The 63,416-nt window shown below is 38.4% G+C and overlaps 1 protein-coding gene across 9 annotated transcripts; it reads left to right on the plus strand.

Moving 5' to 3' along the window:
* The first annotated feature begins 5,769 nt into the window (after positions 1 to 5,769).
* Positions 5,770 to 40,124, plus strand: LOC122304200 (protein PAT1 homolog 2-like). 9 transcript variants are annotated; one of them, XR_006240962.1, is made up of 7 exons: positions 5,771 to 6,202; positions 6,889 to 7,037; positions 9,137 to 9,193; positions 20,618 to 20,693; positions 37,250 to 39,578; positions 39,729 to 39,789; positions 39,862 to 40,124. XR_006240962.1 is itself a non-coding variant. In XM_043116310.1 (5 exons), the coding sequence occupies exons 1-5, from the start codon at positions 6,151 to 6,153 to the stop codon at positions 39,328 to 39,330; spliced, it is 2,415 nt and encodes an 804-aa protein (XP_042972244.1). In that variant the 5' UTR covers positions 5,771 to 6,150; the 3' UTR covers positions 39,331 to 40,124. The 9 variants fall into 9 exon arrangements, 5 of the variants coding, with proteins under 5 accessions (XP_042972245.1, XP_042972244.1, XP_042972246.1 ...); XR_006240959.1 differs by having other exon boundaries at positions 39,868 to 40,124; XR_006240961.1 differs by having other exon boundaries at positions 37,250 to 39,789.
* Positions 40,125 to 63,416: the final 23,292 nt, after the last annotated feature.

The raw sequence follows: 63,416 nt of genomic DNA on the forward strand, positions 1-63,416 counted from the left end.
AACGTGCTATTGGTTGGAACAGGTGTTTGCGGCAGAGTATTCTTGTGGCATAATGAAGAGGTAGAGCATGATCTTGTCTCAGGAGCTACTGTGCTGGTACGTGGAGCTACGGGCTGGGATGCAAGGACACTACGGGGGCATAATGCCATGATTGCCTCGAGCTGCAACAAAGGAGAACAGGCTACACGCTGGGCTTGGCTGGAATCTTATGGAAAAAAAAAAAAAAAAGAACTAGTAGGCGCAAGAGGGCCAAAAAGAAAAACATACACACAAAGAGGGAACTTGGGAAAAGCAGAGCACTCAGAGGGCATATAAAAAGGAAATCATGCTGGAACCATGGGTCGGCTTCATTCTTGTTTTTTCTATTCTTGATACAGGTCTAGTCAATTTTTCATTCGGGGGTTTTTCTTCTTCCATTATTTTTTTCCTTCACTTTTCAGACTACAATGGAGATTTTAGTTTTTATTTTTCATTTGGAGCATTTTGCTAATCTAGAGATGTTTGGTTAGACTTTTAGCTTAGGATTCAAGGAGTAACCCTTGATTGTTTTGGGTTGGATTTTTTTTTTATATTTTTTTTTTGAGATTTTGATGATAAACTTGTTGGATTATATTTCATTTTACTTATAAAAAAGATTAAAGTTCTCTGTTCTTGACCTTGATCAATTGTAGATGTGAAGGCACAATTAATGCTTGAACTAGTAGCAAGACTTTGATGATTTTCTTTCATTTTTTTACAGTTGTTATATAATCTGTCAAGTAGTTTTATTAGGCTAAAAAAATTGTGATTTAATACTATATTATCTGACCATGATTTCTCAGAATGAGAGAATGGTTGAGAGATGATGAAAAGAGAAGTAAATCTATCACCAAATCAGTGGACAAAAATTGCATCCCAGGTGTTTGTTTTATTGTCTCTTACGAGTTTAATTCATTTTCTACACACTTTCTCTAAGCTTATTAGTTTTGGTAATTTTAGAAGCATAGACTCACTTTTATTTTCAGTTTTTATTTATGCTTAAACTTCCAAAACAGCCAATATACATTTACTCTTAAACTAGTCTACGTCCCCTTAGTAAATAGCCATCATTTTGGGTCAATACATTTAGTTGCTGATAACTTGAGTTTATTCTATATTTTTTTGTTCATTGTTCTACCTTGTAGTTTAAGGCTTTATTTCCTTTTTGGAATATCTTGTCACCATATGACTGAGATGTTAATGCTCACTTAATTCCCTGTGAAATCGATCATGAGATTTATCCTTATATTACTTTGATAACATCTGTGCTTGGAAGTTGAAACCATAAACTGATCAATACGAACACACAAGATTCTCACGAACATAAGGGATTTAACAATTTGACTTGCATGTTGGGCACCATGGCTCCTCGACAAACCATAACCGGGGGCAAAAGGTGCCACAAGAAGAATGAAGAATGTATGAATGAAAGTTTATGTTAATATATTCTTATAGGATTAAGTAATGCTTATTAAGTGTATAGAAGCATCTTGGGGCATTGGGAGGTAAAATATAGCTTGCAGTTTCCGGCGGAAGTTTAGAGACTAGTTAGTGGTTGCAACATGTATAGAACCAACTGAGGGCATTGGGAGGTAGTATTAAAGCTAAGTTCGCGGCATGGTGGTCTCTTTGCAATGTAGGGGCAAGCCAAAACTATGGTGGCATCGATGTAGCTTGGTTTCAGTGGTGCAGTGACTAACTTGGGCTTGGGTGCTAGTGGATGCGCATAGGAAGAGAGATGTGAGGGGGAAAAACTTTGTGTGCTGGTTTGACTATGGACAATGCATGGTTGTCATTGAGATGGCTTGCCAGAGTTGGGATGTAACTTGTTACATCTATATGCAACTCTAGGAGCTTGCGATTGGCTATGAATGTGCTTAAGGCAAAGCAGCATTACACGGTGGTGCATAGAGGAGTTGGTGGTTGCTGGAGGCTGTCTTGCTGGAGCGGAGGCTATGGAGGTTGCAACAACAACCCTTGGAAGTAGATGGAGGTTCCACATGTAATGCATGGAGGAGTTTAATATGGGTCTAATTGGAAATGGGTTTAAGCTGTTTACTGGGCTTTTGGTCTCAGGCTATTCTCTACCCACACACATACATAAGCTAGGTTCCTTTGTATGGGCTTAGCCTGTGGGTCCTAAGGTTTTCTCCTTGGGTCTATTTTGTCGACTTTTAAAGGTCCTTTTGGGCTTAGTAAGTGGGTTTGACTATCTAATAGGTCTAGCCAAATTAGGGCTTGCCTATAATTTCATAGGCCAAGTCGAATAATAAATTATAATTGGCTAGATTTGAGTAAACCCCAAGTTATCTAATAAATACTTTTGGGTTTTTAAAAAATTCCTCAAGCCTATTATCCAATAAATATGGGCCCACTTACTCCATGAATAGTAAATTGGATCTAACCTAATTATTGAATCCTATAAAATTTCATAATCTACCATAATAAATTTTGGGCCCATGACCTATTTAAAATTATCCAATAAACCTCAATTAGGCTTTCCAAAAATATTGGCGCATTAATGTCACCCAAAGTCATCCACTAAATCTCAACTGGCCTTCAAACAAACATTTGGGCCTAATTAAAAATTCTTAGTCAAGTCAGCCTTAGTAAATTATAGTCTTTGGGCTTGCTCAAAATCATCCATCAAGGCATTAACTTTAATTTAGAGCTAGTAAAATTATTACTATTCTGACCCTATTGATATTGGGTTGGATTGTTACACTAATGCCATGAAACCTAATTGATGCATGTTGTCCAAATTACAAGAGCTTACACAGTTAGGAAGAATTTTAATTCAAGGATGCAAGTAAAGAAATGAAAATAAATAGAAAATAAGTCTGGGATGTCACTTAACAAGGGGATAATAGATGTCACTAAATACTTGATTAAAGAATGACCAAAATCACACTCAAACTTAAGAGAGAGACAGCTTGCAAGAGGATAAGTTTTGATCAAACTCCCTCTTTTTGTCCATATCACTACTATTAATAGTAGTTATATCAAGTTGTAGTCCCAACACATATTTAATGAGTTCAAAACCCCCTACTTTGACTGCACAACCCACTAGATGATAAGAAATGATGGAACACTTATAAAACATAGGGAATAGTCAGATATTAAAGACTACACAAAAAACAAGTTAATTAATTATTGAAAAGGATAATTGAAAAATCTCATGCCACAAGCATCTAAACTGGAATAGGAATGACACATTGGCATGCCATGACATCAAATTGCCACATCACCAAGGCGTGATTCTATATTATGCTCTTGCATCACTAAGAGCTAGTTTGGTTAACAAAAATAAACTATCTCATCTCATTTCATTTTATATAATTATTATAAATTTTTTAAATTTTTACAGAAAATATAATAAAAAATTCAATTTTTTCAAATTCTAGATTTTTTCACCCAATGGATTCCTTGGAAAGTGCTTGGTAAGATTAAAACAGATGGAGGATTAGGCTATAGAGACTTTGAATTGTTTAATCTTGCTCTCTTAGGCAAGCAAGAATGGAGATTGTTACATCAACCATTCTCTTTAGCAACAAGAGTCATGAAAGCCAAGTATTACTTCAAATCTGACTTTTCTCTAGTAAGGTTTGGAAGTAATGCCTCTTATCTGTGGAGAAGCTTCTTGGAAGCTAGACCAATGCTGGAAGAGGGCATGATGTGGAGAATTGGGAATGAGGAGGCTGTTAACATTTGGAAAGATAAATGGATTCTTCAACCTACTTCCTTCAGGATATGGACCCCTTTGATTGAGAGATATGCTCATTGGCAAGTTAGTAAGTTGATTGATGAGAATACAAAAGCATGAACCTGCCTTTACTGAGATGTATTTTTATAGATGAGGATATCAGTCAGATATGCAAGATCCCTATCAGCTTGCATGGCGTGCCAGATCAGTTAATATGGAGATGCTTTAAAGATGGTCAATTTATAGTGAAGAGTGCATAGCATCTTCTTGGCGAAGTGAATATATCATCCATTGGTCAACCTTCTAATAGAGCAAATCACAATGAGATATGGACCAAATTATGGAACATTAAGGCTCTAAGTGTAGCTAAGATGCTTTTATGGAGGGCCTTCCATGAGTTTCTGCCAACAAACCTTAATCTTTCCAAGAGGAAAATCAGGGAATCTCCCTTGTGTCCTATATGCAAGCAGGAACTTGAATCTGTCATCCATTCTTTGTGGTCTTGTGTCTCAATGCAGGATGTGTGGGAAGTTTGTTCCAGGAAATTACAGAAGGTGCGGGTCAGGTTTGACACTTTCTTTAAGTTAGTGAAGTTTTTGTTCTCAACACCACTTGAGGAATAAATTGACTTGTTTACTGTTACTATCTATCATGTCTGGAAGAGAAGGAATCAATTTGTGTTTGAAGAGAAATTTGAGGATCCCTCTAAACTGGTGGAAACAGCCAGACAGCTACTATGTGAATTCAAGTCAGCAAATGAAAGGATCCATGCTGCTATGGAACCAAAGGGGGCTCATGTGTCCAATTGGACTCCTCCACCAATGAATGTATTGAAAACCAATTGGTATGCATTTGTTGATTGAGTTCGACGTAGAGTGGGGATAAGGGTGGTAGCCAGGAACTGGGAGGGTCAAGTGGTTGCTACATTGAGATCTTATAAATATCTCTTTCCTGATGTTAAACTTGCTGAGATCGTAGTTGCTCTCAAAGCTATCATTTTGTGTAAAGAGTTAGGTATTAATAGATTAATTCTTGAAGGGGATGCACTCGATGTGGTTCAAGATCTCAAGAAGGAGCCAAAGGATTGGAGCACAACAAGGTTAATCATTCAAGATATCAAGTCCGAGCTCAAGAATAGGCCAAATTGGTCTGTTACACATGTATGTAGAATGTTTAATTGTACGGCTCATTGTTTAGTTAAGGATGCATTAAAACTCTTTGAGGAGAGCATTTCATTGGAGGACATTCCTCCTTGTATCCAACATTTGCTAAGCTAAGTTATATAAAACTAGTTATTCTTCTAAAAAAAAACAAAATTAATATTAAAAAAATTATATTATAATAATATTTTATTCAACTTTTAACAAAACATCTCATCCCATCTAATTTGAACTGGGTAACCAAACAAATCCAATTGTAGGATGTGTATCTCCTAACTCTATATAAAATTCAAATTTTACTAATTTCAAATGATCTCATGGTATTAATCCAACATTGATGAAAGAGAAAGGGAGGGTTACTAAAGAAAGTGCTTGATTCATGGTTTGGATTGGAGTAGACCACTTAGCAAAGTGATTTGGATGTGTTTACTATTATTTACACGTTATGTGTTGTTTGGATGTTGAGATGGTTCTATCTCATTTAATTACATTTCAATATTCAAACACCACTCAAATACATATTTTTTAATTTTTAACTTTCAATTTTTTTATCTGATTATTACTTAATCATACCAATTTTTCTAAACTTTCAAACAAAATACAAAAAATAATTTAATTTTTTCAAATTTCAAAATAAAAATAATATTATAACAATATTTTAACTTTATAATATTTTTATTTAATTTTTTTAACTGTCATTCTCAAAACTCCATAAAATATCATAATTTAAATTATTTTAATATTATTTATAAATTATTTTACTATTATTTAATAGTTTCAAATCTATCTTATTTCTCGAGCAACTCCTAAGTTTTCGTTTTCCAGCCCGTTTCCAATCGGGTCGGTTATTAGGGATCGGATCTGTAATACGTTTTTATTTTAACAATCCTAACTGCCGATGCGCGTGAGGTAAACCTCTCCGGCCTCTCGCATCAACCTGTCTGAAACGTAGAAACGTAGGAGGATGATGTGAAAGTCGTCGCCTTCTCGAGCTGCAGAATGACCTAACTTGACCATTATGCTTGGAATATACCTCTCTCTCTCTCCGTCTGTGTGAGAGGGGTTCTCATAGCCTAAAATTTTCACAATTCCCAAAATAGACTTATATTCTACACGCACACGCCCTTGCCGTTGCCCGGTCTCACCGCCTAATTCACGAACATCCTAGAATCCACTTTTCTTCTCTATTACAATGCACCCAACTGAGTCTATTTTCCCTTTTGTTTAGCGTCGCGATTGCTCGCATCTTCGGAGGTTGGTTCTGTGAATATGGAGAGATCCGATGGCAAAGCCTTCAAGGACTTCGCTGAAGATTCCTCAGGTCGAATTTCAAGATTCTTTCTTCTTCTTTTTATTTTTTATTTAAAAAAAAATTTAAATAGGCTCTTTCTTTTTATGTGATTCAATTTTTAAGGCTTTTTTGGCTCTAAATTGCTTGCTTGGCTTGGATACCAGAATAAGAAAAGAAAACTTCTTTGTTCTAGGAAGATGAAGCTTTAACAAACATTCTTTATTCCCATTTATTTTCTCGATTCCTCTTGGCTACCAACAAAATTTTCTTATTCTTAAAATATGCGACTTTGCTTATTGTCTTCAACAATATGTAAGTTAAGTTTAGGTTATGAGTTTTTTCGCTAATCAAGTCCGGTTTAAAGAATTTCTGTGTATCAGTTTAACGTTTATTAGATTGAAGTTTGGTTTAGTTTAGGGTTGCATAAAGTTATATCTCTCCATGTTGTCCAGTGTTGGTCCTAAACGGTGGGGAGATGAATGGATTATTTTTGAAAAGCTTACTGATTGGGATATATGAAACTGCTATTGGATTGAGAATGAGAATAGTTTTCGTGAAAAATGTAACTTTTTGGCTTCTTCCTTTTCTGGCATGCAACGCTCTACGTTAGAGATTGATACCCAAAACTGGATGCTAATTTGTGATGGATTGAAGCAGAAGTAAGTATTACTGCTGAGCTGATATTCTTTTATAACTGTGTTTTGTTTGTCATGTAGGCAATGCAGTCTTTGATGCATCGCAGTATGAGTTTTTTGGTCATAATGCTGTGGAAGGAGTGGAGTTGGGGGGCTTAGAAGACAATCGAGATAATGGTCCTGCATTTGGACCTGCTGACGATGAGTATCATTTGTTTGATAGAGAAGAAGTAAGACTTTTGTTGTCTTCAAAAACTGTTGAACCTTTTTTGTATTGGTCAAAATTAAAAAAAAAAAATGTTTAAACTTACCTTACTTGGTGAAAAATGTTTAAATTTGTATTTCATTGCATGTCATGACTCACAATTATGATTTCCATTATGCATTCCTTATGGTTAATCAAATGTATCTCGAATTAGTGTCATGACCCAGGGAAAGTGCTAAACACATATGTGCCACACCCAAAAGATCCAGTTGAAGTTACCACTATTGATGTAAATTTTCACTATAAAAATCTGATGCGGGACTCGCTGTTTATGTAATGCGTTCGCAACTTTCCCATGCAAGATGGACTTAGCACAATTTGCCAATTTGGGGTATCATAGTCTCCCTTACATATTTCATTCACTCAACGGGGACGTCAAAAATATGTCAATAGGTATTCTATAGTTGTACCTTTCCCTGTTTTTCAACCTAGCATCTCAACTATATATAATCCTATTTTGATTATCCCCATCTTTACACACTTTTATTTATTTTTTTATTCTTTTTTGACGGGGAACCACCCCACAGTAGAGCCCTTAGGACTCACCCATGGAACCTAAACCCTTGGGGAGACTAGCATAGCAACCCACCACCATGGCATCCGACTTAAATCGTAGTTTGATCCCAGGGGGAATTGAATCTGTGACATAGGGCCCATGCACACAAGTTCTCCCTTACAACTTGGACTATCCACAGGTGGGTTTTATACCGTTAAATCCATACAAACATTCATACAATGTTTATCTAAGAAACTGTCCAATCCTTATGGGACCTTCCATCTTAGTTCCTCATCAATGTTGTCGTATCACCTTACCCCTTGTTGCTTCACTTATCCTAATCGCCTACACTTCCTAATTACCTGCATTCTGCTTAATCTTATCATATGGGCATTTCCTGCACAGCCAATTGCACTCCTTGGTTTCGGCTTTCAATTCATCCATTCAGGCCAACTGCAATAGTGTTTGAGAGTTGAGACTCCATTGATGTTTTCACTGGAGGAGTTGAAAAAAATCAACAAACATCCACCTTCGTCTTCCTAAGTTATTGTTAATCCATGGTTAACTACTTTATGTTTATGCTATGCTTTTCAAGGATTCCAGGGAGAGACCTATGAGTCTTGAGTTTGTTCCCTCCCTCTTGTACCTCACATGTCGAGAGTGCTTCTGTAAGCTCCTTCCAATAGATGAGATATACTTTTTGTATCAGCTGAAGGAGAGTAAAGAGGCTTCCCCAACCTTGAGCTAAAGGAATTGTATCATGTGTATCATGTTTATCATGAAGAAGTCATGAAGTGGAAAATAGTATCCGCTAGAGCATCAGTTTCACTTTAAAAGCTATTGTGTAGGTGTCCTAGTGAAAGAGGTTGAACTTCTTTATTTAAATCCGAACATGGTAACATGCTTCTTTGATTGATAGAATCTTTGAAGGTTTGGTAATTCACATGCAGATTTTTTTAGGGTAATACAAGTTTGTTTATTTTTATTAATAAGATAAAATATAATTAATGATGAGAAGAGATGTAATCCCTGTACATAGGAAGTATAAATGAATCCACTAAATAAACAAAAGACCTGCTCACCTCTGTGAACATCAACTTCTCTCTTTTTTTTTTTGATATCCTTGGGTGTCCGGGCCAGCTTACGCGCACCTCGACTAATCCCAAGAGGCCCTGAAGTTAACGGCCAGGTAAACCTCCAGTGGCCCTGAGGGGACTCGAACTAGTGACCATTGGGGAGCAAACCCAAGGCCTGACCAATTGAGCTACCCCTCAGGGTTAACATCAACTTCTCTCTTAGTATCATATTTTGTGTCTATTAGATGTTGAAATAATTGACTGTTTGAAAATTGGTCAGTTTCTAGATGGTTTGTTTCTAGATTTACAAGGAAGTTTAAAAAACTGAATAATGCATCAAGGAGATAGCGGATTCATTAGAAAAGCTATACTCACTCTCTCCTCCATCTTTCAAAACTGCAAGTTTAGTGACGGAGTTATGTTGCATTCTTAACAATTCAATTTGCTGGGTCTGAAAACTACTATGTTCAATATACTTATTTTTCATCCCAGGTTGTAGGTTTCGGACCTTTGCCTGACGTGGATGATCTAGCTGCTACTTTTGCAAAGGTTAGCTTCCTTTAAATTGATGCTCATGAAAGAGTTATATAGAAGTTTTGATGAGTTTCTCAATTTCTTTCATTTTTATGTCGTCTATCAACACTTTTTTTTTATATGATCGTATTAGATTCTAACTGTATTATTGATCTTTTCTCTTCTTTCTATATGTTAAGTTATAACACACCCCTCTACTTAAAAAGAAATTATAACACCCCATTCCTCTAAGCTAAGGGATGCTACTAACATAAACAATTCTACAGGCCAAGTGTAAGAAGATTCCATTATCAAAATATTCTGAAACATCATCAATAAAACCCAACAGTAGCATTTATTTCAAAACAATAAAGTTATGAGTTCTCATAAAACCCTTAATGTTATAAAGAAAGACATTAGAAAGAAAAACTCGCTCATAAAAAATTATTCAAGTCTTGGTCTTGATCTCCATATTCTGAGCCTGACCTGTAGACCTATCATTGAATTATTCGTCATCTATGACATTTGAAACGTAAAGACAACAGTGGGTCAAATACTTAGTTTACAAATATAATAGAGTAAACATTTATAATATCCCGAAGATGCACATAGTCCTTTATCAGAGGGGTTGCTGGAATTGGAAGGGGGGCTAGATGGGGGTATTGGGGTATCATTAGAAGTGTTGAAGGAGGCTGAGTTAATGGATATTGTGACCAGCGGTGCAGAGGGAGATAAGGATGAGATGGATAGCCCTATCCCACTATGTACTATCTCTCCAAAGCCAGTGTATAGTTTTACAACGGACTGGGCGTTAAAAGAAGTAGAGAAACTTCATGAGTGTGTGGGGATATTGTGTGTTGGGTTTGAAGATCAGTTTAAGGCCCTTCTAATTGGGATAGAGGAAGGGAGAACTACAGTCTTGAAATCAGCAGTGAAACAAGACAGGGAGTTGAAATGCCTAAAAAGTTCTATTAACTACGATAACAAGGAGGGAAGTGTGGGGAGGGAGAGGTTTAAGCCGAAATCCTTTCTTGGAATGTAAGTGGGATCAATGATGTGAATAAACGTCTTCGCATTAGATCCCTTCTTCGTAGCTGGAAGGTTGACATCATTTGCCTTCAAGAGACTAAGTTGTGTGGTATTGATAGATACATAATTCGTAGCTTGTGGGGTTGCTCTTTTATGAGGTGGTATTATTTAGCTTCATCGGGGGCTTCGGGAGAGGTGTTGGTAATGTGGGATAAGAGAGTGGTGGAGATGGTTGAAGATTGTATCGGGTTGTTTTCTATGGCTGTAACTTTTAAAAACATTGAGGATGGGTGGATGTGGGCTTTAGCAGGTGTGTGTGGGCCCAATGTGGATAGAGGGAGAAGTTTTTTGTGGGAGGAATTGGCAGGTCTATATTCCTTATGGGATTTACCTTGGGTTTTTTTTTTGGAGATTTTAATATTGTTCGGTTCCCTAGTGAAAGGGCGGGGGCTTCTAGGTCAATAGGTGCAATGGAAGCCTTTTTCGAGTTGATATTTGACTTGAATCTTGTAGATATTCCGTTGATTTTTTTTGTTTTTTTGGGGGGGGGGGGGGGCGGGGGTGCATACTTGGTTCAATAGTCGAGGGGGGTCCCGGCTGGATAGATTTCTAGTCTCTTCTTCTTGGGAGACACTTTCCGGATCTATGTCAAAAAAGGTTGCCACGTGTATGTTCCGATCACTTCTCAATTTTACTTGATTGTGGTGGCATTCATGGGGGTAGGCGTTCCTTCAAATTTGAGAATGTGTGGCTGAAAGTTGAAGGATTCGTGGAGAAGGTAAGGGCTTGGTGGGATGGTTATTCTTTTGATGGTACCCATAGCTTCATTGTGGCGGGTAAACTTAAAGCCCTTAAGTCCGATGTAAAGAAGTGGAATGACGAAGTATTTAGACATATGGAAGTGCAGAAAAATATCCTTTGGGATGAGTTGCATGCATTGGAGGAAGGGCAAGTTAATGAGGTCTCTTTGTTAAGGAAGAATGAGGTGGTGACCGAAATTGAGAAAGCTTTGTTGATGAAAGAAATATCTTGGAGGCAAAAATCAAGGGCGCTTTGGTTGAAGGAGGGGGATAAATGCACTAAGTTCTTTCACAAGGTGGCTAATTCACATAGGTGCAATAACACTATTGAAGTCCTCCATTCCGGCTCAAATGTGTTACATTCTCCCGAAGAAATCCAAGATCATATAGTGCAGTATTATGAGGATCTCCTTGCTGAAAAAGTAGAATGGCGCCCCAAACTTGATGGTTTAATTTTTGACCAGCTGGATTCGGATGTAGCAGGTTGGTTAGAGAGGCTGTTTGATGAAGAGGAGGTGCATCTTGTGGTGAAAGGTATGTGCAAAGATAAAGCTCCGGGCCCGGATGTTTTTTCTATGGCTTTCTTTCAAGATTGTTGGGATATAGTGAAGGAGGAAGTGATGCAGATTTTTCATGCTTTTCATTTTAGTCATAAGTTTGAGAAGTCACTAAACGCTACTTTCATTGCTCTTATTCCGAAGATAGTTAGTGCCTATGAATTGAAAGACTTCCGGCCTATCAGTTTGGTAGGTGGGATTTATAAAATCATATCTAAGGTGTTAGCTAATCGTATGAGTTTGGTGATGGACAAGCTCATTTCCAAACCTCAAAATGCTTTTGTTCAAGGCCAACAAATTTTGGATTCAGTTTTGATAGCAAATGAGCGTTTGGACAGCCGGTTAAGAGAAGGCATCCTGGGGATCCTTTGCAAGCTAGACATGGAAAAGGCTTATGACCATGTGTGTTTGGACTTTCTTCTCTATATGCTTAGAAGATGTGGTTTCAGGGATAGGTGGTGTGAATGGATTAAACATTGTGTCTCGACCGCTCGGTTTTCAGTTTGTCAATGGAAGATCATGTGGATTTTTTTAGACTTCTAGGGGTTTGAGACAAGAAGACCCACTCTCCCCTTTCCTTTTTGTTGTTGTAATGGAGGCATTGAGTCCCATGGTGAAGACTGCCGTAAGGGGTGGGGTGTTTCTTGCTGGTTTTTCAGTGGGCAGCAATAGTAATGTTAGTTCCATTTCTCACTTACTTTTTGCGGATGATACTCTCATTTTTTGTGATGCTGGTAGTGGCCAGATTCAAGCTCTAAGGGCAGTTTTGTTGTGTTTTGAAGCTGTTTCGGGACTCAAGGTGAACTTGGGAAAGTCGGAGTTGGTTCCGGTGGGGGATGTGAGTAATATAGCCTCTTTAACGGAGTTATTGGGTTGTAAAATTGCCTCTCTTCCTATGAAATATCTTAGACTTCCCTTGGGGCGTCATTCAAAGCAAAGAGTATTTGGGATGGAGTGGTAGAGAAGATTGAGAAAAGATTATCGGGTTGGAAGCGGTTATATCTATCAAAAGATGGGAGATTAACCCTCATCAAAAGCACCCTTTCCAATCTTCCCACTTACTATCTTTCTCTCTTCCTATTACCGGTGGGTGTGGCAAATTGGATAGAAAGGTTGTTTAGAGCTTTTTTGTGGGGTGGTATTGGGGGAGGAATTCAAATTTCACCTTGTGAGTTGGCACAGGGTGAGATGTCCAACTGCTAATTTGGGGGGGGGGGGGGGGGGGTTAGGGGTGCAAAATTTGTGTGTTTTTAACAAGGCACTATTAGGGAAGTGGCTGTGGAGGTACCAAATGGAAGGGAACTCGTTGTGGAGAGAGGTTAAGCATTTTTTTTTTGTTTTGGGGGGGGGGGGGGGGGAGGGGTGTTCTAAAGATGGTAGGGGGTCTTATGGAGTAAGCCTATGGAAACTTAGAAGAAAGGGGTGAACCACTTTTGAAAAATATCTCAAGTTTGAGGTGGGTGATGGAGCACGAATCCGCTTTTGGTTCAATGTATGGAGTGGGGAGAGCCCTCTTTGCACTGTTTTTCCAGTTGTTTATAACTTGGCTGAAAATAAGCAGGCCCCAATTTCAGAAGTACTTTGTTGTGCCAATGAGACGGTGACTTGGAATTTCACCTTTACAAGAAATGTTCAGGACTGGGAACTTGAAGAGCTGGCAGATTTTTACAGTTGTATTCAGCAAAGTTAGGAGGCAATGGGGGTGACAGTATGTTTTGGACTCCCACGGGGAGAAAAAAGTTTACTGTTAAATCTTTTTACAAGGTTTTGACAATCCAACAGCCTACTTTCTTTCCGTGGAAGAGTATATGGAAGGTTTTAGTACACTTAGACCTTCCAATGGTTGATTTTAATGGTTGATAATCTAAGAAAGCGAGGTATGATTGTCATGGAGTGGTGCTATATGTGTAAAAGGAGTGGGAAATTGATAGATCATTTGCTTTTAAACTGTGAGGTGGCTGGGGAGTTATGGGCTGGTATCCTTAGTAGAGCCCGGCTGAGTTGGGTTATGCATAAGAGTGTGGTGGATCTACTAGGATGCTGGAACAGGCCTCACAATAGCACTCAACTGGCAGCAGTGGATGATACCTTTGTGCTTAATGTGGTGTCTATGGTTGGAAAGGAATGATAGGTGCTTTAACAACAAAGAGTGTGTAGTGGGGGAAATCTGGAATTTTTTTGTATTCTCTCTTTTCCAATGGTTTTCTGCTATTGTATTGAAGGCTGGGAATGTTCATGAGTTTTTACCTCTTTCTAGTTTACTAGAATGTAACTAGGTGTCTCCCTTTGTATACTTCCTGTGTACTTGGGCATTGCCTAGTTTTTTTCTATTCAATAAAGACTATTACTTATCAAAAAAATATTGAACTTATAAAATATAAGATTTCAATTTTTAACACATGCATAAACTTAACATTAGAAAGAAAACCTTTACATCATACATATACATTACATGCAATTCCTCATTACACATGATTATGCCTTGTATACAAGGGTTGGTGATCTTTAAGATCACAATTCCAACCAATTGTCTCTGATGGAACCTAGCCAGAAAGGGGATGGACATTACTCAATGAACTCGTGCTCTCGAGTGAGCCATTTTTGGCATTACCATGCATCTCTCATCCTTTAGCACTGTTAATCCTCAAAATTCATTAGTCACAATACAGTATGTGCAATCATGCAGTACTTTCCTTTTCTTTCCCATATGTTTTATTCATTACTAACATTAATCTACATTACAATTGCATAACAGCACATGCAGAAGCATAGCTCAATTGATTTACATTCACAATTTTCATGTCAATTGAGAATTTGAGATATGTTTCTGCATGTGATGATATTTAATTGTAAGTATTTATGTTAGTAATGAATAAAATTTTAGGGGAAGGAAAGGAAAGTACTAATAAATCATATTGAGAGACCCATACAAACTTCTGTGTTAATATCTATACAAACTTTACTTTCTAGATTAGAACTTGATTTTTCCTTTTTTTTAGGGAATTTTTGGTGAAATTTTAGTTTGGCGTTTCTTTGCTTTCTGTGTTTGTATCATGTGCACATGGTGTAATTCGATTGCTAACGCAATTGGGATTGTCATCATTGTGTATAAAGTCTAGGTCCTAGCTAATGCAGAAAATGTCCACATTATAGTTTTCATTCACTGTTGGAGTTTCCAAAAAGCCCTAATGGCAGTCAATTTTTTTATTGGTAAAAAAGAAAATATTAAACCACATAATTAGGCATAGCCCAAGTATATAGGGAGTATACAAGAGAAAACACCTAATTATAAGCTAAGAACTAGAAAATGCAACAAAAAATCATGAAAACAGGTCCCGTCTAATACAACAGCCGATGCCCAAAGCAATAGCGTGTGGAAGATAATATCTGTAATCCCTTCCAATGAGCGTTCTCTATCTTTGAAGCAATGACTGTTCCTTTTAAGCCAAATACACTACATAAGACAGAGGAACCATCTTCCAAACTGTAGCAATTCGGCAATTACCCTAAATTCCTCTCTATCAACCAAGAAGATCCACCACGCTCCTAGGCATCACCCAAGCAAGACCAATCCAATTAAAAATCTCGTCCCATAGAACCCTTGCTACTTTGCAATGTAGAAGTAGGTGATCTGCGTTCCTTTTGCATGTCAATAATAATGAGACCATGCTTTCTCAAATTATCAATTGTCAAAATCTTCCAATGAGGAGCCAGCCGACCAAGAAAAGCAACCTTGAGAGGCACTTTGCTCCTCCAAATGCACTTCCAAGGAAAAACATTATGGGGATTGATATGACATAGCCTTATACAGTGATCTGACCAAAAAGTTCTTGTTCCATGATGAATCCAAAGCAACCTATCCTCCCCACCGCGCTCCATATTCAAGGCATACAACATGCTGAAAAAAATCTGAGATCTCACCCACCTCCCAATCCTGTACGTCTCTAATAAATCTCGCATTCCACTATAAAAAGCCATTGGAGTTGTCCATATAATTTATTATAGAAGCTCCATCAAATGCAATCCCAAAAAGAGAAGGGAAAGAAGTCTTTAGGGCAGTGTCCCCACACCAAATATCATGCCAAAATTGAATCTGAGATCCCCCACCCCACCACAAATATGAAATTCCTAATAAAGTCCCCCCATCCTTTCTGAATAGATTTCCACTCTCCCACACCATAAACACAATTACTTTATTTGAATACCACGCTTCCCAGATGCTCCCATATTTGACATCAATGACATTCCTCCAAAGAGCCTCTCCCTCCTAGCGATACCACCATAAACATTTCCCTAGGAGTCCCTTGTTATAAATTCTCAGGTTTTGAACCCCTAAACCTCTTTAGCAGTTGTATAATTTTTTTTTTGATAAGTAAAAATATTATATATATCAATAGGAGTAACCAAGTACACTGGATGTATACAAGAAAACATCTAGGCCATACTAGAGAGTCCCTAATTACCCAAAGAGCCCGTGAAAACTATCCAAAATACAGCAAGCTCAAATTGGAATGTAACACACCTCCCCAACCCCAGCCCCTGGTTTCTCGTAAAACTAATCCTCTACCCAAAAATCACACTAGAAGAGCGTCTTCGTAATGCCCTCCCTTTAGTCTTCCTTCGACTTGAGCTACCTCCCTTAGCATCATAGTTGATTGCCCATGAAATATGCTTTAACTCCTTGCTTTTCTTAAAATTTCACGCCTCGATCGCAGTGAATAATGCTTTAAATTGATCTTCATATTCTCCATGTGAAAGCTCCAGGATTTGCTGAACTCTGTTAACTTTATTCAAAACCTAATCCGATGGTGAATCCACTATATTGTTTATCGGAGGAAGAGAATCCAAGGGGATTGCATTATCCCCGGACACAGTACCCAACTACACTCCTAACTCTAAACCTTCCTCGACACAAGGCACCAACGACAAACCGATAATTTCATTCCTGCCAAATGGTTGCTTGGCAGCTATATGGTTGTTGTCCATTATTTCTGTTACCACTACAGGTTCCTTCCCTCCATCAACATTGCTTGTATGTATTCCACCCCCCGACTATCCTTGCCGTGCCACTTTGTCATACCCTATTGCTCCCTCGGGAGACATAGAATAGGTAGGGGGAACACAACCTTCTGTTATCCCGTTTGCATCTTCTAAAAGAGGCTCGACTATTTCTTCCACGGTAAACAAGACCTTGGAGGGACCCCATCTTCAACTAAAAATGAAACCTAGACAGAAGTACCAACCCCATCTGCAACTGTTGCCTGAGGCCTTACTACTCCCTCAGGAGGCATAGTGACACTAGCATGGACAAAGATGCCAGCGTGCATTGACCCTATCTGTGATAGCGTTGAAACCTTTGCCGGCACACTTGTGGCCTTCCAACCTGAAGGATCTACCCCATGCCCTCCCTCATCCATTCTCGACCCACCATTAAAACCTGTGACTAGGTCTAGCCCCTTATCCACTTTAATCATTAGATCTTTCACATACCCCATAACTCCCTTCAATTGAGCTTTAACATCCCACAAGACCCCCTCCACTTCTCCCAGTGTCACCTGATGGCCTTTGGCTCTTACAAGTGCCTTCCCCTTTCCTTCTACTACTGAACTGATCTCAGCCGGACTACCAGCCAGTGACCTCAACATCGCAGCATATGAAGCACCTTTGATTGATGAAGGTTTTCCCATTGTTTTTTTATCGACAAACTCTCCACTGTTTGCATGCTTCAAAATAGTGGTTTTGGACCCTGTAACACTTTGAATGGACTACAAAAAGCCTCTCCATCCAAAGCCATTTGCGCCCTCTGGAATTACCAACAAACCTTTCCTCATTCCATTTCTGAATTCTGAGAGTTGCAGAAAGCTGCCCCTTGCGTTAACATGATGTTGAATTATAAAAACTTCATTATCCATCCTTAACTCTTTGAAGAAACCTTCATGACAGTTAAGTTCGAAACAATCCTCATTTCCCTTAGTCACCCATGAAGCTGCCATCCCACCTAGACACATGAACTTAACTATCCTTTTGCTATGTTCAGAGATATGAAAACTATTACCTCCCTCTTTCGTAAAATCGAAAGTTTTTTATTGCATTTTCAACCACCTCTCGCCTTCCAACTAAGATGAATCCACATTGCGCATCTTCATTGTCAAATCCCAAATCCCAAATCATAGATACCCTATTGCTCCCGCTTCATCCTATTAACGAAAAAAAAGCAGAGTTTTGTGCCCACTGCAAATCAAAGGCAAAGCCAAGGAATGGACTCCTAGACGCCGAAGGAGAACCGACAATGGACTACCATAGACCCAAGGTATAACAAAGCTGCGCCATATAACAAATCCTAAAGCCTGCTGCAAATCTACAATGAAGCCAACATTGACAGCCTGAAAAATACCCCTCCTATGAGAAACCTGGTCGCCAAAGGGATGGTAGTCATTGGGATGCCCTTTGAGTGGACGCTGGATCCCCTCAAAACTTTCTGTGATAGTGGCGAAGGCAATGGAACGCTGATGGGTGATCTCGGCACCAGACAGATCTCGGCAAATAAAACAAAAAGCCAACAACCTTGTCACCGGAAGAGGGTCGATGTCGGACGGCCTTCAAAGTAGTCACCGGGACCCGTCGATACTGTCTATGATGGTGGTGGAGGCATTGGAACGCCAGTGGGTGACGCCTCCGTGAGAGACAGAAAGACTAGCAAAAACCATGGTCGCCGGAAAGATGACTACGCCGAACAACTTCATCGGCGTCGTCGGGTCCCTTCGGCCTTGTCTGTGCTGGAGGTGTGGTGACACTCGCGGGTCTAGGGGTGGCGGTGGGTTCCTTTGGCTTAGGGTTCTCTCTCTCTCTGAGTGCCTTTCCTTTGAGCAGTCATATAATTAATCTGCCCCTAAACCTCCTTTTCATTGTTTTGAGGACAGGGAGCACACACCAGAAGGGTTTAGGGACTTTTTTTTTTTTTTTATCATACCTTACTACTATGGGCTTCTTCTATTGTATTGAATAGAACTTCTTTTAATGATTTCTACACTGCTTTTCACAGCCCTTAGCTTGTATTTAGGCTCTTTTGTATAATCCCTGTGTACTCGGGCCTTGCCTATCTATATGGATTAATAATGTCTCTTCTTACTTATAAAAAGAAGAAGAAGATATTCATAGGTATACTTCTGAAATTTTCCGGCAAATTGGCAGCAGGGTTTTCTTCATGATAACCCCATGTTCAGGAGATTTCTTGAGTGTATTGGGCTTATGGGACAGTTTCTCTTTGGTTCTTGATTTTAATCTCAAGTATGCACAGTGTGTCTAGGAGAGAGAACTCATTTCTAGGGCTTATTACAAGTATTTTACAGTTTATTGGTCATATTGATTATCTTCTTTTTTTAATGGGAAAAAAAAAAAAAAAAAAAACACTTGCCCACAATGCTTTGCTACACTATTTAGCAATTCGTCCTCTCAGTTTTTATTTTTCTTGGTGCTGTAGAGATATGGGTAGAAATATATGGAGAGGGACAGCCCTTAGATTATAGAGCAGGAAGAGCATAGATCGATGACATGCTCCCTTAGGACTGCTGCAACAGTTAGGTAAGGCCTAGAGGGCATACCCAACATGCATAGGAGGAAGAGATAGTTTTCTTGAAGTTGTCTCTTACCCATGGTGGCAGCGCTTTCTATGATTTCTTTTAATGATTGGACAATAAAAACTTCAGGAAAAGAGTTGTTGGCAGGCAACAGCAAAAGGAGTACCTCTGGTTTATGAGCAGTGGGACTGACTTAGAGAATAGGAAAGAAAGTTTTGGGCTTTCTTTTCTTTAGGGCTGGTGGCACAACACAGAAATATGGTATGTTTTTCTATTATGTGCTAATTCTTGTTTATGAAAATTTGAAATCCCTAGGGTCAATTACAAGAAGAGGGTGGCAGCTAGGTTAATGAGAAGGACTGTTTTACTCTATTGAGGATTGAAGTCTAGGTATAAAGGGGTTTGGCAGCTAGGGAAATTTCTAGGCTGTGCAACTGCCATCTAGGGTTAGGGTTTCAAAAGCATATTTAGGTTTTTGAGAACATAAGGGGGCAACTCTAGGGCTTAACTTAGGGGCTGATCATCATCGTCTTGGGGTTTCTAGATGTTTTACAATTAAAAACTATCCTCTTTGTTTCAGAATTTTGGCAGCTGCATATCTTAGTAGTTCCATATGGTTTGATGGCACCATCCCAATCCCTAAGAGTTAAAAGCTCGTCCTAATCTATCTTAAAGTGCCAGCTGCTGCTAGGGTTCTTAATACTTGGTTATTTGAATTTATAAACAGGTGGTGATAGATTTCTATTCTTCCTAGGAGTTGGCTGATTTCTAATAAAATGCAACGTGTCATCTTCTATTGAATATCTGGTCCATTTTTAAACATACTAAATACTACACAAAATAACTATGAAGGAAATCATGGGCCTGGGGGCTGCTTGGCTATAACAAAAGTCCTCCCAATGCTGGTGTTTAGAGCACAAAATATACATTTAATGACAGTTCACAGGTGACTGCATTAGACTTTATTCCTTGTCAGTATAGAAGTAGGTCTTTAGTTTCTTATACTTGTAATTTTATTTTCTTCAAGATCCAGGAACCGGATCATCTTGATCTATTCGTAGCTATATCATTCTAACTTCTGTATTGTATGCTGAGCTCATTTGATTCGTCATTCAAACATTATAACCAACTATTTAGCATGGAGAATTGTTAGATATGCAATAATGGTTATTCAACTCATGGCACCCCCTCCTTCATATTTACTTTGCTTTTTATGGTTGCTTGAATGGAGGTGCTCTTTAGTCAACCTTTTAATTGTTATGGTTATGCTGGTAGCTTCTTGGTAGCATATATTTTTGTGATTAGAAAGATTGAAAATTGAATGCTATTTACTAGAAGCTTCATTTTAGCTTCATTTGAGTGAAGGTTGCTTGATCATCATTGCCATCATTGTGGTTGTAGTCTTTCTATTGATATTATATTGCCCTTGATTGTAGTGCCCATATAATTTTTAAATCTTTACCCCAATTTAGTAGTTGATGTTGTTATGTTACACAGTTGAACAGAGCTGTAACAGGACCAAGATACCCGGGAGTTATTGGTGATAGAGGATCTGGATCTTTTTCAAGAGAAAGTGAGTAACCTTTTTGTGAATATTTTCTGCCTTTTGGTAGTCTTTAGATTATTGTTGATGCAGTTGGGTGTAAGTTGGGTCAAGAAATGCTACAATCTAATTGAAAATAGTAGAAGTTAACTTTTATGTTGAATGGATTCTTTTGTAAACTGGACTTGCATGTTTATTCTGAAAAGCATAGTTAGAACATCTGTGTTCTTTTTTTTTTCCTTATTAGAAATCGAGACCACCATGCAGCAATGCTTCATTTTTTCCCCTTTTGATCACCAAATTATTTAGATGTTGAAGAAAATGTGATGTATGACACATGCAGTTTGATGAGCAAAGGGATCACACAGCCGTTGAGCAAATTTTGTGGGTAGTTTTCCCTTTTCCCTTCTCTCTCTCTCTCTCTCTCTCTCTCTCTCTCTCTGCCTGAACGTTTCTCTTATTTCCAGTGCTTCTCGCCAGAAATAATCCATTAATCTCTTCTAGATTGTTTGGTTTATTTTTATTTCAATCTTCATTTATTCTCTTCCTTTTCTCTTTCTCTCTTTGGTTTTCTGGGTGTTCTTGATACTAGTTTTTCGATGGGTCTGTGTCGGAAGCTATGTATTGATCAGAAGCTCTTTGAGTTTAAACGAGAAAATGCGTAGTAGTGAAGGATTACAAAGAGTAGTCGTAGGGTCACTAAATTCATTTCCATTGATGTTGCTGCCATGGAGTGGTTGGCATCTGCAGTTGGGGGGGGGGGGTCAAGTGTTGGCGGTTTAAAGATGTACCAATAGTTTCGGTCGGTTTTTGTCTTTGTCGGAGTTTGGACAAGAAAGAAGGCATGGTTTCATCGCTATTCCAGAAGGTTCAAAGGGTGAGGGTAGAGGAGGTTTGAAGAATCGTTGAGAGAGGTTGTTTCTTCTTCCTCTGTTTTGGGCATGAAATATAGAGTACCTGAAAAGGTTGTATCATCTTCTCACGTTGCCGAGGGATGGAAGGGGACCTTCGTGGAGGTTTTGAAGAAGTCGCCCCCGAGTATGGAGGGCAATAGGGAGGTTCGTGGGGGTGTCCGGTGGGAAGATCTTGCATTTAGGAGGGCAATTGATGCAGAAGTCTTTTCATAATCTCAAGGGTGATAGTGTGATTGCCAATGAAGGCACGTCAGGGACTAGGAAGGATTTCTTGCTGAAGGCCATTTAGGATGCGTTATTGGATATGAAATGTAATGTGGATCTCATGTTGAAATGGGAAGAGTTGGGCATGCACCATGTGGGCTCTGAAGACTCAAAAAATGGCTCGGTGGATATGTAGAAGGGTATAATGAGTGGTGGGCTGGTATCTAGTTTGGGTTGTAAGAAGGATGAAGAACTAAAGGGTAAAAAGGTAAAAATAAAGTAAATGGGCTAGGCCTAGTTAAAAGCCTGAAACAGATATGGAAGATTAAGAAGTGTTTTGATGTCTTGAGAGTTTCGGTTTCGGCCTCCTCTTCAAGCATGTCGATGCTGATACTTGCTCCGATCGTCTCGGAAGTGGCATTGACTATTTCACCAGTCACCAATGACTTCTCTAGTGGTGTGTCGAAAATTGTTCTGTTACCGGAGGTGGAAGTGGGTGAATTAGCGTTACGGGATGTTGAAAAGGAGGTGGCGAGTGAAGGGGAGTTTTATCCGTTCGTGTCTTTGGCTCCTCTAGTTAATGGCGTACATTTTGTTGGATTTGGTTCCCTTGTTGTTAAAGCATATTTTTCCATTTGAATTTTTATTGCATCATGAGATGGACGATAGCTTGTTATTGGCTTATTCTAGAGAACTACATTTGGAGGGGATTTGGTTGAGCCCAATTTACAGTTGGAGTTATATGAGGGGGAATGCTTTGATGAGGATGTGGATAGTTTGACTCCTATACGTACCCTCCTGCCTAATGCTTCAACTGTCATTGCCTCGGAATGGGTTTTAAAAAAGGTTGAAGAATTACAGGCATGTGTGGGGATATCTTGTGTTGGATTTGAAGAGCAATTTAATGTTCTTCTTGTTGCAATCAAAGCTGGTTGTTCATCGGTTTTGAAGTCGACTTCCAAGAAGGAAAGTGAGTTAAGAAGATTAAAATGCTCCATTTACTTATAAAAAAAAAAACTATGATACAGAGGAGGGTAGCGTTGAGAGGGACATATTGAAAGGGAGGGAGTCTCATTTTTCCCATGAAGCCTAAGATTCTCTATTGGAATGTGAGGGGGATCAATGACTTTAACAAGCGTCTTCACATTAGGTCTTTCCTTCGTAGTTGGAAGATTGATATCGTTTGTTTTTACGAAACAAAGATGGGTTCTGTGATGCCCCCAAATTCCCACGCACGGACACGGGGAAATTGAGACGTCCGGATGGTGACAACCCGGGTCACCACCCTAACGACGGGTGCCAAGTGTGTGCAAAAGCAACATATGTGCACGAAGAAACATGCAGCGGATAACGAAAGCCATAACTAAGTACCAGAATTTTTTCTTAACGTAATACAAGTTGTTTAAAACATACCTAAATAAAATATTACAAAACACGAACATAGTTTTAAAATCAAATATAAAGCATAACATCAGCAACCCGGCGGAGCCGCATCCTCGGGCTCAGCCTCCTCCTCCTCATCCTCAAAACCTGCACCAAAAGCTACGGAACCAAAAATGGTACCGCAGGTAAGTAAAACCCAAACACCACCAGATAAAAACACATAGAACTCAAACAACATGCATGAAGTGATGCCAATGCGCAAAATCCATAAAACATAACTTTCCACACGCTAAAAATCCTATTTGGCCTAAAAACATATCTTTTCCAAATATCACGCCAAAAGTCACATTTGGCCTTTATCCATCTCAAATCATTATCCATTTTATCCGTATGCACCATGACCTCCCCTAGGGGTCATCCGCACACCCTGGCTCCAGTGCCACACCGCAGAGTACCACTATGCATGTGACACCTAACGAGCGATGCCCAGTTCCACGCCCCGCGTGTTCGTAGCCAAGCATCCTCTAGCCCTCACCAACGAAGTGCCACGGAGTCGGTGCGTAGGGCGATGCCCGGTTTCGCGCCCAGCGCGTTCGTAGCCAAGCAACCCCTAGCCCCCGCTCCCGTCGTCTAGCGACAACCCAGGGGACATCACTCAGTTTATTCCGCTCCAGAGTGACCAGAGGATCTCCACTGGGATAATACCCCATCCCGGCTTGGGGTCGTGATACACACGCACCCGTAAGACCACTTACGCCAATACACAGGCTTTTCACACTATTTCACAAACACACGTGCATGCACCATGCAATGCCATAACAATGCATAAAAATAATCCAACAACATAAATCAAATAAACATGCAACTCCGTCCTCCATCCATCCGACCCCCGAACTCCTCGGACTCAGTCCGGAATCAACCAACCAGCAGATAAAATAAATTGAATGAGCAATATATATTTAAATCTGAAAATAGGGTTTGGAAAATACTTACAGCGCTATACGGTATTTTTAGAAAGCTCGCGGCGTTGCAAACGGCGGAGGAAGAGTAACGTAACAGTGTAATTTACACTGTTGCCGTGGGTAATAAATTACCCATTTTCGAACGGGGACAAACCAAGGCACGAAATTGATAGGGAATGGTCTTGAGATATTTATGAAGCTAAAGGAAACGAGTTTTGGCCGTGGGTGGTGGTGGAAATGGCGGTCGAAGGCCAAAAAGGGGCTGAACGGAGTTGAGCTCGTGGGAGCTGCTCCGGCAACGGATCGAGGCCGGAAATGGGTGGTTTAGGTCGGCAAGAGGTAGGGGAAGAAGCTGTGAAAAGATGGTGGCCGGAGGTGGTGCGACGGCGCCGGAAACGGTGAAAAACCGTATGGCTTGGAGGAGCTCGTGGCGGCTAACGGTGGCTCGGATGGAGGTGAAACTTGGTGGGGATGTTCACCGGTGAGAGGGGAAGAAAACTGGGTGGGTGGTGTAGGCCACGCCGCCGGCGAGCGGCGGTTCTGGGCTGCGAAAGCAACCGGCGACAGGGGCAAAAACAGAGCAGGTGCAGCGACTTCCGGCGGCTCTCGAAGGTTAACGGCTGGTCCGATAGCTCTGAAAATTGGTGGGGATGATCTCTGGTGGAAGGGGAAGAGAATGGTGATGACGGTGCACTAAACGGTGGCCGGACGGCGGAGAACTGGCTGGTCAAAGTGGCGGCGACGGGAATGAGAAAAAGGGGCAGATGTGCGCACGTGGGAGAGGAGGAAAACGGGAAGAAGAAGAAGAAGAAAAGAAAGAAGAAAAGAAAGAAAAGAAGAAAAGAAAAGGAAAAAGGGAAAAAGAAAAAGAAAAGAAAAGAAATGAGGTACAATCCTCACCTCTGGAGTCCAACAACTGATCCAACGAAAATAAGTTTAAAAACAATAAAACTAAGAAAATATTTTAAACACAACGTAAAGCTAAAATATAATAATTAACTAGTAAAAACAAACTATTTAATTTTAAATCCAAAGACAAGCTAAAATAAATTTTACAGCAATTTAAATTCAACAGCAATTAAAATCCAATTAAAATTCGATAATTTAAAATAAAAGAACTATTATATTAATTAAATTAAAATATTCCTTCAGTGAAAATACACATAAAAACGGGGTGTCACAGGTTCTATTGATTGAAGCATTATTCGTAGTTTGTGGGGATGTTCTTTTATGGGTTGGGCTTATTTGGCTTCTTCAGGAGCTTCAGGAGGTGTTCTCTTGATGTGGGATAATAAAGTGATGGAGTTAATGGAGGAGTGTATTGGGCATTTTACTATAGCATGTTCTTTTAAAAATATTGAGGATGAGTGGAAGTGGGCTTTTGCTGGAGTTTATGGGCTAAACTTGGCTAGGGATAGATGTTTCTTGTGGGAGGAATTGGCGGGATTGTATTATTTGTGGGATTGCTTTGGTGTACGTGTGGGGACTTCAACATAATTTGGTTCCCTTGTGAGCATTTAGGAGAACCTAGTATGTCTTCGGTTATGGAGGAATTTTTGGAGTTTATCTCTGATTTGGATCTTTTGGATCTTCCCCTTGTAGGGGGAGCTTCCACCTAGTCCAACAGTAACAGTTGGTCGAGATCGAATAGATTTCTTGTATCTCCATCTTGGGAGATTCATTTTTTTGAGTTATGTCATAAGAGATTGCCTCGTGTTTGTTCAGATCACTTCCCTATTTTGTTAGATTGTGGCTGTATACATTGGGGTTAGTGGTATTTTAAGTTTGAAAACATGTGGTTTGGAGCTGATGGGTTTGTGGATAGGGTTAGGAGTTGGTGGACTTCTTATCAATTTATGGGAACACCTAGTTTTATTCTTGCAGGTAAACTGAAGGCCTTGAAGACTGATTCAAAGAAGTGGAACACTTAAGTATTTGGAAATATTAATTATCAGAAAAATTCCCTCTTGGAGGAGCTGCATGCTCTGGAGGATGGGGAGGAGAATGAGGTTATGAATTAGGTGGCATTGTTGTTGAAAAAAGAAGTGGTCAGCTTGAGAGGATGTTATTGATGGAAGAGATATCTTGGAGGCAAAATTCGAAGGCCCTCTGGTTGAAAGAGGGTGACAATGTACTAAATTTTTTCACAGAATGGCTAACTTGCATAGGTGTAGTAATGCTAGTAATGCCATTGGGTTTCTTAATTTTGATAACAGTGTGCTTTCATTCCCTTTCGAGATTCAGGATGATAATGTGCAGTTTTATGAAGTTCTTCTAACCAAAACAGCTAAGTGGAGACCTAATCTTGATGGGTTTGGGTTTCTTTTTAATACATTGGATCCTTTTCTGCGAGTTAGTTGGAGAGACCGTTTGAGGATAATGAGGTTTATCGGTGGTTTGTGGGATGGTCAAAGATAAAGCCTGGCTTGGATGGTTTTTCTATGGACTTTTTTCATGCTTGTTGGGATGTTGTGAACTAAGATGTGATGTTGGTTTTTCAGGAATTCTTCTCTTATCATGAGTTCGAGAAGTCTCTTAATGCCATATTCATTGCTCTTATGGAGGGGTAGTCATGTGGATTGGTCATTCTTGGCATCAAATGGGGCATCCGGAGGGGTTGTGGTAATGTGGGATAGATGGGTGGTAGAGAAAGTGGAGGATTGCATTGGGCAGTATGTGGTAGCATACTCTTTTAACTATGTTCCGATAATTTCTCATGGGCTTTTGCAGGTGTTTATGGCCCCAATCTAGTCCAGTCAAGAAAACTTTTGTGGGAGGAACTATCAGGGATTCATTCCTGGTGGGGACTTCCATGGTGTATGGGGGAGACTTCAATGTGGTGAGATTCCCGAGTGAAGTTTCGGGTTCTAGAAGATTGAGACCAGCCATGGAGGAATTCTCGAAGTTTATTTTTGATGTGAACTTGGTGGACTTGCCACTCGCTGGGGGCATTGCGACTTGGTCAAATAATCAGTCATGGTCCAGATTGGACAGGTTCTTAATTTCTCCAGAATGGGAAAGCCACTTCCCGAATGTCTAGCAAAAACGTTTGCCCCATATTGGATCCAATCATTGGCCTATTCTGATCGACTGCGGAGGAGTTCATAATGGTCGTCGGCCGTTTAAATTTGAGAATATGTGGTTAAAATCGGAAGGGTTCGTGGAGAGGGTCAAACAGTGGTGGTCTTCTTATCCTTTCCATGGTACTCCTAGTTTCATTTTTGCAGGTAAATTGAAATCCCTAAAAAGAGATCTAAAAGAATGGAACTTAGAGTCTTTTGGCAACGTAGAAGTAAACAGGAAAGCCAAGATGTTGGAATTACAGGAGATTGAGAGGCTGCAAGAGGTACAACCACTCACTCAGGAAGAACAAGACAGGAGATCAGAGTTGGTCATTGAGATTGAGAGACTAATTTTGTTAGAAGAGATGTCTTGGCGGCAAAAGTCCAGGGCACTATGGTTGCGGGAAGGAGATCGAAGCACAAGTTTCTTCCATAGAATTGCAAATTCACATAGGAGAAACAACAATATTGAGAAGCTGATAGTGGACGGTGCGGAGTGTAGTGATGAGCAGGTACTTCACAATCATGTAATCGATTTTTATGAGAACCTACCGACAGAGCAGGAGGGTTGGCGGCCTCCCCTAAATGGGATGGAATTTGACACTATTGGGTCAAATGACGTCTCTCGGTTGGAAAGGGAGTTCGAGGAGTTAGAGGTTTTTAAGGTAGTGAGTAAGATGGCCAGGGATAAAGCACCAGGACCGGATGGTTTCTCCATGGGCTTCTTCCAAGATTGTTGGGATGTATTAAAGGAGGAACTTATGAAGGTTTTCCAGGAGTTTTACATGGTTGAAAAATTTGAGAAAAGTCTAAACACCACTTTTATAGCACTGATACCCAAGAAGGTGGGGGCTATGGATTTGAAGGAGTTCCGGCCTATTAGTCTAGTGAATGGGTTGTATAAGATAATCTCGAAAGTACTTGCAAACAGAATGAGTGAGGTTATGGGACAGCTTATTACTAAACCCCAAAATGCCTTCGTGAAGGGCAGACAGATCTTGGATGCGATACTAATTGCCAATGAATGCCTTGATAGCAAGTTGACAAACGGAAAGTTAGGGATCATGTGCAAGTTAGACATGGAGAAGGCCTATGATCATGTTAATTGGGATTTTCTTCTACATTTGCTAAGGAGATGTGGTTTTGGGGAACAGTGGAGGGCGTGGATACACTGGTGTATATCTACGGCAAAGTATTCTGTGTTGCTAAATGGAGTTCCAATAGGCTTCTTCCAGAGTTCTAGTGGATTACGACAAGGGGATCCTTTGTCACCTTTTCTGTTCTTGATAGTTATGGAGGCTCTAAGTAGGATGATCTCAGTTATGGTTGAAAACGGACTCTTAAAAGGGTTTCCGATTGGCAACACGGACAGGGAAATTATTATCATCTCTCACCTCCTGTTTGCAGATGATACACTCATACTATGTGAAGCTGAGCAAAATCAGATGCAAGTGTTAAAGATTTTACTCTTTTGCTTCGAGGTCGTCTCCGAGTTAAAGGTGAATTGGGAAAAATCAGAGTTGGTGCCCATAGGGGAAGTTTCTAATATTCACCACCTAGCGAGAACGATGGGGTGTAAGATATCTTCTATCCCTATGACTTATTTAGGACTTCCTTTAGGGAGTGCCTCGAGGGCGTCTGCGGTGTGGGATTCAGTTATCGAAAAAATAGAGCGAAGATTGGCGGGGTGGAAGAGGTTGTACTTGTCAAAAGGTGGAAGGACTACATTGATAAAGAGTACACTCTCTAACTTACCTACATACTTTTTATCTCTTTTCCCAATACCAACAAGTGTGGCGGTTCGTATTGAGAAGCTCCAACGAGATTTCTTATGGGGGGGCTTGAGGGAGGAGTTCAAATTCCACTTGCTTAAGTGGGAGCAGGTGTGTCGTCCTATATCAGGGGGAGGCTTAGGGGTTCAAAACCTAAGGATGTTCAACCGAGCGCTATTAGGCAAATGGCTTTGGAGATTTGCCAACGAACATGATTCTCTATGGAAACTGGTGGTTGCGAAGAAGTATGGCGGTCTATGGGGGGAGTAGTGCACTAGAGAAGTAAGGGGAGCTTATGGTGTGGGGTTATGGAAACATATAAGAAGAGGATGGGGGGTCTTTAATCGACATGTAAAGCTTCGTGTGGGCACGGGTTCAAGAATCAAATTCTGGAGAGATGTATGATGTGCTAGTACTACCTTGAAAGACTTGTACCCTCCTCTGTTCCAGTTGGCTAGAGAGAAGGAGGCTTCAGTGGCAGAAGTCATGGAGTTAGAGGGGGGTCAGATTCTTTGGAACATTAATTTTAGTAGGGCTGCACAAGACTGGGAACTAAGTATTTTTGAGGACTTCTACAGCCTCATATACTCCATAAGACCCAATAGCCAGCAAGAGGATGTGTTGAGGTGGTCTCTAACAGACAGAGGTATTTTTTCTGTTCGCTCTTTCTACAAGACCCTCACCCAGGAGCCCACCTCTCCTTGTCCCTGGAGAAAAATTTGGAGAAATAAGGCTCCTCCTAAAGTATCATTCTTTGTGTGGACCACATCCTTGGGAAAGATACTTACTACAGAGAATATGAGGAAAAGAAGGATCATTTTTGTGGATTGGTGTTGCATGTGCAGAAGAGGGGGAGAGTCGGTTGACCATCTCCTTCTACACTGTGATACAGTAAGGGTCCTTTGGAATGAGGTATTCTCACGACTGGATATGGCTTGGGTTATGCCTAAAACTGTGGAGGCGGCACTGGCTAGCTGGTCAAATATAAGGGGTAGAAAACCAATTAAAGCTATCTGGAAGATGATCCCTCTATGCATCATGTGGTGTGTATGGCAGGAGCGAAATGAGAGGACCTTTGAGGACCAAGAAAGATTAGTAGAGGAGCTTAAACTTTTATTTTTCAGAACACTTTGTAACTGGGCTATTGCTGTGGATTTTGATGGCATGGCCATGCATGATTTTCTTGTCTCTAATGTGCCTACCTAGTTAGGGCGTTAGAGTTGTAATACTGGCTTTGCCATTGATCAATAAAATTTGTTTATTTATAAAAAAAAAAAAAGATATTTGGGGCCTGTGTGTTGAAGGATTTTCGCCCTATTAGTCTTGTGAGTGGGGTTTATAAGATAATTTCAAAGGTGCTTGCTAACCCGTATGAGTACAGTGATGGAGAAAATTATTTTTAAACCTAGAAATGTTTTTGTTTAGGGTAGGCAAATACATGATTCTGTCCTGATTTCTAATGAATGTTTAGATAATTGATTGAGGGAGGGTGGCCCTGGTGTTATTTGTAAGCTAAACATGGAAAATGCATATGATCATGTGAATTGGGATGTCCTTTTCTATATGCTTGGGAGGTGTGGATTTGGAGAGAGGTGGTGTGCTTAGATTGGACATCATGTCTCTACCGCTAAGTTTTCAGTGTTAGTTAATGGAAATCCTTGTGGTTTTTTCCATAACTCTCGCGGTTTGAAACAGGGGGACCCATTATCCCCTTTCCTCTTTGTCATTATCATGGAGGCTTTAAGTCGTATGGTGGAGGCTGCTATTAGAAAAAAAGGAGGGGGGGGGGGGGGGGGGAGTGGTTCTCTCTTTTTTTTGGTGGGAAATGCTAATGATGGTTTATCACACTTTTTCATCTTTTTGTAGATGATACTCTTATTTTTTTGTGATGCTGATCGTGGGCAGATTCAAGCCTTAAGGGCTGTATTTTTTTTTGATAAGTAATATTAAATTTTATTAATGAGAAGAAGGCATAAGCCAGGTACACTGGAAGTATACATGTGAATACACCATTTTAAGAGGTAGAAAAAGTTACAAGGAAATCATGGAAGCTGAGACCATTGACCTCTAAAGCCATGGCACACAAAAATAAAGTCTTCCATAGAAAACCCCTAAATTCTTCTATAGATCTTTCCTGGTCCTCAAAAAGCCTATTGTTTCGTTCACTCCAGATGCACCATAAGATACAGATGGGGGTCATTTTCCATAGTGCTACAATCTGCGCTGTCCCTGATATCCCTCTCCAACTTGCCAATAATTCAGCTACCCTTCTCGGCATTGTCCATGCTAACCCCATCCTGCTAAAGAAATGATTCCAAGTGTCCCTAGCAAAATCACAATGTAGGAGGAGATGATCTACTGTTTCCCCACTCTTTTTGCACATACAGCACCAATCCATTATTATAAGACCGCGTCTTCTTAAATTATCAATGGTTAAGATCTTCCCGAGGGCTGCTGTCTAGACAAAGAATGTCGCCTTGGGAGGTGCTTTATTCCTCCATATACTCTTCCACGGGAAGTTAGGCAAAGGTGAGGCTGCAAGAATCGCATAATAAGAGCCTACCGAGAATTTTCCTTTCCGAAATGCACACCAAACCAGCTTATCATCAATTAAAGCATTAGGGGAGATGTTATGAAGTAGGTTAAAAACCTCTACCAGCATGCTCACTTCCCAGTCATGAGCCTCTCTAGTGAGATTTATGTTCCACACTTGAGTATCATGTGTGGTACCCCACAAGTCTGCCACATTCGCATCTTTTTCCCTCGCAATGCTGAAAATATCAGGGTAAGCCTCCTTAAGAGCTGTATCACCCACCTATACATCATTCCAAAAGCTGATTCTCTAGCCATTCCCCATACCTAGCCTGGTGTTGCTAGAGAATACCCCCCACCCTTTTCTTATATACTTCCATAACCCCACACCATATGCCCCCCTTTCCTCATTAGAGTACCAACCTCCCCTAGCACTTCCATGCTTTGCATCAATCACCCCTTTCTATAGTGCTTCATTCTTGTAATTATACCTCCACAACCATTTCCCAAGTAAGGCCTGATTAAACAGCCTCACGTTATGGACCCCCAAACCACCCACACGCAAAGGTGTGCACACCTTTTCCCATCCAATTAAATGAAATCTAAACTCATCTCCTATGCCACTCCACAAAAAGTCCCGTTGTAATTTTTCAATCTTGGAGGCAATGCTAGTTGGAGGGGGAAATAGTGACAAGAAATAAGTGGGAAGATTAAATAATGTGCTCTTGATAAGTGTTATCCTCCCCCCCTTGGACAAATATAATCTTTTCCACCCAGCCAACCTACGTTCTAATTTTTCTAGCACCTCCCCCCAAATTGTCTTCGCTTTGAAAGATGCCCCCAAAGGGAGCCCAAGATACTTCATTGGCAACGAGGAGACCCCACACCCCAAAATACTGGCCAGCCCCTGAATATTACCTACATCCCCTACTGCCACCATTTCTGTCTTCGCTAGATTTATCTTTAAACCGGAAGCCTCTTCGAAACATCTTAAAATGGCCTTCAAGGATTGAATATGCATCACATTATCATCACATAACAGCAGCGTATCATCTGCAAATAAAAGATGAGAAATAGTAATAGGCCCATTGCCCACTGAGAATCCTGAGAAGAAACCACCTGCTATAGTGGCCGACACCATCCGACTTAGGGCCTCCATCACGATCACAAATAGTAAAGGTGATAGTGGGTCGCCTGTTCGTAGCCCCCGCGAACTATTAAAGAAACCCACAGGTTCACCATTTACCAAAACTGAAAATCGAGCTGTAGAAATACAATGACGTATTCATGCCTTCCATTTTTCCCCAAAACCACACCTTCCCAAAAGATAGAGCAAAAAGTTCCAATTGACATGATCATATGCCTTCTCCATATCCAATTTACACAAAATACCCGGGATCTTTGACTTAAGCCTGCTGTCCAAACATTCATTGGCTACCAAAACCGAGTCCAGTATTTGCCTTCCTCGTACAAATGCATTTTGAGACTTCGAAATGATCTTATCCAAGACCGTACTGATTCTGTTGGCCAAGACTTTTGCAAGAATCTTATACACACTGCCCACTAGACTAATAGGCCTGAAATCCTGTGCCTCTCTTGCACCCGGTTTTTTGGGGATGAGTGCAATGAAGGTAGTATTCAAACTCTTCTCAAATTTACCAAAAGTAAAGAACTCCTGGAAAACCAGCATAATGTCCTCTCTTACCACCTCCCAACAAGTCTGAAAAAATGCCATAGTAAAACCATCCGGCCCCGGAGCTTTGTTTTTGTTTAATTTCTTGATGACTTGATGTACCTCAACTTCTTCAAATGGTCTTTCCAAACAAGTCATACTAAGACGATCAATGGTATCAAAGGCTAACCCATCTACTGTAGGCCTCCATGCAAACGGTTCTTCCAACAAATGCTCAAAATGTCCAGCTACATAGTCTTTGATTTTTGCTTGATCAGAAACTACCTCGCCATCAATGTTCATGGACTCGATTGTATTGAACCTTCTATGGGAGTTTGCCACTCGGTGAAAAAACTTTGTAGATCTATCTCCCTCCCTTAGCCACAGAGCCCTTGACTTTTGCCTCCAAGAAATCTCCTCCATTAATATCAACCTTTCTAGTTCTGTAACTACTTGCCCTTTTCGACCTTCCTCATATTCCACACCCCCTAAACTTTGTAGCTCTTGGAACAAGGATTTCTTCTTTGCTTCTACATTACCGAATACCTGTTCATTCCAAGTCTTCAAGTCCCTCTTTAAGGCCTTCAACTTTCCCGCCAATACCTTGCTCGGAGTGCCCTGCATTTGATACGAATTCCACCATTGCCTGACCAACTCCACAAATCCCTCGGATTTTAACCACATATTCTCAAACTTAAAGGGCCGTTTGCCCCCTGGTATTCCCCCACAATCTAACAAAATAGGAAAATGGTTCGAGCATAACTGAGTGAGTCTTTTCTGACAAGAGTCTGGATATTGTATCTCCCATGAAGGAGATATAAGGAATCTATCTATTCTTGACCAGGCGTGGTTGCTAGACCAAGTATATCCACCTCCCAAGAGAGGTATGTCCATGAGGCCCAACTCTGAAATGAAATCTGAGAATTCCCCCATAGCATGATTTTACCAACCCTCTCCCGACCTTTCACTTGGAAATCTTGTCACATTAAAGGCTGTATTATTATGTTTTGAAGCTGCATCAGGCCTTAAGGGGAATTTGGGTAAGTCGGAGATGGTTCTGGTGGGGGAGGTGCAGAATATTAACTGTTTGGCAGCTCTTTTGGGTTGTAAAGTTGCTTCCTTACCTATGACATATCTTGGCCTTCCGTTGGAGGTGTCTTTCAACGCTAAGTCTATTTGGAATGGGGTAGTTAAGAAGATTGAGAAAAGGCTAGTGGGTTGGAAGCGATTACACTTATCAAAAGAGGGTAGAATGCTAGAATTACTCTTATTAAAAGTACTCTTTCTGATCTCCTAACTTATTACACTGCCTGCAGGGGTGGCAAACCAGATTGAAAAATTATTTTGCACTTTCTGTTGGGTGGAATGGGAGAGGAGACTAAAATCCACCTTGTTAGGTGGAATAGAGTTTGTTCTCCTATTTCAAATGGAGGTTTGGGGTTTCGTAATTTGAGTAGTTTCAACAAGGCTTTATTGGGGAAATGGTTGTGGAGGTATAAATTGGAAGGGGAGTTGTTGTGGTGGGAGGTTATAGGTCGGAAATATGAGAGTTTTTTTTTTTTTGGGGGGGGGGGGGGGGGATCCATTTTTGGTTTTGGTGTGGTGATCAGGCTCTTTTTAGTGTTTCCGGTTATATTTTGTGTGGCAGCCCATCGGAATGCTACCGTTTCTGATTTGTTAAGTCTGTTCTAATGGAACCTTGCAGTGGGATGTTTGTTTTACTAGAGCTGTAAAGGAGTGGGAACTTGATGAGGTATCTGATTTTTTCAGCTTCTTATACTCCCTGGGGATTGGGGGTAATAGAGGGATAGAATGTTATGGAGGCATACGGGTAGTAAAAAGTTTTCGGTATGGTCTTACTATAAGGCATTGACTGTTTAGCATTGTTCTCCTTTTCCTTGGAAGCCTATTTGGAGGTCTCACGTGCTTTCCAAAGTCACTTTTTTCATATGGACAGCATCACTCAGGAACATTCTGATGATTGAAAACTTGAGAAAGCGTGGTTTTGTTGTTATGGAGTGGTGTTTTATGTGTAAGAAACACGGAGAATCTGTGGATCTTTCCTTTACTTCTACACTGCGAGGTGGCAAAGGCATTGTGGGATGGTGTTTTCAGTAGAGTTGGGCTGGCTTGGGTGATGCCTATGAAAGTAGTGGATCTACTTGCGTGTAGGATTGGGCTTCAACGTTCTCCTCAAGTGGCTGCTGTGTGGAAGATGGTTCCTTTGTGTATGATGTGGTGTATTTGGTGGGAAAGGAATGGGTGATGCTTTAATAATAAGGAGCACACTGTGGAGGAAATTTGGGAATTCTGTGTTCTCTTTATTTCAATGTTTTTCTGCTATAGTGCTTAATAGAGCTTCAGCTCATGATTTTTTGTTTTCGTTATCTTCTTTATAGAATGTAATTAGGTGTTTTCTTTTGTATACTTCTTGTATACATGGGCTTCACCTATTTCATTCGTTAGAGATCAACAGTATTGGAGTGATTTAATATTCTGTGATTTTTTAGAAGAGAGCGTTTTAAGCCATAAAACATTCAATGTTTAATATCTGTCGATGTTGTCCATATAAAAGCAAAAATAAACCAAAAGACTAAAATACCCTTTATTAACTCTTTAACAAATTTGTATTTAACTTTTGCATTACTATAACACCTCAACGGTAGGCCCAAACCACATGGCCTATACTCTACAAGGACTAGTCAATGGCCTATACTTCTCCTTACCAAACAATATGGGATCCCATTCACCACCTACCCTTATCCTAATCATATGGGGTATCACAACTACCTTGCTAAAGTACTCATAAACCATATGGCTAGATTAGCCATTTCTTTCTCTTTACAGTTAGAAAGTTGGCTGGTCATTCATCAGTATTCTTGAAGATTGATCTGGTATCATTTTTGCCAGTCCCTATGTATTTTCTACTATTGAATGTCAACCAACCTTCAGCTTCAACGGACTTAGAAGAGTGTGGTTATTATGGAGAGAGTATTTTAAATTTATTTATTTATTATTATTATTTTTTTGCAAGTGAAAGATTTAGGGTCGTTTGACAACACAATTGTTCTCAAGTATTATTAGATATTCTCAGATATTTCCTTCTCAAAACAAACATAAAACACTTTTCAATTTCAAATTTTCAGTTTTTTCATCTAATCATTACAATTTTTCCAAACTCTAAAAAAAAAAAAAAAAAGACTACCTTTTCAATTTCAAAACAAAAATTATATTCAAACAATTTTGACTTTATAATATTTTTATTCAACTTTCTTTTATTTTTATTTTCTAAAACCCAATAAAACATCTTAACTCAAACTATTTTACTATTATTCACAGATATATTGAGATATTCTAAGTATAAAAAAGGCCCTTAATGTCTTGCCTTGGCATTTAGGGCCTGGACTTTTACTAAATATAGCGTTATACCACAATGTTGCTCAAGGTACTCTTATGTGCAAAGTACCAAGGCTAAAGCGCTTCTCTTATCAAAAGTGAAGTACATATTGACAAAAGTGCACCTAACTACATTTTTCGGCACTTTTTTAAGTAAGCTTAAAGTACAAAAACACGCTTATGGTGAAAATAAGGAACCATACACAGCCTAGCGGAATGCTTCGGGAAAGCTGTTATTTAATGAGCATGAAAATGTTAAAAGTTAAAATTTGTTTGAAGCTTGTGAGGTGGTTGATTTTCTATATTAGCGTACTTAAATATGAAGTTTGAGTGAAGGCATCAGAAAGCTCGATGATTGGCAGAGAATGTATCAAATAGTCCTTTTAATTTCAGTGTTTGTCACCTATCAAAAAAAAAAAAAAATCAGTTAGAATTTCAGTGTGACTGAGATGTGCGCCCATATTCTCAGCCAATATGAATAATGTATGATATAGTGTAAGGAAAACTGATTTTGCTTTAGCTATTCATGCAGCTCAGAGTTAAGAATCAAGTCTGGTTCTCATTTGTTTGTTTACCTCATTATTTGTTTGTCATATGTTTGTTGATTTCAAAAGACTGCTTCTTGTTGCCCCCTCCACCCCCTGTTTTCCCTTCTGAACTTCCTTTGGCTAATGGCAAGTTCTGTGCAGGTTCATCTGCTGCTGAGTGGACACAAGATGGAGACTTTAGTAACTGGTTAGATCCGCATATGTTTGGCACAGATGGTGTTGAAGAAGAGAAGAGGTGGTCATCACAACCTCAACCCTCTGCTCGTATTCCGGAATACCAACCTTTGTACAGAACATCCTCATACCCCGAGCAGCAACCAGTGCTGCATCGCTACTCTAGCGAACCAATTCTAGTACCTAAATCAACATTCACGTCTTTCCCTCCACCTGGAAGCAGATCCGAACAAGGTTCACCACACCACCTTAATATGTCTTTTCTTGGTGGTGGTCCACAGATACCCTTCTCTACTCCAAACCTCTCTCCTTGTTCCAAATCTAATCATCACTTGGCTAGTTTATCTCATGGTTTGAATTATGGTGGAAATATGCTTCCGTTCACCAGTGGTGGCCTTTCTTTTAATAGCAGGCCGCAAAATCACTGGGCCAACCATACTGGTATACTGCATGGGGATCACGCAGGCCTTTTAAACACTATTGTGCAACAATGGTTACCTCATCAAAATGGTCTCAGGTCCCCACAAATAATGGCACAACAGCAGATGCTGCAACAGCAGAGACTGCACCATCAATTACCCTCTTTGGCCCATTTTGCGGCATTACAGTCCCAAAAGTATAATGTCCATCCATCGTCCTTACATAAGTCAAAGTTTGGATTGACTGATATGAGAGACCAAAGACCAAAATCATCACAAAGGAGCAAACATAATATGCGTTTTTCTCAGCAAGGTTCTGATACTAGTAGCCAGAAAAGTGAGACTGGGTGGGTCCAAATTAGGTCCAAGTATATGACATCTGAAGAAATAGAGAATATACTTAAAATGCAGCATGCTGCTACACATAGCAATGACCCATACATTGATGACTATTACCATCAAGCAAGTCTTGCCAAAAGAGCTACTGGATCGAGGTTGAAACAGCCTTTCTGCCCATCTCACTTGAGGGAGCATCCTTCTCGAGGCCGAAATAGTACAGAACAACATCCTCATCTCTCTATTGATGCTATTGGTAGGATACCTGTCTCTTCCATACGCAGACCTCGCCCCCTCCTTGAAGTCGACCCTCCTCTCTCTGCTTCTGGTGATAGTTCTGAGCAGAAAGTCTCTGAGAAGCCTCTGGAACAGGAACCGATGCTTGCTGCTAGAATCACCATTGAGGATGGAATTTGTCTTCTTCTTGATGTCGATGATATTGATCGGTTTCTACAATCTAGTCCATCCCAGGATGGTGGGGCTCAGCTCAGGCGAAGGCGACAGATCCTTCTAGAAGGTCTGGCAACATCACTTCAACTTGTAGACCCGCTTGGCAAAACCAGCCACACTGTTGGGCTGACTTCCAAGGATGACCTTGTGTTCTTACGATTGGTCTCTCTTCCCAAGGGTCGAAAACTCTTATCTAGGTTCCTTCAGCTTCTCTTCTCTGGTAGTGAGCTTGCCCGTATTGTTTGTATGGCTATTTTTCGTCATTTAAGGTTTTTGTTTGGCGGCCTTCAATCTGATCCCGGAGCAGCTGAGACAACCACTCATCTTGCAAAGACAGTTTCCTCATGTGTCAAGGTCATGGATTTACGGTCCCTAAGTGCTTGTCTTGTTGCAGTTGTTTGTTCTTCAGAGCAGCCACCGCTGCGCCCTTTTGGAAGCCCTGCCGGTGATGGGGCCTCTATTATTCTGAAATCTGTCCTTGAAAGGGCTACTGAGCTCTTAACTGATCCTCATGCTGCTGCAGTTCCTAATCGTGCGCTGTGGCAAGCTTCATTTGATGAATTTTTCACGCTTCTTACCAAGTATTGCCTGAGTAAATATGAAACTATAGTGCAATCCATATGTTTGCAGATCCAGCCAAGTACAGACGTGATTGGATCTGAGGCGGTCCAAGCTATTAGTAGGGAAATGCCTGTTGAGCTTTTACGTGCCAGTCTTCCTCACACTAATGAGCTCCAACGAAAACTTCTATTAGATTTTGGTAACCATTCCATGCCCATTGCTGGGTTCAATGCCAGTGGGGAGAGTAGTGGCCGGATAAACTCAGAATCAGTGAAGGGTTGACTGAGGATACCAACAAATAAATTTCGAAGGTTTTGGAAGAATCTGTGCTTTAGTTGAGTTTTATCTTCACATCTTCTTTGGATGCTTTCATGAAGTGAAAATCTAGTACGGATCTGCTGCTTTGGTATGCTTTGATGAAGTAAATGTGCGGTGGAGATCTCTCTTGAATGTTTTCTCAAAGTGAATCTGCTCTGGAGTGAAATCTGGCTGCATGAGAAGTTTATGCAAGGCATGTGCGATTGTTGCAGGTGCACTTCAAGGCTTGTGTAATGTGTTATTTAGCTTACTGGGGACAAAATTTCCTTATGATGCTCATTTTGACGACTTTTTGTCTTGCACAATTGTGTATTATGATGGAAACTCATGGTGCATGTTTGTAACCGATATTCTTCTTTTAGGGAGTTGCATTGGTGCTGTGTTAAAACTCCAGACAAAGCATGGTGGGAATAGAATGTACAGGTTGATCTTACTGAACCTTCCAAAACTTCGTTTCCTTCCATCTTATTCACTTGACTGATTGGTCATTGTCAGCTGTAGGTTGCCTATCTCCTACTTGGATGGACACGTTTTTCTCTCTAGCTTCGGCTTGATGGATGGGAGGGGTTTATCACCGAATCCTAAATTCATTAGGATTGGTCAAGTGTTTTATTTTTGGTACACGGCCTATCATTGTAATAGGTGTTGCTGCTGTTATTATTATTATTAAATTGTTATTATTGGACAACTTAAAATAATTTTTAGAACCATCGTCTTAAGGGAGCCCATTAATTTTGAAAGTCTTACCATTTACATTTTATGGCCTCTTATTTATTACAAAACCAAACTCATTAAGTTTGACACGAACCATTGAAGGTTAGACGTAGCATTGCAAACGAACTGAATCGAATTGAATTCAAACAAGGGTATTCGAGCTCGTTTAACTTGTTTACTCGCTTGAATTCGAATAAAACTTGAAGATCCTTGCTCGAACTTGATTTGTTAATCATTAATGTTTGAATTTGACTTGAGCTCGACTAAAAATAAACGAATGACTCGAGCTTGAGTAGCTTAAGTAGTCGAACTTGATTTTTTATTTTAAAATTTTTAATCTTAACTTTTGATTAATAAAAAAGTTTAAAATTTTACAAAAAAAATTCAAACCATTTAACTATTCAACCAAATAATTTTGATTCAAATTTCTTATGGTATAATTTTTATTTTTTTATTTTTATAAAAATAACTTATAAATTAAAATAATAATACACAAGATAAATGTAATAAACTAAACTATTTAATATATATATAGATAATATAATAAATCAATAGTTTTAGTTGTATGATATATTATTATATAAATTATCTTATACACATTTTTGGAACATATCTATATTAAATAAGATAAATTATAAATAAATTAATAATATATAATTAAGTACATAATATAACTAACATGTAATATATATAACAAATACATATATAAAACATATTATGAACTTCAAAATAAGCTTAAACGAGTCAAGCTGGGCTTATATGAGTTTTGTTCATGAGTCTAAACCGAGTCGAGTTGAGTTTATATGAGTTTTGCTTGTTTAATATTCAAACCTATATTAGTGTTTACGAACATCTTCTTTATTAAATGAACTGAGTTCAAACTGAGTGAGCTGAGCTTGAGCTGTTTAAGAGCTACTCTGTTCATTTGTAACTCTAGTTAGAAGAGTAATGCTATATATAGTCGTGGAGTGTGTAAGTGTGATGTAATCGTCTTGACAAATATTGAAGTATACTAATAAAAAATTATTATTTTTTATGTATTTCGTATTTATTCACTTTTTTAAAATGATCGCGTAGCACTTGCACTCTTACGATTGCAACTATCATTTTTCTTGACCCAAGCCAAAGCAAGATGCTAATCATTTTTGTGAAATTCTTGACCCAAGCCAAAGCAAGATGCCAAACATTTTTTACATGGTTTGTGACTCGACAAATGCCAAATAGGAAGTTCACTTGAGCGAAGCTCAGGCAGATAGTTTACTCAACACTCGCTCGGGCGAACATCAGATAGAGAGTTTGCTTTAAACTTGCTTGAATCTTACTCAAGCGAATAATGCAGTAATTATAAAAGTAGGGTTTCCACCGTACAACTATATATATGTTTATTGTGAACAGTATGGCTAGTTCTAAGCATTGTAATTTTGCCCCACAGAGTACTTTAATATTCCAAAAGATAATAAAATCCTCTGCAGCTCCGTGAATATAGGCACTTTACCGAACTATGTAAATCTGTGTCATGTAATTGATTTCTTATTCTATTCTATTTTACTTTTCTGCCATCGTTTTACAACATAAGTCTCATCCTGTGGCTTCATCCTCATAAAAGATCCTCATCAAGGACGGTTAAAATATAAAATATAGAAAAATGAGTTGAATACTCCATAAATAACACATCATATAGTAAATATTTTATAAAAATAGGGTTTTTTTGGAAAACACGCACACTCATAGTTACATATGTAGATAACATGAATATAAACTGTACATGAAAATAAACTGTACATGAAATGCCTTTAACTTGTCTTTCATTTGTCCTCATTGGTCGATACCCACTGTTGACCCCGTGAGTTAGTGTTAGCGAATATTGAAGATTTTGATTCTGCCTGTGGCCATGGGTTGAGAATTCATACACAAGGAAGACAACACTAGATGCACTATCAATGTGTACATCGTAGCAATGCAATATGCCCCTTAACCTCACAACACTGTCTTCATTGTCATAACATAGGCCATTATGTATCTTAATAGTCATACCTCATCAGAATCATACATATATACTTTCTTCTCATAACTTGCCTTATCATACCTTATCCTATCGTATATAAAATAAAATTGCAACTTTTCGTAAAATCTCGTGATACATGTTTCTTCATATAAGATCATGACCTTTCATAAAATATTTTGATATACAACTCTTCACACAAAGTCATAAATTTTGATAAATATCTTAATGTATAACTCTTCACATAAAATCATGACTTTTCATAAATATTTTGATGCATGAGTCCTCACATAAAATCACGACTTTTCATAAAATATTTTAATGAACACATCATGCAACTAACACGAACTTATGAATAAAATTAGAGTATTGTCACCTAATTTAGTAATAAACATGCACTTTCTATTTAAAGCCCAAAATGCTTAAATAACCTATTTTCCATAAAGCCTAAAATCATTACAATCCTAAAATATCATCAACCCCAAATAATTACACGATTAAATCCTAAAATTATTTCCACATCCAAACCTCTATTTTCTCTTTATTTTTTCCAAAAAGTATTGGTAGGAAAATTTTTGTAATTTAGCTTAAAACACCTCATGCGTTATATGCTTACAAGTACTAGATTTTAGACATTTGAAGGAAGGAAATGACCTTACTTTGAGAGACATTGGGTGCTGGAGCTATGGTTGTGTGCTTCTGGCAAGGATATGTCACGGACTCCCTTCACACAATCAAGAACAAATGGAAAATAGAATGCAAGAAACTTAGACAAATGAAGAAGAAACAAGGAATTAGAGTCTTATTATTGGAAGAGATTTTCGAGGAATCTCCAACCTCCGACTCACCTCATTTCTTAACAAGTTTGAACAACATATAAGTTTCTAGTTGTCAGTCTTTTATACAACTGAAATGATAATTAACAAAACACAATATTTTATTACAATTCAAGTCAATACGCAGCGTTTCCTCATACTCTATCAGTTGTGCTTCTTCGCTTTCGCACCACAAAATGCATCGCATCACTTAATCCTAATACACCCCATTTCACTCTTTAGTATGTTAATATTGTTGCCCCCCAAAACACACCATTTTGACCTTCAGTCTATTAATATTGTTGTCTTTCCACAAGCACTTAGATTCCTCCCAGACTTTCCCCTTACAATCCCTTCTCCTTTAAGGCCCTTGAAGTCAAGACCATTTACAATTCTCTCTCCATTAAAGGACCTTGCCCACAAGGTGTGGGTAAAGGTTGCCTAGCTTCCATAGAGATTCCCAAAAATTTTCCTATGTTGGTACTCCCAACCATTTCACAAGAAACTCAGTTGCAACATGCTTTCCAACTTTCCTCTTCCTCCTGTCTAATATAGATTCATGTTTAGGTTGAATTTGCCCTTATGGATCCAGAAGAGGTGATGTAGGTAGTGGAGTGATGTGCTGTTCGAACATTTTCTTCAAACACAACACTTAAAAAACAGGATGAATGTTGGAAATGGATGGTAGGTTCAATTTGTAGGCCACTGTGCCTATTTTTGTGACCACTTGAAAAGGATAATAGAACCTTGGAGTGAGCTTCAAGTTATGGTGCATTGAAACTGTCTTTTGTCTACAGGGTTGGAGTCTAAAATATACCCAAACTCCTACCTCAAAGCTCCTTGCAATCCTTTTCCTGTCTGCAAACATTTTCATTCTCTGCTAGGCCTTGTGCAAGTTCTCTTTTAATAGTGCCAAAGGCTACTCCCTTGACCTCAATTGCCAATCCAATGCAGCACTAGAAGTAGTCCCTAGAATGTAAGTAAGCAACTTAGGTAGAGGATAACCATAAAAGGAGAAACCCCAATTGAGGAGTGACATGTGGTATTGTAACACCATTCTGCCAAAGGATTCTACAGGCTCCACTCCTTTGGGTTGTTATTGTTGTAGCATCTCAGATGCCCCTTCAAACATTTTGTTTATTGCCTCAATCTATCCATTAGACTGAGGGTGATAAGCAGAACTAAAATTCAATGAAGTTCCTTGTAAATGAAAACTCCTTCTAAAAGGAATTGGTGAATATTGCATCCCTATTTGAAACAATGGATTTGGGCATTCCCCATATAGCTTAAAGAATCCAGAAAAAAAATATCTGAGCCACTTTACTAGCTGTATAAGGATGTGAAAAAGGAAAAAATGAGCAAATTATATAAATCTATCCACCACTATGGATATCACACTCAACCCATTCAAGAGAGGTAGGCCTTCAATAAAGTCCATGGAGAGCTGGGAACTATCAATGGCTGTGGTAATCTAGCTAGATGAAGGCTTTCCTACTTATTAGCTTGGCACACATCACACTCCTTGACAAGCTTCTAAACATCCTTGTGCATCCCCTCCCAATAGAAATCTAACTTGGTCTTCTGCAGTGTTTTATAATAGCCCACATGCCTTGCCTATGAACTATGGTGTATATTATGTTGTAGTATTCTAACCTTGAATGGTGAAGTAGGAACCACAACTAGCTCTCCATTTTCCTCAACAATAGACCCTTCTACACCAAGTAATGCTTTGGACCACCTAGACATTACTAGAGCTGGGAATAAATGTCATTTAGTTTGGGAGACAGCTGATAGCATCGGTTCCTCTATCCACAATGGAGTTGGTAAAGAGATGAGAGCCATGTAGTTGTGTAACATCCCGCCCCTTCTTTTTCTCATAGTTTTGAGCCTCATTCTACGTGCCAAGCCTCGATGGCATATTTCAAAAAATATCAAATGATTTTTAAAGTAAGCTCATGATTTTAAAACTTACAAATATTTTAAATGTCTTGGAAATATTTATATAGAATATTTTCAATGCTATTGGACTAACCTTGATTTTAAATAACACAATTATAATATTTTTGAAAAGCTTAAAAAATATTATAATAGTGGAAAATTATTTAATTTAAATGATTTCAGTCATTTAAAAATATTACGAGATTTAAATTATGTTGAAAACTCTAAATTAATTTAAATGGTTTTATTCTCTTCAAGTAAATAATAAGACTTCATCATTTTAATTAATGATGAATGAATATTATTTTATGAACTTTAGTTTATAAAATAATATTCCTCTTAGTATTTTAAATTAAATAAATGTTTACGCATTTTCGAATCAATATTTAAATTCACCGTTAGATCATTTTGAAGATTCTAAGATGAAGGGCTTGGATTAAATACCCAAGCCCCACCCTTTTTCCCTCATTTCCTCTTTCCCTCTCCCTCTTCTCTCCCTCTCTACCCGCCTGACGGAAACACCACCTCCCTTGGCCGAATCTCCTATAGCCCAGCCCGGCACCGTCGTGCGCTGCCTAGCCTCACCTCAGCCACCAGCAGATTCCTTCCCCGCCAGTGAGTCCAACCCCACCAACGGTGTGCTCCACGCTGCCCTCTCTCTCCTCCTATGCCAGCCCAACCAAAATGGGTTTCAAAACCCATTCTTCTTCCTAGCACCACTGTACACAGCCAACAGGGCCTCTAAGCACCTCCACCAGCACCACCACCTTACCAGCTCCACCTCCATAGCCTCCTATCCCCCACGGTCCCTTCCTCCACCCACCCATACATGATCCTTAGCCACCCATGACCTCCCCTAGCTATTCCCCTGCGTATAGAAAGTCCCCACCTCTCTCACTCTCACCCACTCTCTCACAGGTCTTCCATGACCCACAGCATAAATCCACCGCCTCTAGCCATTGTGTCGCCACTCCAACACCACCATGCCCCTCCACGGAACCTCCTAAGTCCTCCATGGCTAGCCATGGTCCCCAACCTTGAAACTCATGGATTTCCATGCTTTGAGACCCACAGCCCAAACTCCTTCACAAGCCGCTATGCCTCCACCTTGTGTTTACCTTGGCACCACCATGAGGTCACCCCTCTAGGACCATATGACCAAACCCTTCTCCACTCAAATCCACTCATGTAGCTGCCTCTAATAGCCCAAATAGCCATTGTAAGTGGTGCTAACTGCCATGTACGAATCTTTCGATGCCATTGGCCATGCCGAACAACGAGCAACGCACAGGTTAATCTCGATGATGGTATAACCCTTTCACACTTATTAATTATGTTAGATGTTAGTTGATAGGTTGTGGACTGTGCTATTAGCATTTGTGAAGAGAAGTGTGGTTATGTAGTGAAGTGTTGGATGTAATTGTGTAGTATGCTGCGAAGTATTGTGGATTGTGATGTGAAGTATGAGTCATAGTTGTGATGCACCGCAGTGTGTGAATGGAGTACGTGTGGAGTGTACTCCATGAAGTGAAGCAATAAACAGCGTGGCGTGTTGCAAAGAAAATGATGGTTGCGTAATCGAGGAGTATAGAGTATGTGGTGTAGTGTCGGGAACTGTCGAATAGTATCCCGAAGTAGTTTTGACGTAACCCTATCATAGTGACGGGTGTCACAATGTAGCTTGAGGTTATTCTCGAGCTATGCAACAAGACTGAGGTGTAGAATGAATGGATCTTGTCGCGTAAGTGTTGGGATGAAGCAGGAAGGTCCTACTGACCGGGTTTGAGTAGAAGTTGGTATCAGAGTATGAAGTATGTTTAAACAAGCGGGCGTTCAATGAACTATAAGTTGATCTTTAGTGATAAAGGGTAAGGTACATGTGCATCTGGTGAGATACGTGTACTGAACGGATTTACCATATATAATGAGTAATCTGTCCTAACCATGGTTACACGATATTTAAGCCTCAGAGTTGGCTTAAAGTCATGTGAGATGTATGGATGGGAATGATGATTGAGTATGGGCTAGAATACATGAAGGTAGTAATGGGTATGTTGTCTAAGATTGGGATGCGTGATTTAGTTGGTTTGAATCATGTCTCGGAATGTAGTTAATAGGAGAGTGAGACGAAGGTCTTAGTGTCTTAACCTTAAGGTAAATCATGGAGGTTCACTTTAAATGATAAGACCTCGAAGTAGAGTGCTGAATTTGGTAAAGCTGACCCAAGTGGGTCCCAGAAAGAGGAAACATGATAAGGAAGACATAAAAAATAGAGGTAGTGACTGGAAATGGACCCCGAAGGTTTTAGCATAGTAAATAGCATGTAAGAACATAGGGATAGATTGAGAGTGTTCCAAGTGAAGTATAGTTCTATTTCTAGTATAGTTGCTTATATACTAGATAGAGAATGATGTTGAGCTTATGTGTATGCACGTAGGTTGCCATTTGACACCCACATGAATGGACAGCATGAAATGAGTATGGCATGGAGTCCAAGTAAGTATTACGTTCATACTATTCTAGAATTTTCTAAATAAATGAAAATGAAAAAGAAATGCTTTTACTTTATGGTGCTTTATGAAATGAGATGAACAACGTTTTAAGAAAAGATGCTAAGTATAAGTATGTAATGACCCTCCTTGGCAGCCCCTTTTTATGCACCCAAAGTATTAAGTGTATGCATGTAAATCGATGTTATACGTGGTTAGTACTGGATGTATTTTCATGAAACAAAATGCAAGGCTGACGCCTCATACTTTAAGCAATGCTTTAAAGGACACGAAGAAAGCGTTTTAAAATGTCCCTACGAAAGAAGATGCTTTAAGGATGCCATGAACTGATGTTTTAAATGATACCATAAAAGATGATGTTTAAGCTCATGCTTTTAAATGACTTTAACGAATGAAAGGACTGAAAGAACTGAAAATGACTGAAAGGACTGAAATGAATGAAATGACTGAATGTTTAATGTATGAAAATAAATAATGGTCATGACTGAATGAATGATGGTACTGAAGGACTAGACTGGACAGATTGCAATGCTGGGTAGGTAGTACTGGTAGTGCACCCAATGTTGCTCCCTAACAGAATGGATTTCTAACCCTTGACCATGGGTAGAATCAAGGTCCAAAAGACCGCTAACTCTCACACACTGGACTTAACAGTGTGCAATGGCCAATGAAAATGATAAAAAAGAATGTATATATGCTAGGACTTTTTAAGAAATGAAGGCAGTAAGGCGTGAGGAACTATTTTATGAAAGAAAACCCTTTTTAAAGAAAAATCCCACCTTGTAATTTTTTAAACAAATGAATGTTTATGTATGGTATGTATGAAATGTTGAATGCAATACTAAAAATCTATGTTATTATATTTTAACTGTATGGAGTAATGCTTATGAGTCATCGACTTATTTTAGTTTTATGTGTGACTTCCTAGGGATAAGATGAGCATAACGCATCAGGACGGACACGGCCCAAAGGGAAGAGCATGGAAGCCTAGGCATAACATTTTGTATGAGAGATTTTAATTATAAAATTTAATATTTTCGGCTGTAACCCTTTAAATTAAGAAACACGTTTTATTTATAAACATGGAGTCTTTTGTATCCTAGCATGGAAGGAAAAGAAATTTCAAAACGAACGGTAATTCCTATCTCTTTTCATAAAATTATTTTCTAAAGGACCTACCACAAGGATAGGCATTACATAGTGGTATTAGAGAGAAACTTCTTACATGAAAGAAAAATTTTGAAAAGAGAACTGAAGGAAGAAGGAAAAACCTAGATGTCTTCCCAAGGCATGTCTCGTCCTGCAGTAAGTATAAAAAATATTTTCTTTTAAATGATATAGTATTTTACAAGTATAACATAGCTAATGTATGCAATGTCAGAATGGCACCTACTAGGAAAGGTCATGTTAAGTGCATGTCATGAAGGAATGAATAGAGAATGAACGTTGCTAGAAAGGGGAGGAATGAATGATGAAAGGCTAGGAACACATAGAAGTAATCACATGTCATGAAAGGAGTAGACTAGAAATGCTACATGGATTGTGATAGTTAGGAAATGCATGAACAACCATGAGCTAAGTGAGGATCGAGATGGAAGATAAGACGGTGACTTCAAGCTTCTCTTCAAAGGATCTTAGTATGGGTAGTGTGAGTGCTACCCGATGGATGAGGTTAAGTGCCTTGAGTCGATTCCAGACCTATTGATGGATGAGCGACAAGATGTGAGAAAGGAGCTTCCTCCCAGGAATGACGATGATGCGCTACATGCACGAAATTGTGAGGATGACATAAGGGTCTATTTAAACAGGTTCGTAGTAAGGTTAAGCAAATTCTAATCTTAAGCCAAATCTGAGGATGAAATTTATTTAAGGAGGGGAGAATGTAACATCCCACCCCTTCTTTCTCTCATAGTTATGAGCCTCATTTTGCGTGCCGAGCTTTGATGGTGTGTTTCAAAAGATATCCAGTGATTTTTAAAGTAAGTCCAGTATTTTAAAGCTTATGAATATTTTAAATGTTCTTGAAATATTTATATAAAATATTTCCAATGTTATTGGACAAAGATTGATTTTAAATAACACAATCATAATATTTTTGAAAAGCTCCAAAAATTTTATAATTTTAGAAAATTATTTAATTTAAATGATTTCAGTCATTTAAAAATATTACGAGTTTTAAATTATATTGAAACTTCTAAATTAATTTAAATGGTTTTATTCTCTTCAAGTAATTAATAAGATTTCATCATTTTAATTAATGATGAAGGAATATTATTTTATGAAATTTAATTTATAAAATAATATTCTATTTTAATTCCTCTTAGTGTTTTAAATTAAATAAGTGATTAAGTATTTTCAAATCAGTATTTAAGCTTACAGTTAAATCGTTTTGAAGATCCCAAGATGAAAAGCCTAGATTAAATACTCAAGCCCCACCCTTTTTCTCTCATTTCCTCTTTCCCTCTCTCTCTCCTCTCCCTATCTCATAGCCAGATGGAAACACCCCATCCCTTGGTCGAATCTCCTTCAGCCAAGCCTAGCGTTGCTGTGTGCCGCCCAGTCTCACCTCCACCATCGGCAGCTTCCTTTGCCACCGAAGAGTCCTACCCGACCAACGATGTGCTCCACGCAGCCCTCTCTCTCCTCCTAAGGCAGCCCAACCAAAATGGGTTTCAAAATCCATTCTTCTTCCTAGCACTGCTGTACGCGGCCAACAAGGCCTCCGAGCACCTCCACCAACACGACCACCTCACCAGAGCGTGTGGTGTAGTGTCGGGAACTATGGAATAGTGTTCTGAAGTAGTTTTGACCTAACCTCGTCATAGTGACGAATGTCACGATGTAGCTTGAGGTTAGTCTAGAGCTACGCAACAAGACTAAGGTGTAGAATGAATGGGTCTTGTCACGTAAGTGTTGAGATGAACTTGTAAAGGGTCGAGAAGTAGGAACGTCCTGCTGACCGAGTTTGAGTAGAAGTTGGTATTGGAGTATGGAGCTTGTTTATATAAGTGAGCGTTCAACGAACTATAAGTTGATCTTAGGTGATAAAAGGTAAGGTACATGTACATCTGGTGAGACACGTATACTGGACAGATTACCATATATAATGGGTCATCTATATTAAGCATGGTTACATGATGTTTAAACCTTAGAGTTGGCTTAAAGTCATGTGCCATGTATGGATGAGAATGAGGATTAAGTATGGGCTAGTATACATGAAGGTAGTAATGGGTATGTTGTCTAGGATTGGAATGTTTGATTTAGTTGGTCTGAGTCATGCCTCAGAATGTGGTTAATAGGAGAGTGAGACGAAAGCTTTAGTATCTTAACCCTAAGGTGAATCATGGAGGTTCACTTTAAAGGATAAGACCTCGAAGTAGAACGCTGAATTTGAAAAAGGTGACTCAAATAGGTCATAGAAAGAGGAAACGTGATAAGAAAGACCTAGAAGATGGAGATAGTGATTGTAAATGGACTCCAAAGGTTTTAGCATAGTAAATGGCACGTAAGAACATAGGAGTAGACTGAGAGTGTTCCAAGTGAAGTGTAATTTTATTTCTAATATAGTTGCTTATGTACTAGATAGAGCATGACGTTGATGTTATGTGTATACATGTAGGTTGCTATTTGACATGCACATTCCATAAATAAGTATGACATGGAGTCCAAGTAAGTATTACGTTCATACTCTTCTAGAGTTTTCTAAATAAATGAAAATGAAATGCTTTTACTTTATGGTGCTTTACGAAATGACACGAACAGCGTTTTAAGAAAAGATGATAAGTATAAGTATGTAACGACCCTCCTTGGAAGCCCCTTTTTATGCACCCAAAGTATTAAGTGTATGCATGTGAATGAATGTTATACGTGGTAAGTACTGGATGTATTTTAACAAAATGAAATGTGAGGCTGATGCCTCATGCTTTAAGCGATGCTTTAAAGGACACAAAGAAAGTGTTTTAAAATGCCCCTATGAAAGATGATGCTTTAAAGGATTCCATGAACTAATGTTTTAAATTATGCCCTGAAAGATTATGTTTAAGCTCATGCTTTTAAATGAATTTTACGAATGAACGGACTGAGAGGCTGAAAGGACTGAAATGAATGAAATGACTGAATGTTTAATGTATGAAAATAGGTAACGACCATGACTGAATGAATGATCATTCCAAAGGACTGGACTGGGCAGATTGCAATATTGGATAAGTAGTATTGGTAGTGCACCCAGTGCTGCACCCAGTGCTGCACCCTAACATAATAGATTCCTAACCAGTGGTTATGGGCTGAATCAAGGTCCAAAAGACTGCTAACCCTCACACATGGGGTGTAACCGTGTGCAATGACCAATGAAAGTGATAAGAAAGAATATATGCCTATTAAAAAAATTGTATATATGCTAAGACTCTTTAAGAAATGAAGGCAGCGAGGCGTGGGGAACTATTTTGCAAAAGAAAACTCTTTTTAAAGAAAATCCCTACCTCGTAACGTTTTAAACGAATGAATGTCTATGTATGGTATGTATAGAATGTTGAACATATGACTAAAAACCTATGTTGTTATATTTAAATTGTATGAAGTAATGCTTATGAAGTAATGTTGTTATATCTTGTCATAACTCAAGGACAAGATGAGCATGACACATCAGGACAGACACGGCCCAAGGGGAAAAGCACAGAAGTCTAGGCATAACATTTTATATGGGAGACTTTAATTATAAAATTTAATTTTTTTGACTGTAACCCTTTAAATTAAGAAACACGTTTTATTTATAAATATTGAGTCTTTTGTATCCTAGCATGGAAGAAAAAGAAATTTCAAAACGAATGGTAATTCTCATCTATTTTCATAAAATCATTTTCTAAAGGACCCATTATAAGGACGGACATTAAAAGCTGTTTCTTCCTCAGCCTTCCTTGAAAGTGCATCTACAACTTTATTATCCTTTCACTTTTTATAGTCAATGGTAAAGTCATAACCCATCAACTTCAATAACCATTTCTGTTGGGCCTCAGTACGCACCTTTTGCTCCAATAAGTACTTTTGAGCCTGTTGATCAATCTTCATTTTAAAGGACTACCCTAGCGAACATGGTCTCCACTTATTGACTGCAAACAACTAGGCCAACAACTCCTTTTCATATGTGGATAATAGTAAAGCCTTTCCCTTCAAAGCCTTGCTGTAAAAACCAATGGGCTGGCCCTCCTGCATAAGCACAGCCCCCAAGCCTACCCCAGAAGAATTACATTCAATTGTGATGCTTTTAGAAAAATAGGTAAAGGCTTTGGTTGCCTCTTGAGTGATAGCTTTTAGAAAAAAGCTATCACTCAACCTTAAGACATCAGGTTGAGTGATAGCTTTTTTCAACTAGATAAAGGCTTTGGTTGCCTCTTTAGTCCACACAAATGGGTTTTTTTTTTCAACAACACAGTCAATGGAGTTGCTATAGATCGATAGTGTCTTATGAATTTTCTATAATAACCCAAGAGGCCCATAAATCCTCTCGATGCTGTCAAAGATGTGGGTATAGGCAACTCCACCGTTGAGGTAATTTTGGATGAGTCAGCCTTCACTCCAATGCTAGAAATGACATGGCCGAAGTAATCAATCTCCTTAACCCCAAATCTACACATAGGGCATGTTTAGATACATAGAATATTTCAATATATTTGTAAATAGCAGTGAAATGATTTGAGTTAAAATATTTTATTGGTTTTAGAAAAGGATAGTGTGACGTCCCCAAACTCCACTTGGGATTTAACAGAACTTGAAGCGTTGGTACATGCAACACAAGATTATATAACCCCTTTCATGACAGTTAAGAATATAATGCACCTAACATGCTTCTAACAATATGAAATAATCATAGCGGATAATTGCTTTTAGTAATACTTAATGTACCAGAATGCTAATCCAAAAACATAATCATATATATATATATATATATTCACAACTTCACAAGTCACATCATCGATCCAATTAGTCTGTAAACAAAATAACTTAGTACTAGAGTTGAAACTTCTTAGTTATAGATGAACATAAAACTAATCTAAGCGCCAAGCCACTCAGGCAGCTCAACTATCAACTTCCCAAAATAACAACCAAAAATTGGAGGATTTACTCCATAAGCTCACCAAGGCTCCTCCTCGACCTACTCAACATCATCCAATCTGGTATGGGTTGTTCTTCCATTGTCTGACACATCTCTACCATTCTGAGGGAAATGGAAGTTGGGACTACCATAGTGAGATTTATAAAATCTCCACAAGTAAAACTTATAGGTTACCAACAATATAAATAAGTATGCATGACAATAAACATAACATGTATGCTTCATGACATGGATTTGCACATGAATGACACAACTTGAAAATAACTTGACTTGAGATGGAAATAACATGACTTGACATGAACCTGACATGTTTGCTTGTGTAAACTAATTTCATGCATTCTAACCAAGAATAGGAGTACTCAGGCCTCTTGCACGCCTTCAAACTAGTACCATTTATATCATGGTAGATTATACTTGTTCAACGTAGTACCCAACGACACGTATGCCTTCACTATAGTACCATGCAGATTATATACTCCTTGATTATAATACAATTTAGCTTGATAAATGTTTCATGCTTGACTCAAAAATATTTCATGATAGACTCTTATGCTGTGACATGTGATAGATATTTATGATGGATGCTTATAATGATATGGCATGACATAACATTGTGAATATGACAATCATAACATCACTATAACATGTCATGGCATAACACTGTAATTATAACACTCATATAACTAAAATAACATGGAATGGAATAACATAGTAACCATAACAATCACATGACTAAAACAACATGGCATGTTTTAACATTGTAACCAAAACAATCCTATAACTAATATAAGATAGCATATAACATTAATATATGGTATGGTATGGCAAGACATACTATAAAAAATTAAAATAGGCATAAATGAACATGAGTATAATCAATGAAACCTTACCACCATACATATGTAAAAATACCAAAAGTAAGTTAGTAGCTAACTTACAGATTGTCACGTAAAACCAAGCGTAGCATAAAAAGAACAAAAGATGAAATGAGATACGTTCTAGGGTTAGAGTATCTCACTTAATCCTCATAAACATAAAACTTACAACTTAGGACCAAATTTGCAAAGTTACCCCTTAACTTTTGAAAAATTATAAATTTTCCCATAAACTTAAGGAAGTTGCAAATGGACTCCAAAACTTACCAACATTTACATTCCCCATGTAAATTTCATACTAAATCAAAATATGAACTTATAATTTTTAAAAACTAAACCTAGGGAGGAAAACCCCTCTTGGCCGATTCACTCCTAGGCTAAAAATCATGTTTTTGTTGCTACTTGGCCGTTTAACATACTAACATTCTTAAACTCAATCTAGCAACTCTAAAAAATCACATCCTTACTTCTAAAATCATGCTAAGACATAAATCATTTACTATACAAAACCTTAAACCCAACACTTCAAGGAAATGCCTAGAAGGTCAAGACTAGGTTAAATAAAACAAAACCTTGGTGGTTTTGATCTAGCACTTTCATATCAACTCCAAGGACTCCAAAAGTCCAAAAATAACACTTCTAACATGTTCATCAACAAAACAAGGTGATAGCATACTTGACTAACTTCACAAATCACAAAACACAACATATGACAATTCAGTTTGCATGAAAACATTGAAATCTAATCATGCATGCTTTTTAACTTGAAACATGGCAACTAGATCCTTGATTTTCATGCAACAAATCTTGAAATCACACAATAATATACCTCACATTGAAGTTATAACTTGACCTAAGCATCAAATATAGCATGTCATAGTAAATAACCCATCCAAACAACCATCAAACCTGAGAGCTTCCATATCATACTTAAAATCGAACTTGTGCATGTTCATCAACAATCGAACAAAGATCTATGTTTTAAATCTGTAAAACTCATTATTAATCCATATATATAAGCTTTAAGAACAATATTTTCATAAATAAAAACCATAGAATCAAGATCCTAAGGCTAAAATCACAACTTGGCCCAAGCAAAACCCATTTTGAACCAATCGGTTTCTACCACTTCAAAGATCATGAAAAACCATTTTGTAAAATCCTAACATACTTTAAATCAAACTACAACTTGTATAAAAATCATGTAAACACTTAATCAAACCAAGATCTACACAAATTGGCATCAAAATAACACAAAACTCCCAAGACTCATCAACAATCATCCAAGCCAAACCCTTGTAAAAAGGACCTTCAAGGTGAAGTTGACTTGTAAAAAGGAGAAGGAAAAGTTGATGGAAGTGAGGGCCTTGATGGGCTGCTAAGTGGGTGAAAAGGAGGGAACTTTTGGTCGCTTGTTTGACTTGCCAAAGGGGAACTATTTCTATTTGAAAGTGAGGTGGCATGGAAGGTGAAACGAGCTAGTTTTGGTGGGATTAAGGGAGGCTAACTGAATGGACTCCATTTGGGGTTTCAATCGGGGTTGGTTGGTGGTTCAAAACTAATTTCTCTTGGTTAAATGCAATTACCGAGGTGTAATAGAGTGAATGAGGGTGTAAGAGAGTGTACTTGAGTGATTGGTTGCTTGTGAAAGTGGTTTAAACCAAGTGGGAATCACATAATCGAACTGAGTGGCATTTAGGGTTTGGAAAACTTTGGGGTTCGGTTACCCTAAAGATTTAGGGTTTTGGTTTCCCTCATATTTTCAGGGTTTCATTAGGCTTGAAACCTCTTTTGGTTGGCCAAATAGTATTATGTTGGATGGAATAGTGAATGGTGTTAGAGACATGATGACAAGGCTTAATTCACACTCCATCACTTACACATTTGTACTTCTCTTGACAAGTGTCTAATAGCTTTCCATGTGGATGGCTAAGATTATGCCATTGTCCAAAAGAATTTTCTAATATCTAAGTGGATTTGGACATCCTATGTGGCAATTTGATAGCTATTTGAAACAGATGCCTTGCGGTGTTCTCTTGAAGGATTACAATTTGCCAAAAAAATTCGAAACTTTATATTGTACCATAAAATTTTACGAGTCTAATGGTGCAACTCCTTTTGTGAAATTATACTCCTAAGTGTCTTAATTAATAAAAAGCCAATCCCATTACCATAGAGGATTGGGATCCGAATATGTTAACAGACTAAAACCTAATCAATTGTTCGATTTGATAATACGATGTTTCTAAAGTCTAAAGAAATTCTTCCATCGTATTTCTTTTAGGTTGTTACAGATTGAGAAAAAGTTGGACAAAAATATTATAAAATTAAAAAATTATTTGAATATAGTTTTTTTTAGATTTGAAAAAGTAGTATTGTTTTGAAATGATTAGATAATGATTAGATGAAAAAAGTTAGAAATTTGAAATTAAAAGTGTTTTGTGTTTTAGTGATGTTTGGGTAGGAAATATCTGAGAATATATGATAATACTTTAGAATAGTTGTTTTGCCAAATGGACCTAGACATCATAGCATACAAACTATGTTGCCTCAATACCTCCAACATAGATCTGAGAGGCACCACATGCTTAGCAAGGTCTTGGCTATAAATCAGGATGCCATAAAAGAAGACTAATACAAATCTATTTAGGAAGAGTTCAAATGCATGAGTCATTAACCTTTGAAATGTAGCATGGGCATTAGTAAGGCCAAAATGCATTACTAAGAACTCATCGTAATCCTCATGACTTTTGAATGTTGTCTTTTGGATATCCTCTTCCTTCACATAGATTTGATGATAGCCTAACCTCAAGTCCAACTTGGAAAACACCTTTGCTCCAAACAACTCACCAAACAACCCATCAATGATAGGTATGGGAAATTTGTCTTTGATGGTTTCTCGATTTAATGTTCGGTAGTCCACACATTCTCTAGCTTCCATTTGCTTTTTTCACTAACAAAACTAATGAAGAAAAGGGAGCTAGACGTCACTACCCCAGACTTCAGCAAGTCTTAAACAATTTTCTCAATTTCTATTTTTTGGTAATGTGGATACCTATTGGGTTTGACTGACATAGGAGAAGTTTCCTCTTTCAATGTGATTTGTTGGTCAAAATTCTCATTGGAGGCAGCCCCACTGGCTTAGCAAAAACCTCTTGAAACTCATTAATAATTTCTGTTATTTCCTTATGAGGACTGACAGTCTATTTTACATGATCCACTACTACTACTTGAGATAACCAACCTTGCTTCATCACAAAAGAAGACTTCAAGCACTTTCAGCCAATCTGCAGTTCTACACTTTTAGTACCAAATCCCTATAGAGTACACTTTTCTACCCTACCACAAAACCCCAAGTAAAATGGCATAGCCCCCCGTTAGTCAACACGTGGAAATGAACTAAAATTTTGAGCCATAGATACTGATCACTTCTTAACATCTTCCCTTGCTCAACACCTTGTTACCATTAGCCACTCTTACTTGTAAACTGGAATCATTTTGTATTCTCAATTTAGCTACCTAAACCACTAGTGGATTCATGAACTTATGAGTGCTTCCTGAATCCATCAAAATCTCCATTGAACAAGCACCAATCCTCCTAAGAAATCTCATGGCCTTATTATTAGGAAACTGTGAGATAACATGGATGGATATCTCCAAATTTTCCTCATCTTCTCGTAGTCTCTCTTCTAAGTTAATAACCCCTTTATTTTCAACCACATTTTCTAGTCCTTCCACTCCTAAATCCTCAACTTGCAAGAGGTAAAAATTTGGGTTTTTACATACATGTGCTAGGTTTCATTTTTCTTCACAATGATAGCAAAGCCCCTTCTCTTCTCATCCACTTGTGAAGAAAAACTTTTCTTGACTGGAACATTGGGTTTCTGCCATTCTCCCTTGTCCACCTACATTAGAATATCCCTTCTCAACAAACCCTCCCCCACTTCTCCATGTTCTCCTAGATGACATTAAGTACATCTGGATCTTTGCTAATCCCAAAGTTGCATTAAGGTTGATAGGATTGAGCATTCGTATAGGTAAACAAATCGCATCCTTTAATCCACTCAACCTTAATGCAGCTTTTGGATTAGCAAAGATCCAATAGGAGGTTTGTGCCTTTCCAAAATACCCATCAATCTATTGGACAAACCTTTAAACTAAGCCTTTTACGCAGTAATAGAAAATGTTTGTTTAAGAAGAGTTAGAGCCTTTATAGGGTCATAACATGTTGTTGGCCTAAACCTCATCTATAGGGCCTTCACAAAAGAATCTCATCCATTGAAACTTTTGCAATCCACAACATCTGGGTACCATACCAATGCCTCGCCTTCCATATGGTAAGAGGTCATCAAAAGCCTCTAGTTGGAAAGTGTTTGATGGAGTTTAAAGTACTGGTTGGACTTATAATCCACCTAGAAAGATTACTTCCCCCAAAATAGGGAAAGTCCAATCTAACCCCCAAAAATGCACTACATCACTTAATCCTCAAACGCACCCCTTCAAAAATTGGATTTATATGTTGGTGGGGTTAATTCCAAATGGGTTCTATTGTTAAGACTGATACTTCGAATCTAAGTGTGTTTGTAGGCCAAGGTGGTGAGGGTGTGTAAAAAGGTTGTATAACCATTGGCAAGATTGCCAACTTACAGGATGAGTTCCTCTAGAAGAGTTTGTTGTCAGGTTTGGGCATCTTTCAAATCAACATTCTTAATTTTTAATGGAGTAATAGCCTCTAAGAGATGTGAAAATTGAGTCCCACCTGCCTTGGAAGCCAACCTAGCTCCAAATACCAAACTGTTATGTGTCTAACTTGATAAAGAATAATATTTTAGCACTTTGAGGGACCATACCTCCACACAATGCACTAAGGCAGTTAATTAAATGGTTCATATGCATTTCATTAAAATAATTGGAAGATTAAAGACAAGAATACCAACATAACCAAACATCCATTGTCTAACCATGTAACGCCCGTCCTTGTGATGGGTTCTTTAGAAAATGATTCTAAGAAAAATAGATGGTAGTGACGTTGGGCTACGGTGGAGAAGAGAAGAGAGAGGGACGTCGGGCTGGGAGAAAGGGAGAGAAGAGAGAAAGAAAAGAGAAAAGTGAGGGAGAAAGGCTAGAGACTTGGGTATTTAATCTAGATCATTTCTCTCAGGATCCTCAAAAGGATCTATCATGGAATTGAAATACTGATTTGAAAACTTGTAAGTGTTTTATTTAAAATAAAACATTGAGAGGAATTAAAATAGAATTAAAGTTTATAAAATAATATTCCTTCATCATTATTTAAAATGATGAAGTCTCATTAATTACTCGAAGAGAAGAAAATCATTTAAATTAATTTAGAGTTTTCAACATAAATTTAAATATCGTAATATTTTTAAATGACTAAAATATTTTAATTTAAATAATTTTTCACAATTATAATATTTTTAGAGCTTATCCAAATATTATAATTGTGTTATTTAAAAACAAGTTTAATCCAATAATACTGAAAATATCACATATAAATATTTCTAGAATATTTAAAATACTCGTAAGCTTTAAAATATTTATCTTGCTTTCAAATCCACTGGATATCTTTTAAAACACGCCATCGAGACTCGGCACGTAGATCGAAGCTCATAATTAAAGAAGAAAGAAAGAGTAGGTTATCACAAACCAGTACTCAATTATGTAACAGTCCGCTAGAAATTCAATGGTAAAATTTCTATAGAGTTTAAGAATCTCGAGAAAACTCCATAAGTTTTCACAAATCGACTAATCGCATACGTTTTAGTCTGTTAACATAGTTAGTGTTATCGTTCATTATGGTGTCAGAAATGCAATTTTAATTATTTGAGGTAGTTAGAAGTGTCAAAATACGTTATGGTCTGTGCCACTAGAGTCAGTTGATTATTTAGGATTTCATGGTGCAATAACCCATTTTCTTAATTTTCAAACGAAATGTCTGTTCAAAATTGTGAATTTATTTTTAGGAGTACTTCAAGGTTGAATTTTGGTAAACGATTTTCATGGTAAGTTAATATGAATATTTAGGATTTTTTAGTACTAATTTTATTATGCATTTCTTTGGAGTAAATAGTAATCTCGATAAGCGTATTAAGTATAGTGTTTTCAAAATCACAGTGTGGAATGTCCAAATTGAGTTAGAGAAGTTTTATTTGGACACCTGGCAAGATCTTAGCCACACATAGTGAAAGTATTAGACACTTGGTACAAAAAGGAACCATTAGATGGATTTGTGAAGGAACTCAAGGTGTGAGATCATGCCACCTAAGCAAAACTTTTTTTCATTTGATCAACCAGATTGAGTCAGATCAAAGAGGGTTTCAACCCTAGTGAAACCATAAATGGTTGGAATCCAATTGAAATCCCAAAAGCTTGGTTGAAACTGAAACCCTAAACGGTTTCCCCAAACCCTAAAGTTGGCCTTCAAACCCTCTTTGATCCAATTTCTAGTATTGTGTTTAATCACTTGATTAAATCACTTCCACATGCTATTAATTTTTTAAATTCTTGTTATGACATCATTATCCAACCTTCTAAACCTTGGAAATTTTTTTGGGCCAAGAAAAATTGGATTTGGGCTTGATAGCATCTCAAACCCTAACCAAACCCTCTTTAAACCCCAAATTGAAGCCTACTTGGTTAAGGCCCACGAATTTGGCCACCTTGGCAAGGCTTCTTGAAGAAGTTTCCTCCCTTACATTGCAGACCATTCACTGCCCTTGGCTGTACCCAATAGTGCCTTGATAAGATGGAGAAACCCACCCCATCAACCTCTATACCTCATAGCTTCTGCAGGCTGTCCTTGCCCCTCACTATTCTCCACTTTATGTCACATAGCCACCTCCAATCAAGGTCATTCCAGTCCATATCTTCCCCCTACAGAATCCTTGAGTCGTGCAAGACACACTTCCTTCCCTTTCACCACTTCTTCACCCGTTCTTAGAAAGAAACCCAAAAGAGCTCTCTCGGGCAGATTTCTGGATTCTTTTTCGTGGTGCATTTCGACCCTTTGTAAGTATTTTTACATGATGACTCCTTCATAACAGTTGTACGTATTTGAGTCTAGTTTTCATATATATATATATATATATATATATATTATTCATATCATTCCATGATAATTTGGTTAGTCGAAAGTATTTTTAATCATGGAAAGGTCATTCTGGGCGTGAAACTAGAGAGTACGTTATGTTTTGGAATTTTTGACCAAGCTAATGGACATATCTTGGTCCGAAACTTTTATGGAGTGTTTTTAGCATATTTTTAAGAGTGTTCATTGAATTTTTGTTGCATGAATAAAGCTTTTGATTATATATTTTCTTAGATCTAGAAACTTGAAAACTAGAAGTGGAAAAATAGTTTTTATTTGGAGAAAGTTTGAATATTTCGTGGTTTGATCTTATTCTAATGGCTTTGATATTTTTATAAGATGATCCTAATGCTCTTATTTTCATGTTAGGATGTTTGAAGATATTTAGCATTAGTTTCAAAGATATGATTTTTCTATGCAAGAGAATTTCGGTTAGGCCTAAGATTTGATGTTTTTGGGTTAGATCCATGTTTTATTGAGTTTTAGCCATGTGATCTTAAGTTTGATGGTTGGATATTCTTTAGGACACATTTTAAAACCAAGTGATGCTTTATTTCAAAGATCTCACCTTCTTAAGCCATTGATCAAGAGATTTATCAAAACTAGTTGAGGAAAAAGTTTCTGTTTTTGGACTAAGTGTAAAACCAAAAACTCCAAGTGTTATTTTGTGACTTTGGTGACTTTATTTTGATGATTTCAAGCATGGTTGATATTAGGATGATGTTATGAATATGTTAGAAGTAAGATTTGATTGTTTTGGAATTCTTGGAGATGTTTTGATTTAGGATCAAAACTTGTGACTCAAGTGTTTGGATCTTTTTACAAAAAGTTTGGTGTTGATTATTAGTTTTTTCTAAATGGATATTTTAAGTATGGTTTTAAACTTAGGATAGGAAGATCCTTGTTGCAGAATTTTGGGTTAAGCATGAGTTTTGAAGTTGAAAGGAATTGCAACAAAAATCAAGAGAAATGACCTATGGATGCTTTGGCCATAGTGTGTTTTCCATAGTTGTAATTTGTTTTAAAATTTTCTGACTTGATATTTGAGTTTAAGACAAAATTTACATGAGGAATGTAAATTTTAAAAAATTTTGGAGTTAGGATGTGAAATCCCTAAGTTAGGGGTAAATGGTCATTTTTCTACATGTAAAGGGTCAAATGGTAACTTACTCTAAGTTGTCTCTTTTACACATTTATAATTGTTAGTAATTAAATTTCTAGTTTTTAGAATATCCTCTTGCAGTTCCTCTTATTTCACGCTTTATTTTCTTTAAACGTGACAAACGAAGTAAGTTAACTCTTAACTTACTATCATTTTTTTGTGTATGTGTAATGGGTAAGGAAAATTATAGTTTATGTTTGTATGTTGTTATATATGCCATGCCATGCCATGTCATCATATGTTTATCTGTTATATGAATTATTCTGTCATGAAATACTTATTTGTTACACAATATATTCTGTCACATGTTATGCCACGTTATGAACTATTGTCTGTTACATGCTATACCATGTTATGAAATGTTTTTTGTTATGTTAATGTCTCAAAGTACGTCATGTCTGTCATCTTACGTTCATGTCATGTTACGCTACTTCAGGACTTCTGTCCTTTTGTATTCATATCCGTTCTGGTCTTGAATACAGTTTGTGTATCTCAAGAATAGTCATGTTAAGTTATTCATGTCAATCACGACCCTAAGTATTAGGATGAGATAATTTCCTAGTGGAACTCCTTTGTTTACGCTGGAGTGGCTAAATAGGTGTGAAATTTCCTAGGTTAACGAAATACAGTCAAGAGGTTGCGAATGGGGCCTAACTAGCTGGTCACCGGAGCCATATTTTATTTTTATGTGTGTTCACAGCAAATGTGGCACAAACAATTTATGAGAACACAACAACTACGGAGCATGAAGTATGGGGCCACAACAACTGTGGAGCATACACTACGTGAGACACAACAATTGTGACACGTAGAATAT

The sequence above is a fragment of the Carya illinoinensis genome, chromosome 3 (assembly GCF_018687715.1).
Source record: "Carya illinoinensis cultivar Pawnee chromosome 3, C.illinoinensisPawnee_v1, whole genome shotgun sequence".
NCBI classification, from domain to species: domain Eukaryota; kingdom Viridiplantae; phylum Streptophyta; class Magnoliopsida; order Fagales; family Juglandaceae; genus Carya; species Carya illinoinensis.

What these genes read in the sequence shown, in the direction of transcription:
- LOC122304200 (XM_043116310.1), top strand. Translation starts at nt 6,151, where the DNA reads ATGGAGAGATCCGATGGCAAAGCCTTCAAGGACTTCGCTGAAGATTCC. An exon ending in ATTTGTTTGATAGAGAAGAA is followed by an intron (nt 7,038 to 9,136) that starts GTAAGACTTTTG and finishes TTTTCATCCCAG; the next exon opens with GTTGTAGGTTTCGGACCTTT. An exon ending in TAGCTGCTACTTTTGCAAAG is followed by an intron (nt 9,194 to 20,617) that starts GTTAGCTTCCTT and finishes TATGTTACACAG; the next exon opens with TTGAACAGAGCTGTAACAGG.